The following is a 72,089-nucleotide window of genomic DNA, read 5'->3' on the forward strand; positions in this document are numbered from 1 at the left end:
ACCAAGGAGCTAGTAATTGATACCAATTTATTCAAATATGTCGTTACCATCATTTCGGTAATGACTAAAAATATGATTGTTATTCCGAACCTAGTGGTCATATTGAATTGGGTCCGAATACGGTGAGTATGATACGTGGTTCAGAGAACCAAGTTCGACGTAACATCTGACTTAAGCTAGAAGATTGAAGTGAAAGATAATCGAAGCGATCAATAGAAGTATCGCGCTCGTTGTTAAAGGAGTTGATAGCTAAAAGTGCTACATGTTGAGATGTGATTATAACACATTAGAACATGAAGGAAGGTATATTCCATTTGGCAATTTGAATTTAAGAGACCTGAGTCTAAACGTGCATCACATGATGATAGGTCATAATTTGGAGCCTAACCAGAGATAGAAAGCAGGTGCACGATCGAGTACTGCTTGCAGTCAATAAGTCTAAGAGATAGACTCGAAGGAACATAAAAGTTACGCTTATTACCTAAGAGGAAGAGTTAACGTAAGGAGTCATTATACAATCCCTGTTTCGTTGATGATTCTGGGACGTAATTATCCTAAATGGGAGATAATTGTAACGCCCGTAGAAGTGTGCTAGTCAATTAAGAGATAACAGGGGTTGAAAACAACTTTTCGACAAAATATTATTTAGAATAAATAATCTTAACCAAGTTGTAGAATATGTTACAAGGTTTCCGTACATATAAAGAACGCCGAAATCCGAGTTATAACGAAGAAGTTATGACCCGTCGAAGTTTCCCGACGGAACCGACACGATACCAGGAAGCGTAAATAGTGAATTTACGATAGAGAGATTTTTAGCCTTAGTGATCTAAACGAAAGTCGTAGAATACGTTAAACCGAGAGCGTCCATAAAAAGAACGCCAAAATCTGACTTCGTATGAGGAAGTTATGATTTTTCGAAGTTTCGGCTTAGCAGTGTACAACACGAAGTTCGAATATTAGATCGAGCGGTTTTTAGCCAACACAACCTAAATGAGAATCGAAGATCTCGTTATTTGTAGCATAGCGATAAAAAGACAGACGAAAACGGACGTCGGATGAAGAAGTTATGGATTTTTAACGGACCAATCCTGTCTCGGCCTGTTAAAAATATAAAATTTAAAATAAAGTCAAAATTAGCCGACGGAGTCTAAATGAAAGTAGTAGAGTGCGTTCTCGCCTTCGCGTGGATATAAAGAACGTCGAAACCGGAACTCGTATGAGGGAAATACGAATTTTAGAAGTTAAGGGTGCAATTTGCGAAGCCTGATGCGATGATGATGACGTGGCCGATTTCCAGCCGTCCGATGCTGATGACAGAGCTCGCTTCGGATGAAGACACGTAGCCCTCGCTACGCCCAACGTCCGAACTCGGAACGCACCGCGTACGAGGAGCTCTTCCCCGGCCCAGCTTCGCCCACGTTGCACCTCCGAGACCTTGCCACGTGTCTTGCCAGCTGCTGATCTTATCCAACGAACATGTCGCGTACTTCGGTCCTACGCCCCGCGTAGCGAGTCCTCTCGGCCTATAAAAGGGGACCGAGGGCAGCCTCATTCTTCACCTATTTTTCACTTCTCTCTCTAAGATTTTTCTCTCTCTAGCTCCCCAAACCACCCCTAAACCCTAGGTAAACCCCCTAGCTCCCGAAGGAAGCCCTGAGGCTCCCAGAGTCCCAAGAAAAAGGGTCTTTCGGTTCAGAAATGTTGCTCCAAGTGAAGCCCGGTTTTCGAGAAAACCCGTTGTAAGTGAGCTACGCCTACGCTATTTTTAATATAGCTTTCAAATAATTATAGTAATGTTATTAGGTCCTTAAAATAATTATTTGGGCTATTATTATGAGTTATATAGAGTGTTGTTCAATGCTTATATACTAATAATAATAGTTAGACTATTAATTAGTCGCGTTTAACATTAGACTAAACTCTAGTGGTAATGATACTAGGTTTTGTCCGAGGAAAATTGTGGTGAGAGTAACGATCCGAGTCACCACCTTCTCAGGTGAGTGCATAGTTACTTTCAGCTTACACATAGATATGAAGTATTTTATAAATTACGTGCTATGTGTGCATATTATCTGTATACTATGTTGGATGAACGATTTTATGCATGTTTTAAATGATTTAAACTGTATATGTATTTTATATCTACAAAATGTGTTGGGTAAAACATGGGTAGATGAAATAATTGTTGTGTGACAAAAACAAAATGATGAGAGGTTATATAGACCACGAGATAAGGGTGAGAAGTGAACCATGAGAGAAGCCTTTTACCCAAGTGTTGGCCCCGTCATCTAGCAGAGTATGGATGACAATCACAAACTATTCTAGACAGTCCAGTGGAACACTAGCGGGCTCGCAACCTGTAGGTGTTATTTGAACTTTGTATTCACCAGCTGTACTCTAAAAAAAACCCATTGACATGTATTGCGAGTGGATTCTCGGAAACGATATTGTCGATAAACGAGATAAAAACCCATTGACATGTATTGCGAGTGGATTCTCGGAAACGATATTGTCGATAAACGAGATAACCCTGGCAGCTATGGATTTAGTGCTTGTTGAGCAAACCCTGACAACTATGGATTTAGTGCCTGTTAAGTAAACCCTGGAAACGATGGATTTCATGTCTATTCCTGTGACATCTCCAATTTCTCGGCCAGAAAAGACCGATTTTTTTATGCTTTGTTTTATAAATCAGAGTAATCGTTTAAAGAAAACGGTTGCGGAATTTGTTCCCAAAACAAGATATGATAAAAACTTATCAAAACATTTCTCAAAGAGAATGTATTTTCATTAAATAATAAAACCTCGGGATGTCATGTTCCGATACAGACACATAAGCATAAACATAACATACATTCATTTACTCTAGTGATTTACATCTCCTTTAATCTCTCAGTGCAAAGCAGCTTCGTATCGATACCTGTGATACAATTAAACTGAGTGGGTCAGGCTTGGGAGCCTGGTGAGCATATAGGGTTTTCAACCCACAATAATATAATTATTATATTTAATTATCAAACAATCAACCCAATTACCCATCCCCATTATCTTCCTTACTCTTAAGGGTCTACCCTAAGAATCATCTATTCGTTCACTCCGTATTAGGCACTAAGACAATAGCTGTCAGGATTCTTTATTAGGCACTAAGACATTAGCTGCCAAGGCTCCTTCATAGAGCACTAATTCCATAGTTGCTATGGTTCATTCATCGGGTACTAAATCCATAGCTACCAGTGTAGGTACTAAGTCCATAGCTACCAACGTTTATCTAACAGTACTAAATCCATAGCTACCGGTGTAGGTACTAAGTCCATAGCTACCAACGTTTATCTAACAGTACTAAATCCATAGCTACCGGTGTAGGTACTAAGTCCATATCTACCAAAGTTTATCTAACAGTACTAAATCCATAGCTACCATCGTCTATCTAACAATACTAAATCCATAGCTACCAACGTTTGTCTATACGATACTAAATCCATAACTACCAAGGTTCATCTATACAGTACTAAATCCATAGCTACCAAGGTTCATCCTTCGTTTCATACTCAAACTCATCCATCATCACACACCAACTAATTCTTCTACCCATGTTCTACCCAACATATTTTTAGATATAACATACATATACAGTTTAACTCCTTTAAAACCTATATAAAACATCCATTCCATGCTTATCTCAAATAAACGACAATATATAAACACATAACACGTATATCGTAGCAAATACTTAATACTTATGTGTTAGAAGAAAGTAACTATACACTCACACCAAACATATACTTAATACATTCAAACAATACTTGTATTAAAATCGTGTTTATGAAAGGGACTATACACCCACGCATATAAACAACTTTATATTATACACATAGCACGTATTTCATAGCAAATACTTAATATTTATGTGTTAGAAGAAAGTGACCACACACTCACTTGATCAGAAGATGATCGGACAGCACTACGACTTGTAGAAGTGGTATTCTTCGATGAAACTGGGATCACTTCACACACCGGGTTTCTCGTAGGCAGAGCTTTGGCTCGGAAACTCTTTTCTTCTCGGGATCTTCGGACTTCGGGACTCGCTTCAGGTCTCGGGATGATACCGAGGCTTCGGGGGTACTTCTTTACACGTAAATCGAGGTAATATGGGTGAGAGATGAGAGAATGAGCAACCAAACTCGGCTGGCCCTTCAAATCTATTTATAGGGCAAAACTGGCCCTTGCCACGTCGTGACACCTTTTTCCACGTCGTGGGCTTGGTCGTCACTGCATGCGTCATCGCAAGTTGCGTCTGGGGGACTCCCGGAGGTGTCAGAAGACCTGCCACGTCGTGGTCTCTGACACAGCTTTGGGGTTCGCGCCCCGAACTTCAGAAATTCATAACTTTCGCATATGAACTCCGTTTTCGACGTTCTTTATATCGACGCGTAGGTGAGATTATGCTATACAACTCTCGTTTAGATCACTAAGGATAGATATCTATCTACCTTAAATTCACAATTTACGTTGCGTTGGGTCGCGCTGGGTTGTGCCGGTTCTGTCGCGAAACTTCGACAGGTCATAACTTCTTCGTTATAACTCGAATTTTGGCGTTCTTTATATGCACGGAAACCTTGTGACATATACTACAACTTGGTTAAGATTAATTCTTCTAAATAATCTTCCATTAAAAAGTCATTTTTGATGCTTATCGTCTGTAAATTAACTAGTCCGGATCTACGGGCGTTACAATTCCTTAGGATGATCCTTAGGAATGAATGAACAAGAAGTAGCTGATTCTTAGGGTAGATTCTTAAGAGTAAAGAAGATAATGGGGATGGGTAATTGGATTAATTGTTTGATGATTAAACATAATAATTATATTATTGTGGGTTGAAAACCGTATGTACTCACCAGGTTTCCCAACCTGACCCACTCAGTTTATTTATATCACAGGTGTGGATATAAAGTCACATTACACTGAGAGATTAAGGAGATATAAATCACTAGTGATAATGAATATAAGTTTCGTTTATGCTTATGTTTCTGTATTGACGATGACATCCCAAATGTTTTAAAATGAATAAAAATACTTTTCTTCGAAAATGTTTTGATAACGTATTTATCATGTTTTACTGGGAACAAATTCCGCAACATTTTTATTAAAAGAAGTACTCTGATTTTTATAAAACATAAACAAAATCAGTCTTTTCTGCACGTGAAAATGGGGATGTCACATATACCACTCAAAACACGTGACATCACACAAAGCTTTTCACACGTTACATTTTGCTTCAAGAAACTCTGAAATCTTTCGATATAATCTATTATCAATCACTCCAACACTTGATTCATAGATTATAGCTCCATTCATGACCATTCTCAATCTAATTCATCCAATCATTGAGGTTTTCTTCAAAACTCTCATGGATTCCTCATTAGAAAACTCATTTTTCAATTCCCGATACACATGGTGGATTCAACTAGTGATACTCCCTACATCAACTCATGGATTCACCTAAAGATTTGATTTTATGGTAATGAACCCAAGAAATTCCACCCTCTAACCATTCTCTATTATTTAACTCATATTCTTATTATAATTCAACTATAGGTGAAACCTCTAAGCTTGAACACCTCACTAGTTCCACATAATTTAATTAGGGATCGATTTTATGGAACATATGAGCTCATTAACCAAAACTAACATAAAATATAGTATCAAATCATTCATCCACTTTTAATTCAAAGCTCAAGGAGTTGTACCTCTATTAGTGGCGCTTGAAGCTCAATTTATCTATCAAATTTCCACCAACCCAATTAGGGTTTGATTAATGACAAATGAGAGTTCAAATACCAAAACATACTATGAATTCAACAACTAATATCCATTATAATCATAATTATCATATTTGGGGCAACAATCCAAACTGTATGTCGAATTTAGATCAAAGAAATAAAGGAGATGTTACCTTATAACTCCACTAGATGATCCTCTTGGTGAATCCTCACTTGAATCTTCACTTTAAGAAAGTTCAAACTCTATGGAAGCTCTTCAAAATCGCCATTGACGTTCTTTTCCTTTATCAAATCGTCCCCCCCCCCCCCCTCAAATTAGGGAAGAACTCCCCATCTAACTAGTCACACACTCTCAAATAAGAGGTCATGAGTTCAAGTCTCATTAGGAGACATATGTTGTTTTAGGAGTAGGTTAGTTTGCCGATTAAAAAAAATAAGAAAAAAGAATACTAGTCACCACTTTTATCACTAGACACTTTGGTTCTTCATGCTCCTTATTTTCTCAAGAATGATACCATTCTTACTAGTTACTTAATGTAACTTATCAAATTCACACTTAAGTATAAAATTTATATCTTTTTAGCAATCAGATAAAATGTTTCATCTCTAGCCCTTAAGTTTTGGAAAAATGAAAAATTTAGTCCTTTATATACATTTCTCCATATTTAAGGTCTAAATCACATATTCTCATAGTAATTATATTATAATTAATCAACTTTCACTTTATAGTTTATGTATTTATTTATTTTTTGCTTAAATATATTTATTTTAATATATTTCTAAGCCTTTTTTACTAAAAAATGCAAAACTTCTACACCCATTTTGAAGATGTTACATCAACAAATAACCATAAAACCTTTTAATGAATAAATGAACAAACACAATCATAATTATATGTATTTTTATCTTAATATGTGTATTCAAACAAATGTCAAAAAAAAACATAATGTAAATGAACAAATCATAAAAAAAATATTAAAAAATATATTCGAGCAAGCTTAAAAAAATTAATAGAAAATACATATAAATAAATAAAACAATAATAAATAGTAATATGATTTTATATAATTGATATAATTGATTTTAAAAATAAAAGTAATTTTATAAATAATCTATTTCGATTCTATTAAAAAATATATATGGTCGAAAGGTTTGATGAAAATAAAATGTTGGGTGGAGGTTTATTTAAAAAATTGGTGAGGTTTTTTCTAAGATGGACCTAAAACAATATTAGAATGATCGTTTTACCGGTTAATAGAAACAATTGACGGTAACAAACAAATGAAACGACCATAATACATTTTGTGTAACAACCCAATTTTCACGTCCAAAAATTTCTTTTAATAAAATATTACTTAAAGTAAAATCATCATTTCAAAACATAAACACAATATTAGTTTTCAAAACACATGCTCATTATCAGAGTAAAACATTCCCAGGCTGACTAATCTATGGTGTGTGCCATGCGATCATCCCGAGCTCCATCATCCGCTACCGGAAGCACCTGAAACCAAAACTGAAAACCGTAAGCACGAAGCTTAGTGAGTTCTCCAGATACCACATACCATACAAACCATTCATAGCCAAGTACCATATATAACCGACTTATCCATAATCAAGTAAGGTGCTATGTGCCAAACATGGTCTTGCCATTATGCCACGGGTCGCGCGTGGTCTTCTTGGTCAAGCCTGGGCCGCTCCCTGGGTCTTACATACAAGTGCCAAGGGCCACCCCCTGGTCTTTTATGCAAGTATCACAAAGACAACCGTACATACTACTCTACTTAGCTAAACAGCATACAGTGTGCCAGAAGCCACCTCCTGGTCTTTCATATATAATAGCATACAATGCACCAGGAGCCACCCCTGGTCTTTCTTACATATTGCTTGAGGCAAACCCCCGGGTCTTCCTATTATCCATAATAACATACTGTGTGCCAGGAGCCACCCCTGGTCTTTCATGCATATTGCCTAGGGCTAACCCCCGGGTCTTCCTACCATACATAATAACATACTGTGTGCCAGGAGCCACCCCCTGGTCTTTCATGCATATTGCCTAGGGCTAACCCCCGGGTCTTCCTATCATCCATAATAACATACAGTGTGCCAGGAGCCACCCCCTGGTCTTTCATGCATATTCTAAATGGGCCGGCATTGGTGCCTTAGAGCCATACAAATAGTGAGGAGACTCACCTGATACTGCTGAACTGCTGCTGCTAATCCCTTTGACTGCTACCTGACCACTGACTCCGAACTGCTGCTCCACTAGCTCCCCGAGCTACCAATATCAACAGAACACTTAGTTTAACTGACCTTCAAAGGTCAACTAAGTCAACACTTGCCAAAGTCAAAGTCTTGGTCAAAGTCAACCTCCCAGGTCAACCCTACTCGCCGAGTTCATATGTTCAGAGTCCTTCTATTCGCGACTCGACTCGTCGAGTCAGTCCATGACTCGCCAAGTCTACCGATTACCGAGTCCTGACCTGTCCAACTCACCGAGTCTCCATTCGACTCACTGATTCGAGTCTCAACTCGAAGGGTTTGGGGTTTCGCGACCTGACTCGCCGAGTCCAAGAACAGACTCGCTGAGTCCAAGACAATCTTCATCCAACTCGCCGAGTTGTTCTTCCAACTCGCTGAGTTGATGCCCAACTTCATCCAACTCGACGAGCTGTTCATACCACTCGTCGAGTTCCTCCTTATCTTCAAGCTACTCGCCGAGTCCACTCAAAGGACTCGCCGAGTCCATCCGGTCCTTCATACATGCAGAGGACTTTTGAGTCATGCAGGGACTCAAATCTGTAGATCTACCCTTCCCAAGCCTATTCCTCACATAAAGTTGCAAACTTTACGTGTAGAGAAGGAGATTTAAGCAGAATACACCATAAACTAGGGTTTAAGGCAAGGAGGCTTCATAATCAACTCAAGGGCTGCTACTTTATGCTTCTCAAGACCATAATATGCTTAGATATGAAGTAGCAACTTCAGATCTGGCTTCTAACTCAAAATAATAACATTATGGCTAAAAAGCCCCAACAACCACACATAGATCTAGGTGCAAAAAGGGTCCAGGAACTAGTTTATTACCTCCAAATGCTCAGAATGAACTCACAATCCCAGATCTATAGTCCCTTCTTGCTCCTCTAAGTTCCTTCTTCCTTCTCCAAGCTTTAATGCACCTTCCAAGGCAACAAATGGCTCAAACAAAGGATATGACGGCTAGGGTTTGGTATCCAGGGCTAAAGAGGCAGTAAGGAACCCTAGGAAGAAGATTAAGACGTTTATATAGGCTCCAAGTCCCGAATTCAGGGTTTTCCACGCACAGACCAGACTCGCCGAGTCACCTTGGCCGACTCGCCGAGTCGGTCACTTACTCCTTGACCCGGATCCCGCTCGGACTCGCCGAGTTCCTTCTTGGACTCGCCGAGTCGCCCCTTAAAATTAAGGTTTTCTTTCCTTTCTTGGCCTTCAAAACTTTGGGTGTTACAACTCTCCCTCACTTAAACTAAACTTCGTCCTCGAAGTTTGCTATGGCCCATCGCCCGCGATCTGCCTCCAATACCCCATCAATGATTCCCACACCAGCTGCCTACCTTCGCTGGTCTTCCGCCCGGTCATTCTGACTAGCATCAATCCTTGCGGATAATCATCTCGGGTCAGCCCTGACCCTGAACATTCTGGAAACACAATTTACTCCACCGACAATTCTTCTGGTACTCTCCAAGTACTGCAACTGAACCTATAGGGATTCACCCCTTCTTTCCTCACGCGATTCCCTTGCCTTCCCAAGGCGATGCCCCAAAAAACCTATCTCCCCTTCCACTGTGATGATCCTATCTTCACCAAATCCATTACTCCCGCTACTTCCAGTACGGGTCATTATCGCTGGTATCCACTGGGCATTCTTTCTACTATAATTGGTGTCGAGCACCCCACGACCAACTATCTGAATTTCACCATAGACCGCTTGCCACCACTGCTACTGGCTGGAAATTTCTGCTATTCCTTATCTGCCTTCCGGATGAACTGAGACCACCCTGGTCCCTACCAATCTACCAATATATGGATGACCGGCCCCCACCGGTCGCTATCCCCAACTCAACTCCTAGTCTCTCCCAGCGACTTTCGAAGAAACTTCACCAATAACCGCTCAATCCACTCTGCCACTAAATCATACACCTGATACATTCACTCTAACGAATAGGGAACGATGAATGCTACGGGCCACCCCGTAGTCTTTCAACACTTCTACGCTGCCAGCCAACCAAAGCTACGGGCCGCCCCGCAGTCTTGCTAAACCAGTGCTACGGGCCACACCGTAGCCTAACTCTACTCTCATACAATTGCTGCGGGCTGCACCACAGTCTTGCTTAATCTAATGCTACGGGCCACACCGCAGTCTTACTAATCTAATGCTACGGGCCACACCGCAGTCTTACTAAACCAGTGCTACGGGCCACACCGTAGCCTAACCATACTCTCATACGATTGCTGCGGGCCGCACCGCAGTCTTGCTAATCTGATGCTACGGGCCACACCGCAGTCTTACTAATATAATGCTACGGGCCACACCGCAGTCTTACTAAACCAGTGCTACGGGCCACACCGTAGCCTAACCATACTCTCATACGATTGCTGCGGGCCGCACCGCAGTCTTGCTAATCTAATGCTACGGGCCACACCGCAGTCTTACTAATCTAATGCTACGGGCCAAACCGCAGTCTTACTAATCATCCTCACATACGATTGCTACGGACCACACCGCAGTCTTAATATACTTCTCTTACTATTTAGCCACTGATGAATGCTACGGCCATCCGGTAGTCTGACAACACCTTTCTACACCGACTAGCTGCTAGTGGATGCTACGACTAACCCACAGTTGATCATACAATACAATCGAGTACTCCCAAGTGGTACTCATGTCCCAAACGGAACTCCCAACCGATTCCTATGTAATCCGCGACCAGAAATTTCGAGAATGAGGTCTCACAATTGGCAAGTTTTCCCAACTTCCAATTTACACTATCCTCCAATCATACAATCACCTGAGCCCTCTTTCTTCCTAACAGGAGAGCGAAACTTATACTAGTTTCAAAACCCCTTCTACTCCCATAACCTGATTGTTTCTCCCCCACTTAGCCTCAACTAAGTCTTTACTGCCTGCGAAAACCCGAAGATTTCCATTCCTTCCTTCCTTACACGATAGGCATGATAACCACCATCGCCCTATCCCTGCTAGCGATCCGCCTCTAGCCCACTCCAACTACCGTATGATTACCGAATACTAGATGAACACCTCCCGCATCCCTGATGCTAAAACAATCCTCTAAGCTCTGACTACTGTCCTTATAGTCCGAATAACTGGGCACAGACTCCTTGGTGATAAGCCACTTTCCTTGATGCTTCCGAAAGCCATCCCGAACGCCCAGATTAGAACCGTCAAACCCTGATGATGGTGGCTGACCACTCCCTAACCATTTTCAACCGTAACCGAGATGATACTGGACACTTCGAACCCGAAGTGAAAGATGACCTATACTAGCTACTAATAGCTCCTGGTATGAAATTAGCATATGACAATTCCAAAATACAATCCAAATACAAGCAGAGAGACAAATCATACATAAAATCGCCTGAGTCCAGGGTAAAAACTTCCCTAATTCACATAGGAATGAAAATAGCCATAGATACGTACCTGCAACATTCCTTGCTGTAATCCAGATCTTTCGCATCTGTCACTGCAAGGCACTACCCTCTCGCCCATCCGTAAACCTCATAGTCGTTGGGGCAGGCGCACTCCCTGCTCCTCCCCTCATCGTCGGGCAGTCGGTCCTCTTGTGGCCCACCTGATTGCAGTGAAAACATAATGGGCTTGCCCCCCGTGGGCAGTCCCTGCTGACGTGACCATCACTGCCACACTTGTAGTAGCCGGAACCCCTGGAACGACACACTCCCTCGTGCGGTTTCCCGCACGTGCTGCACTGACTTCGGCCCTGCCGACCCACTAATCGCTGATCTGAAGTCTTGGGTCTCTTCCCGGGACCCTCCAAAGTGAATGTTTGATCTGACTTCCTCTTCGCAATGTGCTCCAGATCGGTCTCCCTCTCCCTAGCTCTGGCAATCATAGAGTCCAAGGTCGGGCATGCTGAGAAGCTGACATGCTCCCGAATCTTCGCTCTCAGCATGTCATGATAGCGGGTCCTCTGCATTTTATCATCCCCTGCATACTGAGGAACTAGTAGGACCCTCTCCCGAAACTTGGTGGTAATCTCCGCCACCGACTCTGTCGTCTGTCTCATGTCTAGGAATTCTCTGGCCAGCTGCTGAAGCTCCACTGCCGGTGCAAACTCCGCCCTAAACCTGGTCACGAAGTCTGACCAGGTCATAGCCTCGACGACCGAGGCTCCCAATGAGTCTCCAACTGACTCCCACCAATCTCTAGCTCTGTCTCTCAAACATGCCGCCGCAAAGCGGACTTTCGACCCATCCGGGCAGAAGCTCGTCAACTGTGCAGACTCAATGTCTGCGATCCATCTCCTGGCAGCAATGGGGTTCTTCACCCCGTGAAAATCCGGCGCACCACACCCTCTGAAGTCCTTGAAGGACAGCGTGCGCGTACTTGCCTGGCCAGACGCCAAATCACTCCTGAAAGCTCGGAGGCGATCCTCCATCAGCTCAATGATCCCCTCCTTGATCGACCCGAAAATGACCGGGGTCGCCTCAAGGATGCCTCTCGTAATCTCAGATGCGATGAACTCACGCAACCCATCATCAACTGGTTCGGATCCCGCGCCCGAACCTGATCCTGATCCACCCACTGGTCTCTCTCGCAACATCACCATGCTGGAAATCTAACACAACCACTATCAGAATACTGATCACTGCTGCGAGACCAAACACACACACTACCAGGTTCCCGGTCTTATCTCGGCCCTTCCCGAATCGAGTACGAATCCTCTGCTTTCAGTAGTACGGGCCCATACTACCTTCCACATCTATCCGTACTTTCCTCAGGAATTGCTTTGACTCCACCAGGTCCCTTTCTACTACTTCTGCTTCCAGCACTACCTCATCCTAGGCTTACCCTAGGGAAACCTCTAACTCAGCTCAAACCAGTCCTCAGCTGCTGAAGGTCTCCTTGTGATGCCAATTAGCCATTACCTGGATACCATCACATGTGACAAGGTTCAGATAATCCTTCGAGTAAGAGACTCGTCCCTACAACGGTTGGACTCAGACGAGAGTTGCGCAATAGGGCCAAATCCAACACTCTGAGATTATTCAAACCCGATCACATGTGGCGTGACGTATCCACCTAAGGGCTAACTTCCATCACTCAGAATCCCACAATGCACAAAGCAAGCAGCATTCAGACAAGGGAAAAATCTAACCACAACATACTCAAGCAATCATACACACGGAGCAAAAATCTGAACTAGCATGCAACACAAACTCATAACTCAGGCATAACCTAAACAGGCTATCCTACTACTGTCTAATCAGCACTACTATGCAGCTCAAAAGCACAAATAACAGGCACATAAGGCATCATCCCTAGATCCTTAGTCCTAATCTAGCATGTTGTTCTATCAACTGATAATCATAACATAAACTTGTATGGGTATTTTGGGGTACTTACTTGAGCTCGGCTGATTGCATGCACCACACCTCTTTTCTCTTTTCAAAGTTCTTTTCTTTCTGAATTCTTTTTGCTTTTCTAAAACCGTTTTCTTTCTTAAAAACTCTCTTTTTACAGAACTGTCCTTTCATTTGAAAACTTTTATACCAATTCCTCAGTTTGAGTTCAGACACACCCGAGAGCATGTCCGAATCCCTCAAACCAAGGCTCTGATACCAACTTGTAACGACCCAATTTTCACGTCCAAAAATTTCTTTTAATAAAATATTACTTAAAGTAAAATCATCATTTCAAAACATAAACAGAGTATTAGTTTTCAAAACACATGTTCATTATCAGAGTAAAACATTCCCATGCTGACTAATCTATGGTGTGTGCCATGCGATCATCCCGAGCTCCATCATCCGCTACCGGAAGCACCTGAAACCAAAACTGAAAACCGTAAGCACGAAGCTTAGTGAGTTCCCCAGATACCACATACCATACAAACCATTCATAGCCAAGTACCATACGTAACCGACTTATCCATAATCAAGTAAGGTGCTATGTGCCAAACATAGTCTTGCCATTATGCCACGGGCCGCGCGTGGTCTTCCTGGTCAAGCCTGGGCCGCTCCCTGGGTCTTACAGACAAGTGCCAAGGGTCACCCCTAGTCTTACAGACATGTGCCAAGTGTCACCCCCTGGTCTTTTATGCAAGTATCACAAAGACAACCGTACATACTACTCTACTTAGCTAAACAGCATACAGTGTACCAGAAGCCACCTCCTGGTCTTTCATATATAATAGCATACAATGCACCAGGAGCCACCCCTGGTATTTCATATATATTGCTTGGGGCTAACCCCCGGGTCTTCTTATCATCCATAATAACATACTATGTGCCAGGAGCCGCCCCCTGGTCTTTCATGCATATTGCCTAGGGCTAACCCTCGGGTCTTCCTACCCTACATAATAACATACTGTGTGCCAGGAGCCACCCCCTGGTCTTTCATGCATATTGCCTAGGGCTAACCCCCGGGTCTTCCTATCATCTATAATAACATACAGTGTGCCAGGAGCCACCCCCTGGTCTTTCATGCATATTCTAAATGGGCCGGCATTGGTGCCTTAGAGCCATACAAACAGTGAGGAGACTCATCTGATACTGCTGAACTGCTGCTGCTAATCCCTTTGACTGCTACCTGACCACTGACTCCGAACTGCTGCTCCACTAGCTCCCCGAGCTACCAATATCAACATAAAACTTAGTCTAACTGACTTTCAAAGGTCAACTAAGTCAACTCTTGCCAAAGTTAAAGTCCTGGTCAAAGTCAACCTCCCAGGTCAACCCTACTCGCCGAGTCACCCTATTGACTCGCCGAGTTCATATGTTCAGAGTCCTTCTATTCGCGACTCGACTCGCCGAGTCAGTCCATGACTCGCCGAGTCTACCGATTACCGAGTCCTGACCTGTCCAACTCACCGAGTCTCCATTCGACTCACTGATTCGAGTCTCAACTCGAAGGGTTTGGGGTTTCGCGACCTGACTCGCCGAGTCCAAGAACAGACTCGCCGAGTCCAAGACAATCTTCATCTAACTCGCCGAGTTCATGCCCAACTTCATCCGACTCGACGAGCTGTTCATACCACTCGTCGAGTTCCTCCTCATCTTCAAGCTACTCGCCGAGTCCACTCAAAGGACTCGCCGAGTCCATCCGGTCCTTCATACATGCAGAGGACTTTTGAGTCATGCAGGGACTCAAATCTGTAGATCTACCCTTCCCAAGCCTATTCCTCACGTAAAGTTGCAAACTTTACGTGTAGAGAAGGAGATCTAAGCAAAATACACCATAAACTAGGGTTTAAGGCAAGGAGGCTTCATAATCAACTCAAGGGCTGCTACTTGATGCTTCTCAAGACCATAATATGCTTAGATCTGAAGTAGCAACTTCAGATCTGGCTTCTAACTCAAAATAATAACATTATGGCTAAAAAGCCCCAACAACCACACATAGATCTAGGTGTAAAAAGGGTCCAGGAACTAGTTTATTACCTCCAAATGCTCAGAATGAACTCACAATCCCAGATCTATAGTCCCTTCTTGCTCCTCCAAGTTCCTTCTTCCTTCTCCAAGCTTTAATGCACCTTCCAAGGCAACAAATGGCTCAAACAAAGGATATGACGGATATGGTTTGGTATCCAGGGCTAAAGAGGCAGTAAGGAACCATAGGAAGAAGATTAAGACGTTTATATAGGCTCCAAGTCCCGAATTCAGGGTTTTCCACGCACAGACCAGACTCGCCGAGTCACCTTGGCCGACTCGTCGAGTCGGTCACTTACTCCTCGACCCGGATCCCGCTCGGACTCGCCGAGTTCCTTCTTGGACTCGCCGAGTCGCCCCTTAAAATTAAGGTTTTCTTTCCTTTCTTGGCCTTCAAAACTTTGGGTGTTACATTTTGAAACAATAAAGACCATCTTATTAAAATTTTAAGGGATAATGACTTAGGAAGGTAATAAGGTTTTCAGTTTGTCCGTATTGGGTCACTAAGGTTTTTTTTGTGCGTATTAGACCAATATGGTTGTTATTACCGTTTAGAAATAGTCATTTTTACCGGTTTTAACTGGTAAAATGACTATTTCTAAACGGTAATAACAACCATATTGGTCTAATACGCACAAAAAAACCTTAGTGACCTAATACGGACAAGCTGGAAACCTTATTACCCTCCTAAGTCATTAACCCTAATTTTAAAGACATTGAGAATGTATGACCATCAATAGTAAACTACTTTGTTTAGAACTCGCGTCGTCCCATATAACCTGCTACTCCTCTATATGGCGAAGCTCTTCATCTATAGTCGTCCCTTTGGGGACATCCGATAAAATTGGAACGGTACAGAGAAGATTAGCATGGCCCCTGCGCAAAGATGACACACACAAATTGAGAAATGGTCCAAATTTTTTTTAACCCTTCGTCGTCTTCTCTGGAACCCTAATTCCCTTTTCAAATGCTAATAGAGTTTAATTGCAATTCTTACGTTTCAGTAGTTCATCTACTGAAGTCATGATCAGACAACATGTGGATTCTATGGTCAGATTGATCTTCTTGTTGATGTCTTCAACCATTTGAGGCAGGTAAGGGTGATATTTCTTTCTATAAAGTCTCCTTTAAGTTTTTTACTTTTCCTGTCATTAAGTTTCATGTTTTATAAACTTCCGTTTATGTGTTGTATATAGTCTGTATGTGTTTGTTTATGTGCTGATTTTTTTATTCATTTTGCAACTTCAGTTTCTTAGTTCATGTTGTGGTTTTGCTTTTTATAAAATAATTGATAATAGACATCTTCTGCAAGTCCCTGTTGGTTTTATATTTCCATTCGTAATCAAATGTAAAGTGAGATTGTTTTTGTACATATGGATGTGTTCATGTAAACATTTAAATGACAAAAAAGAAGTTATTGATAAAATGTTGCATATTTATGTAATGAAGATCATTAGTCATATGAGTTTTTGGATTTAGAAGTTCTGGAAGGGTTGTAAGATAAGTTTAAATGAAAGCAACTATTTTCAGTCAAACAAATTAGTCACTATTTCTAAACGGTAATAACAACCATATTGGTCTAATAGTCACAAAAAAACCTTAGTGACCTAATACGAAAAAAACTGAAAACTTTATTACCCTCCTAAATCATTAACCCAAATTTTAAAAGTTAGTACAAAACTGCAACAAAAACAAACCATATACACCAAAGCTGTAATTTACTTTTTTTTTTTTAATAAATGCTATTTAATTATGTTATGAAAATTTATTAAAAAAGAAAAAAAAAAAAGCGACATGACCATATCGGCCCCACGTGTACGTTAAGGAACTCAGAGATGGGACACTTGGACTACATTATTACAAGTAAATCAGACGTATCATTGCCTGCTTTTGGTCCCGCCCGAATTTAGTGTACACTGCCCCACTGTTATTCACCACTCACTCACTAGTCACTACCTCCCTACTCCATCAATTATAATTCCAAATTGCAAAATAGGTCCTCCACCTTTTCATCATGTGACTAACTAATCCCCTGCCTTTCATAATTAAAACTTGAATAATAAGTCCCTCTTCGTTTATCATAATCTCTAATTGGAAAATGTTCATTTTGGTCAAACAACAATCTTTAGGCATGCATCATTAGGCACTAGGCAAGGTTGTTAGATATTGTGTTAGTGTAGTCGTTATTAACATGACATTTATAAGTTGTTTAAATTTAAAAAATCATGTCATAATCCATACAAGATTAGTCATTTTATATTGGTTTGTAGATCTAACACTTATTCCCTTTTCTCTTTTAGTTAAATAAGTATATTTTTTGAATTAGCCTTGAATTTTAATGGACATTCTCTTTTTCACATCAAGATGATTGTAAATTTTCAATTTAGCATTCAATGTTTCTTGTAGGTTATTCTTAGTTCATTACCAACAATTTGGTTTTTAATGCACGTTATTAGAAGGTCTCACTTGATACCATAATCATAAATCATAATGACTAACCTCTTTCTTCATTCTATATGATGTGCCTCTTAAATATGTAGATTAACTGAAATAGAAAATATTAACATGACGTGTTTGTATGTGTTGCATAGTGGTAACAAAAGGTATTAAGTCATAAATAACCAATATTTGAAAATCATGTGTTGAATAAGATGATTCTTAATGAATTATTTCTTTGAATAATATGTATCGGAGTTCCTACTTTTAAAACGACACATCCAAAAACTTCAAAACTATGATCAAATTATTATTTAATAGGAAATAAAAATTCAAAATTAACGTTGTTAGATATTAACAGTAGTTAAAAGAGAAAATGACAAAAATAGTCATTTACACTAATGGGATTACAAAAATAGCCAAAAAAATCAAAATTAGCCCACAATTTCGCAGATGGAGATGCCTCATCTGCAAAATCAGCATCTCATATGCGAATGTACAAGCACCTAAAGCACAGCTGTGCTTTAGGTGCTTGTACATTCGCAGATGCTTTTAATTTTTTTTTTTTTAATTTTTTTTTTCTGTATATATAGGGGTAATTTCGCAGATGGAATAGGTCCATCTGCGATTTACTCTCATTCTATCTGCGAAATTGTGGGTTTTTTTTTTTTTTAGTTTGACTATGAAATGAATTGGTTTGACTACGAAATCATGTTGCTATATAAAAAGTTTTGTAGAAAAATATCATTTTGGTTGTTATTTGTTTAGGAACTTTCTCTACAATTTGCTCAAAAAATGATTGAATATTTGGTTTGTCTTGTAACCGGTGGGAGATGGCAAGTTAATGGAACCTGATTTATATAACAACCAAAATGATATTTTTCTACAAAACTTTTTATATAGCAACATGATTTCGTAGTCAAACCAATTCATTTCATAGTCAAACTAAAAAAAAAAAATACAAAAAAAAACCACAATATCGCAGATAGAATGAGAGTAAATCGCAGATGGACCTATTCCATCTGCGAAATTACCCCTATATATATAAAAAAAATTAAAAAATAAAAAAATAAAAGCACCTGCGAATGTACAAGCACCTAAAGCACAGCTGTGCTTTAGGTGCTTGTATATTCGCAGATGAGATGCTCATTTCGCAGATGGGGCATCTCCATCTGCAAAATCGTAGGCTAATTTTGTAATTTTGATTTTTTTTGGCTATTTTTATAATGCAATTAGTGTAAATGACTATTTTTGTCATTTTCTCTAGTTAAAACAAATTAACTTTTTCTGTTTTCATTGCAAATCGTCTCATAATCAAACATCGCTATTACTTATTTCCATTCATAAGCACAATATTTAAGTAGCCCGAAACTTTCGTATTTCTTATCTAAAGAAATACAAAGTTGAAGGATCTAAACGTCGAATTTCCAAAGTAAGAGATCCAATTGTAAGTCTGTACAGAAGTCAAGGTTCCCTCACTCATGACCTCTCAACAACAAACAACAAATCCAACTTTCGGATTAACTCACAACAACCCATCACAAGTAGGCCCCACCTACTTGTTCATTTTCTTTTTACTTTTTACAGCCCTTTTCTGCATTTACCACACCACTCCATGCCATTGCCCAAAGACCTCTCTCTCTCTCTCTCTCTCTCTCTCGTGTGTGTGTTTCATGCAACTGCGAGCCAGAAAGAGTCGACAATGCACTCAAACCTCGAGATTCACTGATAAAAAAAATGATAAAAATGTTGCATCAATTTCTCTGCAATTTTGTTTTTCCTCCAACGCAATGGTTATCTGTTTAAGCATCGATTCCTGTGCTCCGTCGTTCGTGAGCTAGTTCGCCGGATTATGATGTTCGTTCCGCGTCATCGCCCCAACTCCGTATATTAAGCGCGGATTTTCAGGTTTAATTTTACTAAACTTTGACTTTTACTTGCTGTTGAAGTGATTTTGTAGCAATCGCGTTTTTGTCGTTAATGAATTTGTGTTTTCAATACTAAATGTGTTTGCTAACAGTTTCTCAATACGAATCAGCACTGATTCTTGTGTGATATGTTCGTTCGTCATCATCGTGGAACCTGCTTAACTTAAACGCCGATTTTCAGGTTTGATTTGACTTGACTTTGTGTTTTACAGCAATTGCTTTTGTTTCTTGCAGGAGTTAGTTTCTCAATACTAGATGTGCCATCTGTTAGGTTTTCAATAGATAGTTATCCCTGTCATCCGTTTACTAATTTTCTGATTCTGTTTATCACTGGGTAAATAAAACTCCAGCTCCACATGATTTGGTTTGCTGATTTGTTTCTCTGTTCTTATAGATTAGTGATATTTTTTTTTTTTTTTTTTTTGGGGGGGGAGGGGGGGGGGTTCATTTTTTGTTAAGTAGTGCATCTCTTTGTATGGATATTTACGAACTGAAAACATGGATAATAGTTTTGTGTGTGCAGTTGTTAGGTCTTAACTTTCAAGTAAAAGAAGAATGTTCCAGATCCATAACTTTTTGTAGCTTTCTGTTTTTCTTCTTAAAGCAAATAGAGTGATATCTACTCTACCCATTTTTCATCTTAGAACCATTTGAACATGCAATTGTAGATTTTTTCCCCCTTTTTTCCCAAATGGAGCAAGGAAAACAAATTTTAAAACATTAGGAAAGAAGCAATTTTCTTTTCCTCATTGTATAATTAGTATAATCAAAGAACAGGGAATGAGGCCTGTGCTGTTGATATTTTAGTACTTTTACATAGGAAAGTATAACAAAGTAACAGTGGGACTTAGATGTGACTCTTTTGTTTGGTCTTGTCACCTATGCACCACATATAGATTATAACATGTAAATTCTACCACTCTTGTTCACAAAGGTAGGCATAATTTTCAGGCGTACAAAGTTATGTTTCTAATTGCAAATTTATCACCAACATAGACATGATAACTTGTCATGGTGGCATGGTATTCATGGTGAAATTGGATCTTCATGTAGTGGTATTATAAGCTTTCATTTGCATTAGCTTCTGATTTTCTGCTAGAGTTATAATAAGACTAATCATGGAATGATATCTCCTTTTGTGCAACGACTAAGTTGAATGAGGGATTCTTATTTTGGAACAGAGGACAATATTCCTCAGTTGGATGAACAAAACCGAACTGATAATGGACCATTATTTTGCTGGAAACAACTGATACTGAATGTGGAACTTTGAGCTAAAACTAGACAGTTATAATAATAGGAAAATTTAGTATGCTTATGTTCTCTTTATGTGAATTACAATTGCTATATGTGATCTCAAATAGACTTCTGATGCTAATTTAAAATTATAAATTTCAGGTAGACAAGTTTGCAAGTTTTGCTTAGTCTTGTGAAAGGAATCATGAAGAGGAAGTACGCTAACTTACACCAAAACACACATCAATTTGATCCACTGCGTAAGTATCATTTAAAGCCTCGTTAGATCATGAAACCCAATACCATTGAAGCCTTTCCTTTCCTTTATTTACATCTAAAATTTAAACTAGAAGTTATATATTAAAAGGCAAAAAAGCAGCAAAATATATGATTGTTTATTCAAAGTATTGTAACGTCTCTTCTTATATACAACCAGCTTTTGAAGCATACTGGTGTGGTTCATGGGTGCCTGTGGAAAGCTTAAGAATCAGAAATGGAATTGTTAGCGTGTTTATCATAAAAGAAGGAGAGTCAACTGAAGAAACCATTCCCATGTCAGACCTTCGAATAAGGTCAAGAAAAGCAAATTTGGCTGATTGCACTTGCTTTTTAAGACCCGGAATAGATGTTTGTGTGCTTTCTACTATTCCATCAACAGAAGAGGAGTCAACCAACGAGAATCCAAAACCTGTAAGTTGTTTTCAAGTCAAACTAAAACCATACTGTATTCTTTAAAAGCATGCATGCTATTGTTTCATAGCTTAATTGTTATTCTCTTGATGCTAATATAAGCAATTAAGCATTTTTCTTTTACTGTTACAGGTCTGGATTGATGCTAAAATAAGTTCAGTGGAGAGGAAGCCTCATGAGGAAGATAAATGCGTCTGTGAATTCCATGTGAGCATCTACATGAAGCAAGGTCCTGTCGGATTGATCAAGAAAGCGGTTCATAAAGAGACCAAAATGCTACATATTGATCAGATGTCCATTCTTCAAAAGCTTGAATTGAAGCCTTGTGAAAGCAACCACTATCGTTGGCATCATTCTGAAGACTGCAATTCACGTCATATATTTAAACTATTTACAGGAAAATTCTCTTCAGATATATCATGGTTAATTGTTGCATCTGTCTACAAGCAACTTGTTTTTGATGTGAAGCCAGTGGACAACCAGATTGTGTATCAAATTTGGGATGGTGATGATGATGGTGATGGTGAAAAGAGTTTGCGAAATTCTGAAAATCATTCAACTTCAAGTGCACTTAATTTCAAAGTAGAAAATGGAATTTCCACTCCTTTCATTGTCCCCTTCAGTCTAGTAGAGGAAAAGAAAGCTGTTTGTGGTGTTGATGAATTTGCTTCATCATCCTACTTTGACCTCATGGACGTAAGGCGTTCAAAACGTAGGAATGTCCAACCTGAACGCTATCTGGGTGATGATAATGTATCAGAGTCAGAAATTGATTTGTCTCGGTTTGGATTATACAGGCCAAACAGCTCAAAATACGAGGAAGTCCCAGTTGCATTCTCAATTCAGGATGATCATTCATTGAAAGATGAAAATAAATCGGAATACCTTAGGAAAGTATACAATCAAGAGGGTTATCTTGGAAGGCTGAATGATACTAACAAGTCAAAGGAGGTGAGAACAGAAGTTCCTTACAGACAAGATCCTTCTATGGCTTCTTCTTCTTCATCAAGGCCTTACATATATGCTGATACTTATAAGCCTGTAGTTTCTGATGATGAAGGAGGGGATCATAATACTAGTGACATATGGGCTAAGTACTTCAGCATGCAAGGTTCTTCCAAACTTAATAAACCCAAATATAAAGCTCCCAAAATGGACTATGATAGTTTGGGGGGTGGATTATGGAAGGGAAAAGCTATAGCAAACAAGGGAGGTCGTAAAAAGCGAGGTTCTTCTGGAAAGGAGAGTATCTTTGATACAATTACTTCTGTTAAGAAATCTGATTGTGCAAGTATTTATAGAGAATTGATGAGCAGATGCATGAGGAATATAGATGCATCCATCAACATGGAACAACCAGCTGTGATTGACCAGTGGAAACAGTTTCAGTTGGGCAAATCCTTGGACCAAAGGGAGAATAAAGAGATGCCTAAAAAAGAAGAAGAGGACGACCAAGAAGAAGAAGAAGAAATGACAGAAGAAAAAGAACTTGAAATGTTGTGGAAGGAGATGGAATTAGCACTTGCCACAACATATCTTATGGAAGAAACAGAGGTGTTATTATGTGTATATACTATATATTTTTTCTTTGTGATATACTAACATTCCAGTTAAATTTTCAGGGTTTAAATGAAATGCAAAAATCTAAGAGCCAGGAACCTAAATGCCTACATGATTACAGACTCAATGAACAGTTCGGGATTATCTGTAGATTATGTGGTCATGTTAGATCTGAAATAAAAGACATCTCACCTTCCTTTGTAAGTTATCTCAAGTCCTTGATACATATATAATATATAAACATTTCCAATATTAATTGTGTTTGTTGTATGAATTTGCAGTTACCAGGTGTAGTCTGGACGCCAAGCAAAGAAATCCAAACAGAAGAAGATGATTCAGAGCAAAACACACAAGATGCAGACACACGTCTTGAAATTGCATGTCTTCCTGCTTCATCCATCATGTCTGTATCAGATCAGAACGAAAATGTGTGGGCCCTGATTCCAAACCTTAGATACAAACTACGTTTTCACCAAAAAAGAGCTTTCGAATTTCTGTGGAGAAATCTAGCTGGCGATATCATACCTTCAGAAATGGAAGCAGCCAGCAAGAGAAGAGGCGGCTGTGTCATCTCCCACACTCCAGGAGCCGGGAAGACATTGCTTATAATATCGTTTCTGGTTAGCTACTTGAAGCTGTTTCCCGGGTCCCGCCCGTTGGTTCTGGCTCCAAAAACAACTTTATACACGTGGTACAAAGAAATCATTAAATGGGAGATTCCGATTCCTGTGTACCAAATCCACGGTGGTCAGACATACAGAGAACAAGTTTTAAAAAACAAACTGAAACTGGCTCCCGGCCTTCCCCGAAACCAAGACGTGATGCATGTGTTAGACTGTTTAGAGAAAATACAAAAATGGCTCACAACTCCAAGCGTCCTCTTAATGGGCTACACTTCCTTTCTAACACTTACTCGTGAAGATTCAAGCTATGCTCATCGCCAATACATGGCTAAAGTCCTTCGCCAATGTCCCGGGATTTTAATTCTCGATGAAGGCCATAATCCAAGAAGCACAAAGTCAAGACTAAGGAAAGGTTTGATGAAAGTACATACCCCTTTGAGAGTGCTTCTGTCGGGTACCCTTTTTCAGAACAACTTTGGTGAATACTTCAACACTTTGACATTAGCCAGACCACGTTTTGTGAACGAGGTACTCAAGAAACTAGATCCCACTTTCAAGAAGAGAAAGAAAGGAGTCGTCTCCAAGTTTTCACTTGAAAACAGAGCAAGAAAGCTGTTTGCCATCAAGATAGCAGAGCAAATCAACTCAAATGTTCAAAAGGACAGACAGCAGGGCTTGAACATTCTAAGAAGTTTAACAAGCAGATTCATCGACAACTATGAAGGTGGCAGTGCTGAAAATCTCCCAGGTCTGCAATGTTACACTTTAATGATGAAGTCCACCACCATTCAACAAGAAATCTTGCAAAAGCTTCAAGACAGGAGACCAGTGTACAAAGGCTTTCCTTTAGAGCTTGAACTTTTAATCACACTCGGGTCCATACATCCCTGGTTGATCCAAACGACTTCATGTGCAAGCCAATATTTTGAACCTGAAGAACTGAAGGCCCTTGAAGGACTCAAATCCGACATTAGGCTAGGCTCCAAAGTCAGATTTGTGATGAATTTAGTCCCTCGTTGTCTACTCAGAAAAGAAAAGGTCTTGATATTTTGCCACAACATTGCTCCAATGAATCTGTTTATAGAAACATTCGAGCGGTTTTACGGGTGGAAACAAGGCGTAGAGGTTCTAGTCCTTAAAGGAGAACTGGAGCTATTTGAAAGAGGAAGAGTGATGGATAAATTCGAAGAGCCTGGAGGTCCATCGAAGGTCATGTTGGCTTCCATCAATGCATGTGCTGAAGGAATTAGTCTCACAGCAGCTTCACGTGTCATCCTACTGGATTCAGAATGGAATCCTTCTAAAAGCAAACAGGCAATCGCTCGTGCTTTCCGCCCTGGACAAGACAAAGTGGTTTATGTCTACCAGTTGCTTGCAACAGGGACTCTAGAAGAAGAGAAACACAGCAGGACCACATGGAAAGAATGGGTGTCGAGTATGATTTTCAGTGAGGAACTGGTGGAAGATCCTTCTCATTGGTCAGCACCCAAGATTGAAGACGAGTTGCTTAGAGAAATTGTGGAAGAAGATCGAGCTTCACTGTTTCATGCCATTATGAAGAACGAAAAAGCCTCCAATATGGTGGTTAGAGGCAGAGAGTAACAATTACTAATTTAAAATATCTCCTTTCTGTTTTCTAATAATCAAACAAACGTCCATTGCATTTTTAGACAATAAATTATGGTTTGGCATGTGTGTTTAATATGGTCAGGGTGTATGAACTAACTTATGTTCTTTAAAGATCTCGTTCTTTGGATATCCTATTCTTCTGTTCTTCTTTGTCACTGGTTTTCCAGCTTCCGATGTTTGTTTGGAGCACCTCCATATATTATTTAAGCGCTGGTTTCAGGTTTAATTTTAGTTTTACTGGTTGTTGAAGTGATTTTTTAGCTAGGAATTGTGTTTATGTCGTGTAGGTATTTGTTTATTAATACTAATAATTCTTTTATCTAATAATTTCTCACAGGAATCATCGTGATCACCAGTTTTCAGGTTTGATTTGACTGGACTTTTGTTTTTTACTGGAAAGTTTTGAAATTATTGAAGTGATAGTGTAGCAATTGGTTTTGTTTCTTGCAGGAATTAGTTTCTCTATACTAATTGTGCTATCTGTTTGTTTTTCAATAAGAATTGCTAACGATTGACATTAAACATGGGACTTTTTTTGGAACCAAGTACAATATTAGCGGTTGGATGAATCAAACACAACTACTAATTGATCAATATTTTGTTAGAAACAACTGATGTTGGATGGTGGAACTCTGAGCTAGATCTAGAGGCAGTAATAATAATGAATTTTTTTTACTAGTCTTATGTTGTGTTTATGTGAATTTTAATTGCTATATGCTTAGCCAACTACTCTCATACATGACCATGTCTTTATAGAGCAAGTGCACACAATTGTGGATGAAATCAGAATAGTCAACTGATGTTTCTTGTATTGACTTATAAATTTTCAACTACAAGCTATGCATTGCTGGTGTTTTTTTCCTTATGAGATATAAAGTGCTAAGTGTGAAAGCTTAAGGAAGCAGCAGGCGAGTCAGTTGTCCATGGTGTTCTTTTTACCAATTCATTATTGTAAATAAGAAACGAAGAAGAAAGTGAAATGTGGCATAAGCTTCTCAACTTAATTATGAAAAACGCTCAAGAATATATACAAGCTAATCATGAGCAGGAGAGGCTATATTGTGGCTACGAATTGGGCCTGGTTCGGCCCATGGGCTGAAAGTATATAAACCTTAAAATCTAGAATAACCCTTATTTTCACACTTTCAATTTCAAGATTCTTTCAACCCTCTTGATTGCTCAAAGTCAATATTCACCCAAAAACATTACAAGTATATTGGACGAAATTGCAAGTACACAAAAAAAAGCGACCAGAGGAAATCGTAGGTGGCCCTAGACCATCTACGATTTCAAGAAAAAAAACCAATTATATGAGACGAAATCGTAGACCATGGGATGAAATCGTAGGTGCATAACCACCTGCAATTTGAGTAGCTATTTTCAGAAAAACTCGATTTTTGGCTATTTTTTAAAAATTCATTAATGTGTTTGGCTAAATTTGTAATTTTATAAAAAATTTAATTGGAGAGAAGTAAATTGATTAAGGGAGCAATCCATAAAAAAAAGAAGAGGTACAAGACCAATGTGTAAAATACGTATACAAAGGTGCTTGAAAGTAAAAACCAATTCTCCCCGCTTTGTCACGAACCAAGTTTCTGGAAAATTCTACAATCGTCTAGAGGACTCCGGAACAATCAAGTATACTCGAGAAGTCTCCAAAGAGATCAGGAATGCTCTACGAGACCCTGGAAGATGCTAGAATATTGTAGATGTCCGTGGAGCAAAGGAGAACGATCCGGAATAATCAAGAGGACGCTAGACGAAGCTAGAACGACCCGGAAGACTTTGGAATGATCTAGAACACGCTAGATCATACAAGAATGATTTGGATAATGTCGGGACGACTTAGAGATTTCTAGAGCATCGAATACAAGTCTACCATGTTCTAGAGTCTTGTAAAATCTATGTATATAACAGGAAGAGTCTAGATTAGTCATGAATGATCGGGACCTAGAAACTTCCATTTGAGGAGGTGTAAGGTTCCTATAAATAGGGGGAGGACTCATTTGTCCAAACCATCAAGAAGTTGCCTTGTAAAGAAGTTGAGTTATATAATAAAAGCTTTCTTGAAGTGTCCCTTGTCGTAAATCTTGCTTCCTAAGTTCGTTAGTACATCTAGATCGTCGAAGTTAGCCTGACTTAGTCGGAGAAGCACTAAGTGGCACACGGTATTGACTAGTCTAAAAGAGTCATCCCGTGACACGTGGTATCAGAGCCAGGTTCGAGCAAGCAAGAGACCATTACGATGGAAGCAGTAAGTGAAGTATTCAACATTCCCCCTGTCGTCGAGGAGAAAGGAAGGAAGTCCAAGAAGAGGGATCAATCGGTAGATGCCTTGGCAAGCTTAGAAAACAAGCTTACAAGGACAGAGATTAACGTCGGTGAGATCCTTGAATGGAAGGATACCGTCGATCAATTCGTTGCTGAGATAAGTGACACGAGCGATGGATTGAAGGAGACCATCGGTGTCATCAAGGAAGAAGTCCTTGGACTTATCAACACCCTGCATAGTGAGTTCCGTGAGAAGGTAGACGCATTACAAGCCGAAGTAAACCTGTGCAAGGCAGCAATCACTGGAGGGACCATTGCAAGAACGTTTCCGCACACAAAAGCACCCAAACCATTGAAGTATGGAGGTAAACGCGAACCCAAAGAACTTGACGAATTCTTTTGGTCGATGGAATGCTACTTCAATGCTAGTCAAGTGAAGGACGACAAGACGAAGGTAGATATAGCCGTACTTTATCTATGCGAGAGTGCAGCTCTATGGTGGCGAAGGAAGCACGATGATATTGAAAAAGGATTATATACCATAGACACATGGAAAGAATTCAAGAGGTAACTCAAGAGACAATTCTGCCCACATAATGCTGAAGATATAGCGATGAAGAAACTTCGTGGGCTAAAGCATACGGGATCCATCCGAGACTATACAGTCGAGTTCACAAGCTTGATGCTAGAGTTACCCGACATGCAGGAGAAGGACAAACTTTTCTATTTTATGGATGAACTACAATCTTGGGCCTACAACGAGCTCAAGAGGAGAAATGTCAAAGACATTGACGAAGCTATTGCCGTGGCAGAAGATCTAATGGAATTTCGAAAAGAAAGCACGGTTAAGAAGAATAGTGGGGGAGAACAAACTATGACGGAATCGGAACCAAAACAAAACGCACCCCAACCTTTAAATACGAAAGGAAAAGAAATCGAAGGAAGAAACCGAAGAGAAGAGCGAAAAAAGATCAAGTGCTACTTGTGTGATGGTCATCACTTGATCCGAGACTGTCCGAAGAAAAAGACTTTCTATGCGATGGTTTTGCAAGAAAAAGAAGACGAAGCACAAATAAGCTCAATGTGTTTTCTGAACTCAATATCGAAAGATAAGATAAAATCTTCTAAGAAGGAAGAAAATAAAGGAGGAAGTCTCATGTTCGTCGAAGTTAAAGTGAATGCAAGGAACACTAAGGCGCTAGTAGATTCTGGAGCAACACATAGTTTCATCGCAGAGGAAGAAGCAAGGAAGTTGGGTATTCATTATACAAAGGAGTTAGGTCAGTTGAAGGTTGTCAACTCTCCATCTAATCCGATCCTCGGAGTTTCTCGTGGAATACCCATGAAGATTGCAGAATGGGAAGGGGCCATCGACTTGATAGTGGTTCCGATGGACGACTATCGCATGGTACTAGGAATGGATTTCCTGGATATGGTATGTCCTTGGTCGTTCGAAAGAGACAACACCCTGCGTATAACCAAGGGATCAACTATCCATATAATTCCCTTGGAAAGAAGAAAGACAAAAGCACGATCCCTTTCAACTATGAAGATGTGTTATGACCAGAGCAATATAATCAAGAAGAATATGAAGCCAAAAGGGGAAGTTCGAATAAGCAAGGCACGTTTGAAGGAACAGGGATCCATATCCCACATGAAGAGTTACTCAAGGTTTTACGAGGCTGAGAGAAGAAATAGGATTCAAAGTACATCAAGAAATAAAAGAACGCCTTACTCGAAGAGATACTTTGGAGAAAACGAAAAGACACGAAGTAGCCCCGTGACAAGATCGAGACATATGTATAGAAGACTTGACGAGGACGTCAAGGGTTTAAGTGGGGGAGGGTGTCACGAACCAAGTTTCTGGAAAATTCTACAATCGTCTAGAGAACTCCGGAACAATCAAGTATACTCGAGAAGTCTCCAAAGAGATCAGGAATGCTCTACGAGACCCTGGAAGATGCTAGAATATTGTAGATGTCCGTGGAGCAAAGGAGAACGATCCGGAATAATCAAGAGGACGCTAGACGAAGCTAGAACGACCCGGAAGACTTTGGAATGATCTAGAACACGCTAGATCATACAAGAATGATTTGGATAATGTCGGGACGACTTAGAGATTTCTAGAGCATCGTATACAAGTCTACCATGTTCTAGAGTCTTGTAAAATCTATGTATATAGCAGGAAGAGTCTAGATTAGTCATGAATGATCGGGACCTAGAAACTTCCATTTGAGGAGGTGTAAGGTTCCTATAAATAGGGGGAGGACTCATTTGTCCAAACCATCAAGAAGTTGTCTTGCAAAGAAGTTGAGTTATATAATAGAAGCTTTCTTGAAGTGTCCCTTGTCGTAAATCTTGCTTCCTAAGTTCGTTAGTACATCTAGATCGTCGAAGTTAGCCTGACTTAGTCGGAGAAGCACTAAGTGGCACACGATATTGACTAGTCTAAAAGAGTCATCCCGTGACAGCTTGGTTAAGATCGGCTCATTTCGTATATAGCGATCGGGCTGTCGGCGGCTACGCACTCCGTCGACGTTGATCTTCGGCGAATCTTTTAAGGTTCAGCTTCATCAGAGTTGTCAATTTTGTAGGCTTCTCTTCCTATATCCTCTTTCTGTGTTTCTTTCAAATTAACCTGGGGTTTATTTTCTGGATGACTATTTATCATGAATTCTTTTGTAGCAAATCTATTTTACCTTCTCTTCGGTGCTCCTGTTCCTCGTTTTTTGGTCGATTTTAGGTCATCTCGTTTTTGTTCTTTATGTTTTGGTGTACTAAGGCTAAGAGGAGTGGTAGCATGTCTAGCACATGCTAAACACATTGCCACATCATAATTTTACCTTCCACATAAGCTTTTATCTTAAACACATACACCTGGATTTTAAGAGAAAAAAAAATCAAAAAAAACCAATCAAAGGGCTTGATTTTTTTCAAAAAAATGAAAACAAAAAAAGAGACCAATCATAACCCATCTTCTCTTCTGTTTTTTCTCTTTCCTGTCGTCAAGCTCTTAGCGAGCATGGAAGAAGCGAGAAGTTTAACACATTGAAAGGAGTGGTGGCGAGTTTCATGGCGAGGGAGTTGGCGAGCCATTCCCTTTAGCCTAATGCATTGCACGCTGTTAATCAGAAATCTGAGGTCTTACATTGAACTTAGACACCCTAGGCCAGTTACCCTTATGACTGTTTGTTAGCTTTATCTATCCATTCTATGTATCTCACAGCTAGTGTTATTAATATTTATTATTTTATTATAAATCTATTTTATTAGGCTAAGCGGAGTGACACTCGCCAAAGCCACTCGCTTAGCTCGCCATGGGTTTAGAATACCACCCCTTAGCTCTCGCTAAGGAGGTCGCCAAGGAAAGAACGCCAAGGTTATAGCGAGATGTAAGAGAAATTGTTAAATACATTTGATTGGTTGATGCAATATTCTTGGGATTGTACATATATGTACGGTGGTCTTCAAAGTAATATGGTTGAAAATTAAATTCTCAATTTAAGACTTAGCAACCTCACCAATTTATTTGTGATATATATATATATATATATATATATATATATATATATATATATATATAATTTTTTATTAAAATAAAGTTATTAAATTAAATTACAAAAAGTAAATAAAAAAAATATATTTGTTAAAATATAGTAATTAAATTAAATTATAAAAAAAAATATAAAAAGTTGAGTGCTAAAAGTGTTATCACTCCTTATCAAATGTTAAGTGTAGGTGTTAAAAGGAGAAAAATGATATGACATTTAAAATGCTTATGTGGCAAGGTGCGAAGAGCGTTTAAAAAATAAAAAAATAAAAAAAAAAGTAAAATAAAAAAAAAAAAAAAACCAAATAAAAATCAAGAAATCAGAAACCCCTTTTGGCTAAACCTGTAGTCCTTCAACACGACTTCACGGCTTCACCTTGGACGTGGTGGGTTGGGGGCGGACGAGCTGTAGTTTTTTAGTCCTTCTCGTTCTCGACTTCACCTTGGTGGCTTGAATCCTAACCTACAAATTACAAGTAAGCTTCTGAGTTCTGACTTCTCGTCTCAACTTGCCTTAGTCCTTCTCGAATTGCAATTTTTAGTCTTGGTGTGGGTCGTCTATTATGTTCTGTTTTGTGCTTGATTTTCTCAAGTTTCCTTTTAGAAACTTAATTTTGTACAAAATTTTCAAGTTCTGATAGCGTTGAATTAGTTTAGATATAGATCTATAATCCATATGGCTCATGTTTAATAAACATCACAGACATCAGTCTTTTTCCTAAAGAAGAAAACTGCATTTGACTGGTGGTATAGGTTTTGTCCTGATAGCCACGAACACTATTAATCTAGTTGTATTATGCACTTATGCTGATCGGGACTTTAGTACACAACAAAGACATCCTTACATAGAGAAAATTCGTAATCAAGAGGGCTAAGTTTTGAATCATTGTTTTTCTTCCGGGCACCGTTAATCTCTGAACAGGGTAAGTGTAAATAATCAATAGATACGTCAGGCAGTATACTCCACAGAGAATGCTTTGGATGATGAGGTTTTGTGATCTTTTGATCCACTTTAACCAATTGGTTTAAAGCATTGTAGGTATTCGTTAAAATGCATGAATGAGACTGAATATAGAAATGTGGCTCATTAGATTTGCTCCTAATTCAGTATTTCCTGTATCTATAAGGGGAGCTTTTTACTATCATGTATCTTCGTCGGGCATCATTGATGTTACATAAATCAAGAAGGCCGTTTAGCAGCAGCAGCAGCAGCCATGATATTGCCAGCACCATTGATGAGCTTAATAAGGTGCATTTTTAATTATTTCTGTAACTTTAAGAATTAAATCTGTTTTTTATTTCTTTGATATCTACACCAGAATGGGAAGATGTCATTGAAGAATTCCATGTATTTATGTATCAAGAGACCTCAAAAAAATTTAGACCATGTTCGCTCTACTTATATTATTATATGGGACACTAATGATTGATGAAGTTTGACATTATAGAAACGGGAATTCAGTTAATTATAAAATGTTTGAAAATTTTCAGGAGATGGAATTTGTTTTTGGTGAAGCTCCGCCTACAAGTCTTACTGGTTCCAGTGAAAGTCAACCTATATCCCAAGACTCGGAGATTACACCTGTTGAAAAAATAAAAATGGAAATGGAAAATGAATCAAAACTGAGCCATATTAGTGTGAAAGGTGAAGCTCAAATGGTGGATGTGTCTGACAAGGATATTAGCAAGAGAGTTGCAATTGCAAGCTGTAAAGTTATTTTGGGGAAGAAAGTATATGACTTAGTTTCTGCCAACCAGGTTGCAAAGGGAGATGTTCTTAGTGTAGCAAAGATAGCTGGAATAACAGGAGCAAAACAGACTAGTAATCTTATCCCACTATGCCACAATATCAACTTAACTCATGTTGGTGTTGATTTACGATTAAACCCTTGTGATTATTGTGTTGAAATACGAGGGGAGGCTGCTTCAACAGGGAAAACTGGGGTTGAGATGGAAGCATTGACAGCAGTTACTCTTGCTGGGTTAACTGTTTATGATATGTGTAAGGCTGCATCAAAACATATTCAGATTACAGATGTACGATTGGAACATAAAACTGGAGGGAAGAGTGGGGATTGGTCTAGGGAGAAGAAACAATGATTCTTCAGATTATGTATGTTAGTGCTAAAACATTTTTTCAACACCTTGGATTAGGTTGTAGTATCATCAGATATTGTTCTTAGTATTATCATTTGCTAAATCTAAAAGAAATATAAAACCCCTTAGAAATTTTCATCTTATTGCTAAACAGGAAAAATATATGATCTTAAAATCATTCAACAATACAAAAGTTTTAATTAGACCGGAGCAATCTGTGATACCTGTCAGACACAAATTTATACGACAAAAATATGACAAACACAAACACGACACAAATTGTTAAATGTGTTTTGTGTATCAAACACACACACGTCATATAATTAATCCATGTGACTTGTGACAAGCCACGATTAAACATGTTTTTAACTATGTTACATAAAAATACGAATTTAATTTGGTTTTTATACATGTCGTGTCACGTGTTTATACGTGCCGCGTGTCAACACGAATTTAATTTGTGTTTAGAATATTTTAAATATATAAATAATTTGAATATTAGTCAACTTTATAAAAAACAAAAACAAATTATTTAGTTGAGAATTAAAATTTATAAACAAAAAATATATTATAGTTTAATATTTTATAGATAAATTTTTTTAGAAAAAAAAACATATTAAGGCTTTTTATTGAGTGAAACTTTTTGAATCTATTTAAAAAATAGTTTAATAAACTAATAAATGAAAGAAATATAAATAAATAATAAATAATTTTTATTTGTTTTCAGAAAATAATCACACGAATCGCAAGTGGTTAGACTCATCTGTGATTTTATGACTCCAGCTACGATATCACCTTCATGGGCTGCAATTTGGCATATTTTTGGCCCATGACTAGCCTAATATTGTGTAGGCATGAAATGTCTTATTTTTTTTTCTTAAATAATTGCAGGCTTTGTGCTATTGTTATATGCATTTGCTTGATTTGGTTTCTTGAATGCTTTATGGTTCCACTGATTAACTTTATCATTCAATACATCCATTCTAATCAAATAATATGTTTTCAATCAAAGATAGATTTTTCAAAGTCTCTTGCTGATTCTGACATCTGTCTTATTCAATTTTTTTATAAACAGTTGTAGATATTTATTAAATAAAAAATAAGTAAGAAGCTAGTAAAATATTAAATAAAAATATTCTTAATAACCAATCAACCCATTTAATTGTTATTTTTCTATTCCTACTCACAAACCAATCACATGAATTATCAACAATTACTTCAAAAATCATCTTCTTTTTGGCATTATAAAAGATTAATGCATTTCAATATTTCCAAATAGCCCAACAAGTTGTCATCAATATATCATCTAAAGCATTCCTTCTATTTGTAGAAACCAAAGCAATTTACACCCAATGCAAACAACCCCCTAGTCCTTCCCGACTTCACCTTGGAGGCTTAAAACCTAACCTACAAATTACAAGCTTTTTAGTTTTGTTTGACTTCTTGATTGTGCGGTTAATGACGTTGAGATATCAGTGAGATTGCGACGGGATACTGGTTTGAAGACCTAGAAAAAATAACGGGTCTTCAAACCAGTATTCCACCGCAATCTCACCAATATCCTGGGACTGGAACCGAAGCCGGTCCAGTATTCCAAACATCGCTAAGCTCCGCTTCCAGATCCATTTCTTTCCGGTTTAATCTCTTTACCGGCTCGATCCCACTTCATTTTCTGATTTCTTTAACAGCTTAACATAAGATTTCTTTTTTATTTTTTTACAGGTTTAATCTTTTCACATGTTTAATCTCACCTCTCTGATTTCCGGTTTAATCTGTCTACAAGTTTAATCCCTTTGTGTTTATGATATGTAGGGAGTGCTGAACTCAAACAGGTCCGAAATCAGAATTAAAGAACTCGTTGTGCTCAAGTGTTGAACTCAAACCGATCTAGAAATTGATTCATATAGAATTACAGATCTTCGTAAGCTTCTTTAGACCAAGTTAGTAAAATGTATATTTATTTACAACATTCATGTTTATGCTTTTCATGATGCAATAACAGAAGAAGGTACATTATAGTTTCTAGATTGTTTCATTGATCAAAGATTTTGACATAATTTATGGTACCGCTACTTTTGCGTTTTCACACCGCTTTTTCACAACTTCATCGTGGGCCTATTTAAAAAGTATCTTTCTTCTGGGCCAGCCCATCAGCTACTCTTTAGCCCAAAATATGAACGATATTTTTTCTTTTACCTCAATCTCATCAATCACCGATCCAACGTTTTCTTTTTCCTTCTTGCGACTTCCCTCCTGTTCTTGCCTGATCGGCAAATCTCCACCAATAAATTGAGCGACCAAGGCTCTTGACCTCCGACTTGATAAGTAGCATCAAAGTTGTCAATTCTGTAGGCTTCTCTTCCTATATCCTCTTTATGTGTTTCTTTCAAATTAACCTAGGGTTTATTTTCTGGATGACTTAATCATGAATTCTTTTGTTACAAATCGATTTTACCTTGTCGTCGTGCTACTGCTCCTCGTTTTTTGGTCGATTTCAGGTCATCTTGTTTTTGTTGTTTATGTTTTGTTGTACTAATGCATTGCAAGTTGTTATCATTCAAATTGCCTCGTTTGATTCTTTAATTGGGTTTTTAACCAGGAATATGAGGTCTTACATTGAACTTAGACACCCTAGGCCAATTACCCTTGTGATTGTTTGTTAGCTTTATCTATCCATTCTATGTATAGAGTTTAATTTATGTTCTTTAAATGGGTTATATTCTCTGTTGGAATTAGGGTTTAGAGGGTTTATGATGTTTTCCAGTGACTTTCATAACTGAAGTTGCTTCTTTCAGTTGAGTATTGTCGGATGTTTCAGACTAATCTACTTTCAACTTCTTCTCAATCTTTACACTTGCAATGGTCTCAGGATAAGGTTATTCGTATGCCACCATGATTCCCTTTAAGAGTTTAGTATCGGATCCTAACCTAGCATTGGTACCTGTTGCGTATGTTGAGCTAGTTGATCCTTCATAGTGATGCAACAATGATAAATTCAACTAACACGATGCTTGCATCATATATATATCTAACAACATTGTTCTTTTGATATTTGAGCTCCTAAATCTTTGGTACTTCTGAGCATGCAAATTTGTAAGCTGCAAGGACTTGCTATTGCAATACTGCTATTACTTTCCATGATATTACATCACAGGATGAACCTATATACATCCTGTCATGTTGCCTACTTAACTTTAGCATTACTAGAAGCATACATGTGCTTAGTAATATGGTTTACCTGAAGAACAGGTAGAAGGCAAACTTGGTTTTCAAATGACATAGCAGCAGAACAAAAATGTATAAAGTTTTATAAAATTGGAACAAAAATGAATCTTGAGTCGTAAAACCTCTTAATTAGGTTGGAATAAATCTAAAACTTGGTTACTGTTTAATGACATTGTCCCTCTGAAAAAAAATAGATGCCTTAAATGCCTTAAATCTTGATAGGGAAACACCTTATAATGATAAAGTACCAAGAAAAAAAAAAGTCTTACATGAACAGAAATTCTAAAAAGTTTGTAATTTTCTCATTTCCTTCACTAGAGACCTGCAATCTCTAATCATAGTCTCCCTCTTCTTCTATATGCTCCTCTTTCAATAGAAGCTTTGACAATTGCTCAATTAGGTTATATAGGCGCCTTCAGTAACTTGTTCTCATTATTTTTAAATCCTTTTTTTTACAGGTTTTAGTTACATAAAAGAGGAGGATGAATTTTGCAGCTTCTTTGTGTAGAAGATTAACCGTTAGCAACCTGGTTACAAAAATTCCTGTCTACAGTTCTGCAAGAGGTACACCTCTTATAACCCTTTTATTTATTTATTGTCTTTCCATTATATTCTTTTAATTGTGATAACATTTTTTTATTATTTTTAACTGAATGATAGATGTAACTGGAGATGGATTAAGCATGATATTCAGACGTTGGGCCACCAAAAAAACAGCAGGGTCAACAAAAAACGGACGTGACTCAAAACCCAAGATGCTTGGTGTCAAGAAGTTTGGTGGCGAGGTTCAACTAAATTTCTAAATTCATATTAAATATTTAAATCATATGTTTTGTTTATTTATTTATATTTGGGAAATACAGAGAGTGGTACCTGGGAATATCATTGTGAGACAAAGAGGCACTCGTTTCCACCCAGGAGATTATGTTGGAATGGGAAAAGATCATACACTTTATGCTTTGAAAGAAGGGTGTGTGAAATTTGAACGCCATAAGCTTAGTGGACGCAAGTGGATCCATGTTGAGCCCAAAGAAGGCCATGTACTTCACCCAATTTACGTGAAAGGTGCACCAGAGTCAAACACCACATCTTAGGTTGGCCTTTTTCTAAAAAAAATTTATAAATCATGTTTAATTAGTTCAACTTGAAAGATTTTTAAGTTTCATTTTGTTGACCTTTTAAATTTGGAATTTTTATTGAATAATTCATTGAGTTTTTGTTGGAAATTGTCAATTACTTGCAACTTGGCAAGTGTTTACTTCAATTGGTCTTTTACATAGACAAATCACTAAAGATATCTAAACATGTTTTATACTACTATACTTTATGCTAACAATCAAGTAGCAAAAAGATGTTCAATAGATTTAACAGTTTCATCACAAAGTGAGCAAATGCATGAGAGAATCGAGTTTTTGTAGGTAATCGATTTAAGTTAATTCCCCAACCTAAAAGGTTTAATATAAAAGGCACAAATTTGTTCAACCTTGTAGAAGCGTCTCTACTAGAAAGAGTTGGAAACTTGATACATTGCCTTGTAGAACTGACCAAGAATCCTTCAAATTCTAAATCAAACATGTCAGAATGATGTGAAAAAAAAAACCAAATAAAAGAAGAAATGAAGTCAATGTGACAAATGTTCACCTAAGGGTCTTTAGCTTACCGGTATCAAGAGTTGACGGGTATATGCCATTAGCTAAAAGGTGAGGGTTAAAAGTCCCGTTTGAAACGAAATGTGTACACTTTATTGTTGAAGATGAATATCAAACAACTCATGTGTGGCGTATATCCCTATTTTGGGTTTGAAATTATTAGACGGTTTACATTTTGTTCATGTGAATATGTAGAAAATTAAGTGTTAGATATGCTAAATTTGTTTTGTAATCATGCTCTCTTTTATAAAATTTTATTGTTTAAGATGAATATTAAAAAACTCATGAAACCTTCCAAAAAAACCTATAAGAACGGTTTACTATTTGAATATAACCGGAGTGCTGACTGGACATTTTGAATTGAACTATATAATTTGGATATTCGAATTTGTATATTGGTTTCGACTAAAACCAAATTATTATTTTGAATATTATATTTATTTTGGTTACTAAAATGAGAATAGGATAATTAAACAAAACTGATTTCTTATTTATTTATTTATATTTATATTTTTAATAATATTTTTATAACTAGTTATTATTTATTAACTTTTTATTTGTACAAATCGGCCCATTTTAGTGTTTGTCAATTTGAATTAATTTATATATTTTGTTGTAATGTTCTTAAAAACCAAATTGTAAAAACCGTTTCAACTGAATTATGAAAGAGTTGGTGCGTATGGGATATATACTTAATTCAAACTATCCAGGTTCATAGTTTAAAAACTGAAATCAATATGAATTTACTAGATCGGACTAAACCTACTCATTCAAACGAACATTCCTACCCATAAGGCATGTGTCAGCAAAAGGGGAAAAAAAACAAGAAAAATATTTGCGTGTTTACGATTGTCATGAAAACGTGCTTTCGTCGTACATATACGTATAAGGGCCCACACAAAGATATATAGAGTTAATGTAAACCGTCTTGTAGGTTTACCTATAAGAGTAGACAAACACGTACATTACACATTGATAGTCAATTATATGTACGGAGCCCGCAACAACTTGTTTTCGTCTTTTCCACATACAACCAAAATTGAATGAGCAAAGCTTTTCCTTGAAACAATACAAGTAGGAGTTTGGGATGGATAAGTTATAAGTTATAAGTCATAAGTATTGTGTTTGGGTTTGAGTTTAGGTTGGCCATATACAGGCTGTCGCCATGCTTCAACTTTGTTAAATTTCAATGCTCATGTCAAAGTTTTGTCTCTATCCATCTTTTTGGTACCTGTATACATTAATGATTAATCTGTTACTTGCTGACAAAAGAACAGCCGGATATCTAACATTTATAACTATATTGATATTGTTTGGTTAATAAAAATATTAAAATGTATGTTGATAGCATTTTAAAAATCATTTCTTTAAATTTGAAAATCCAAATCAATTAGGATAAAAATTAAATTCTTGTTGATCATAATGGCCTCCTTGGTGAACCGTGTTTTGTATCTAAAATAACAATCCTATCTATTTTTCGAGGATATCGTGGCAAAAAAATATATTGAAAAAACTAATCCATTTTTTACTTTATACGTACTATGGGTTACCCTTTTTATATTAGTTTCAGTATAAAGTTTATATAAGTAAGATTTAAAACTCATATATTAATATATCTTTATTATATAGGAAATTGATTTATAACTTTTAATTTTCCCAAAAGCCAACATTAACATCGAAATAATTTTTTTTAGTAAATTCAAATTCTGTAAATCAACATTAATTTGTGATTTTAAAATTGAAAATTTTGGATGGATAAGGAAAGGACAGCTTGAGAATGGAATTGGAGATTGATTTAGAATTAAGGAGATAGTAATCTCAGAGATGTCATTTTAATTACTAAGTATTCAATTGAAATTTCTGTAACTTTTCAAATGTTTTTAGTGATGATTGTAACATTGTTCATTTAACACTAAAATTTGTTAAAATCGAAACTCGGCGTGAAAATTGAAATTTTGTGGTAAAAAAGACCATTAGTGGTAAATGAACCATTAGCAACTTTTCTAATTACTTTTGTTCTAAATTGGTTGTATGACATATAACAAAAAGATTTTCATTTATTTAATTACTTTTGTTCTAAATTGGTTGTATGACATATAACAAAAAGATTTTCATTTATTATAGTAGATGTACGAACAATATATATATATATGTATATATATATATATATATATATATATATATATATATACTCTAATAAATGAAGGTTTTTTTTGCCACATGTCATCTTCTCATTCATTTGGACACATGATATTTTGTAGAATTTTTAAATTTTCTATTTTCCACTTGTCATTTTATTGTATTTTTCATTTTATTAAATTAAAATTTCACATTTAATTTGTAAGGTAATATATATGTAATGTATTTATTAGAAAGGGTTTATACATGTAATGTATTCAATATATTAAAGTCTCATTAATTTTAACAATTCAAAAAATTTCTCATTTTTCTTATAAATTCAAACTTTTCAAATTGATAAAATTTTATATTTAATTTTTTTAAATAAACACATATAATACATGGGTCTCACACCTAGTGTGTGTGTGTATATATATATATATATATATATATATATATATATATATATATATATATATATATATATATATCTTCTCTAATAAATGAAGGTTTTTTTTAACACTTGTCACATTCTCATTCATTTTGCCACATGTCATTTTGTGGTTGTTTTGAATTAATTTTTATTCCATATGTAATTTTGTGCTTTACCTATTTTATTAAATTCCATATGGTATTTAAATTTAATAATAAATACATATCAATTTCATTAATAGACTTTCCTTATAATTTTAAATTTTAAAATAAAATCTCATTAATTTGCTTTGATTATTTTATCTAAATGGTTTGTTTAAATTTAAAAGAGAAAAAAAAAATTAATTTTAGTAACTCAATATTTTTCTTATTTTTTTTTTTTATAAATTCAAATTTCTCAAATGTTTATACATATTTAATTGTTTTAAATACACCCATGTAATACATGGGGCTCAAACCTAGTATGTATGTATATATATATATATATATATATATATATATATATATATATATATGAGAAATTAAATATTCTCCTACTTTTTGTTCCTACATATTCTCCTACCCAATGAAATGATGATATGTGTAACATTTAATGCTAATTTAATGAGATTTTATAATATTTTAAGATAATAATATGACACATGTTATCATTTAAATGCGTAGGAGGATTGGTAGGATTAAAAGGTAAGGGGATGTTTAATTTTCTCATATATATATATATATATATATATATATATATATATATATATATATATATATATATATATATATATATATATATATATATATATATATATATATATATATATATATATATATTAAACCGGAATAGAAAGAAATGTACAAAACAACCTGAGGAGTAGATTTAGGGCCTTTTCCTCCCAATTATTATTAATCTTTTGATTGGGATTCATCCCCATGAATCAACCCATTTTGCCCCTCCACCCGACGTCGGCCCATCCTCATAGCTATAAAAAAAATATATATATTGTATTTGATTTTGCTATATTTATGTTTGTGTGTATGTTTATTGTTGTGATCTTTAATTTTATAAATTAGAAACAGTTAATATCGATAAACCATGAAAGAATTATAACTAAGGTTGTGTTTGGCGCGCCACAGCTAGCTGATAAGCTAGCTTATTTTTCGAGTTTTTTATGTTGTCGTGTTTGGTAAGCTAAAAAGTAGCTGATAAGCTAACTTTTTGAAAAGCTACTTAGACTAGCTTTTTAGGAGCTTTTTTAAAATTTTCCAAATACACCCCTTAATTAATTATAGAAACACATATTCTTACATGTCCTTTTATGTAATTTTATATATTTCAGCTAGCTTTTCAGCTAGTTTTACCAAACGTTATTTTTTATCAGCTAGCTTTTCAGCTATCAGCTAGCTTTTTATTTAACAGCTAGCTTTTCATCCATTAGTTAGCTTTTAAGCTAACAACTAGCTTTTCATCTAGTCCGCCAAACATAGCCTAAAACGAATCGCTAATTTGTGGCTAAATATGTTTGCCGTTAATTCGTCGGTTTGTGGTTGTTTAATGAGTGTAAAGTGTCAAATCAACGATGGATATTTTCATCGTTAAATTGGGATGTTCCATAATTAACTAATCTTGTCGCTCAAAAATTAGCAACCAACGTATACTCACAGGATAATTTTATGATCTGTTTCATGAATTGATGATGTCTGAACTCCTTTTTTGTAGTGTTAATTGGTTTTATATATATCGCTCTTTATTAAAACTTAAAAATGATAGTAATTCACAATCAAGTTTAAAAGTATCATTAAAAATAAGAATGCTACTAATGTTTTTTTTTGGGAGAAGTCCACTAGAATATAGATGACTGGAATGGTGGCCAATTGCCAATTGGTGTGTTCTTGTAGAAAACTAGCATGTGAAGAAGTTGAGGTTTGAAACATAAAAGAAACCGCAAGTTGATTAGCTATGGTAGCTGTTAGGTATAGCATATGGTACTTTATTGTTAATTATTCGACTATATGTATTAGAGTAGTTGTTGACGAAATTTAAGTTAAGTTTCCAAAGCAATCACTCATAAAGAAAAAGGCATATATGCAGAACAATTGAAAAATGCAACTAGGTTAAAAGTAAGAGATTATAAGGATAATTTTTAGACTAATTGACAACGAATAATCTTAACTTTTCAGTTTTGGTCTTAATTAGTTTCGGCATTTGTATAGTTTGTCTGGTTATACTACAATATAGTCTTGTATTAGTAGTTGAATTACTAGCCTTTGACTTAACATATTCCTTGTGGGAGACCATGGCGCTAATTTTTTTTTTTTACCATGCCTTCTAGAAAAGGTATTATTTAATCTTAGGAGTTAAATAAATGGTATTATTTTATTAATGCTAACATTAATGCATGTAAGAGTCTCGTACCAAAATAAAAATATTACATGTTCACTATTCACTAACATGTCATTTAATTACGTTGATTGTACCCCGTTGAGTTACAATTAAAATGAAACCGGGCTTTGAAATAAGAAGAATTAGGTCGATTCTAATCTTCAAAGTGTTCATCAATACTCTCTGTACTTCTCAAATATAATTGATTCACCTTTTAAAAATTCTTACTTAAGAGTTAACACCATCAATAGATAGGTGAAAACAACAACAGCACAAATTATCGCATGCCATATATCAAAATGATTTAACTTATTTCCCAGAATAACTACTTATTCATATTGTAAATTATTTAGATTAAATTTCTAATTTTCTAGAAGTCTGAGAAAGTATATCATAAAGTAATGATTAATGATAATGGCTGAAGGGATCTAAAAGTAAAAGTTTATATGCAAGTTGCTCCTTCTACTTGCATGCTCCCCCCAACCAAATTCAAACTAATTGCATGCAACTTGCAATCGCATTCCCAATCCTCACATATACATACATTATATATATATATATATATATATATATATATATATATATATATATATATATATATATATATATATATATACATACGGTACGTACCACAGTGTCGGTTCATTAAAAGAATCAAGCAATGCTTTCCTCGGTTCAAGTCCAAAGAATTCAAGAAAACAACAACCTCAAAACCACCGTGAACCACCGCAATCATTCCTCTACCACCACTACCATACGGAGAGTTACACCGTCTGTTTACCTCCCCGAAGACCTCCACCACCACCACACTCACGCGGTGGGTCAAAACCAGTGTTCTTCCACAATAACCTTGTCGATCTCCGCCCCCATGGAAACTGTCTGGTCGGTCGTCCGTCGCTTCGACAACCCACAGGCGTATAAACATTTTCTTAAGAGCTGTCACGTCATCGTCGGAGACGGTGGCGTGGGATCCGTAAGGGAGGTCCAAGTGGTGTCGGGGTTGCCGGCCGGATCCAGCATGGAGCGGCTTGAGATCCTTGATGACGAACGCCATGTCATGAGCTTCAGCGTCGTCGGTGGAGACCATCGCCTGAAAAACTACCGGTCTGTCACCACGCTCCATTCTTTACCGACGTGTGGCGGAAACACCATCGTCGTGGAGTCGTACGTTGTGGACGTGCCACCAGAGAACACCAAGGAAGAGACGTGTGTGTTCGTCGATACCATTGTACGATGTAACCTGCAGTCACTCAAGCAAATGGCTGAAAATTTAACCCATAATTAGTTACTCTACATTTTATTGGACAACTTTTTAGCTAATTGGTCATTGGTATAATTTTCTTATGTTTTTTCGTGGGATTTTTATCAGGTTGGTATTTCATGGTGTAATGTTATGAAATATCCTAGATTACTCTCATGTTTAATAGAATATTATGTTCCTTCTTTCATTATTAGTTTTAATGTTTATAAATGAAAATGTAACTAGATTATGACCTGGGTTAAACACGGGAACATAAATTAAATACATATTACATTAATAGGTGACATTGTTTTAGGTGGAATTTTAATAAAAAATGTTAGTTATATTCATTTTTACAGTTTTTGGACAAAACTTATTAAATAAAATTATTTAATGTTTATATTAGAGCAATTTGTTTTTTTTAATACAGTAATTTTTAACATGAATGATCCATGTGATCTTTGTTTTATCACGACAAGATGTGACTTCTTGATTAAAACATGTTGCGTAATAGCTTTATGAATTAACTTTGTTCGGTGTACCAACCCCCATGAATTTTATATGATTCTTTTCATATTGGCCCTGTAAAATCAAAAGCAACAATAAGTTGTTATATGTACCAGCAACGTTAAATTTTGCAAAGAAATTTGATAAACATTAAAGTTAAAGAGCATTGTCATAACTATAAATATCAAATTCAAATATTTTAATTTGGTTAAGATGGCATAAGCAATTTGATCTAAAAATGGAAAATGTATAAGTGAAACACAATCAAAAGTATTTATTTGTAAATGTAAACGTTAGTCTTCGCCTCTCATTAGCATCATTGTAATGAGTTTTATTATTTGAATATAAAATTATAGGATATCATTAATATCTAAAAATAATAATATTTTAATGGTAAATATTTACTAATAAATTTATGAATAATTTCACAAGGATTTATTAATAATTGTTTCAGAACGGTTACAAAATTAATAAAAGTTTACAATTTCATAAAAAATGGTAGTTTTCTAATATTTATATTGAAGTTGTAATGAATAACATTGTAACAATGTTGACAAATTTACATTCAAACGAAATAATAGAGTAAAATATTATTAAATTTCTAAATTCATATGAGTTTAAACCAAAAAGGCAAATAGATGAATAATTTAACATTTTACAAAACCCAAAATGTATTCAAATGATCAAAATTCTAACCCAAAAATAAATAGTATGAAACAAAGTCATCAAAAATCAAACCCCAAAACCAAATAGTATGTAAACAAAATATGAGATTAATAGTATTCAAATCATTCAACTACTCAAACAAAATCATGAAAATCATATATTATTTTTCTTGTTTTGGAATTAACAGTTCTGACCTGCCTTCTCTAGAAGTACGATATGTCATTGATGTTGATGGTCATTTGTTTGAGGACATTGTTGTCAGATTATCAACGTCGTAAACATCTCCCAGCATGCATTTTAATTCTTCATGTCCATACACTTTTTTAAAGGATGTCCATTTAGTTAGTGGACTTGTTGCAGTGCATTTATCAAAATTCAAAGCGGGTGTGATGTTATCACCAGTAAACGAAATAACATCCTAAATGTGGAAAATAAATTCATATGTCAATCTAGAAGTTAATAATAATTTAAAGTATTTAACATATTAGTTTTAGTTATATTATATTTAAAACATTCTAATTTAATGTGTCTTGAAATCCGAATTCTACTAATAAAATGTTAAATAAATCAGATTATGGTTCCTATATTTTTAGTACATAGAAATATGTTAGTTGATCAACCGAAATATAAAAAAAAAAATGAAATTTAATAAGTGCAGTGTTTGTAGCATTCTTCGTAAAAGAATGTTTCATGTTTGATGTTAAATTTTTTTTTTCTAATTCAATAATGATTGTATTATCAACAATGAAGTTTGAGATTGCATAACCATCAATTTTGTTCTCCAAATTATAATGTAAAACTTGAATTTTGAACACCAACTTTTTATCCAAAAGTACATTCAAAGAAGATGGATAAATCTCCATATTACCCTCTTAAAATTTAAAAAAAATGGTTATAAAAATCAATAGACAAAAGTAAAAAATTAGTATTATATAAATGAAGTTAATATCAATAACCTCGTTAAACTTTTGAAGCAACTCTTGTGCGGTTTTTTCTAGAAGTTTCTTTGCATCATGATCAAATATTGTAAGTAACACCACATCGGTAAAGTCTTGTACTCGAATGATGATTTTGAAACTAAAATCATTAATATAAACAAATTCAGTAAAATAAAAATAGAAAATTTAACTGAAGAGTATAATAATATGTATAAAAAATTTCTTAAAAACCTTAAAACAATAATAAAAAACTTATTTATCTTGCTTTTGGTCCGTTCCACGAGTTTTGTCATTATGCATTAAAATAACTTTTATGGCTTTCTCTTAACAAACATAGGTCAACACACACACACACACACACACACACACACATATATATATATATATATATATATATATATATGGATATAAATTTGTTTTTATAACTAAAAGAATAAAACTAATATGCTTAAAGTAGATTAATAATTTTATTTTTGACCTCTCAATATGAATAAAGTAGAAATAAGGGGTAATAAGAATAGAGTAAATACAAGAGATTGGAGAAGAAGAAGGAGAACACGGTAAACAAAGAACTTTGAAAAAAGAATAAAAGAATAAGACCGCTAAAAAAGAAACACTGTAAATCATATGATTCAATCCAAAATCGTAAGAATAACAACTTCAATGTAATCGTATATATAGGTTGTTTTCCAATAAGGAAATCATTATCTTCCAAAAAAATGGGATCCTAAGATATCATCTTGGAGAATTTTGGTTATTCATCTGAAAAAAAAAATATATCGTTTTTATGAGTCAAAATTTCAAATTAATTGACTTTCTTAATTAATAAGTTTTAAATTCAAAACCATTATCTCAAATTGATTTCCTTTACGTGGGATATACCGATAGATAAATTATGAATAATGTTGACTTTAATTTTGAATCTTAAATATTTTACAGATTTAATGGGATTAGATTAGCTTTTATATGTTAATAACTAAATTATTTATATGCTTATTTAATGGGTTTTTTCAAAAAATAAAATAACTAAAAACTAAACGGGTTTGAATTTTGAAGTCAAAAGCTATAAATAATGGCGTTAAATTAGGAACAATATTAATTAGAGAAACTGATATCTAATAAATAAATAGAATGATATGTGGTAATTGATAATATAATTGCTGAATTTAAAGATTCTATAATTGAATCTTATTGTGTTTGAATTCTATTTAAAGAAGATGATGTAAGCAATTTGATCTAATGATGAAAAACATATGATTGAAATTCAATAAAGGATCCTGATTGCTTCATTGGTGAATTAAGGGTTCTCTTTTAATAATTTTTAAAGATAACTGAATTATTTATATGTTCATTTAATGAATTTTTTCAAAAAGAATAAATAAAAACTAAACGGGTTTAGATTTTGAAACCAAAAACTATAAATAAGGGAGTTAAATTAGGAACAACGTTAATTTGAGAAACTGATATCTAGTATATAAATAGAATGATATGTTGTAATTGATAATATAATTGTTGAATTTAAAGATTCTATAATTGAATATTATTGTGTTTGAATTCTATTTAAAGAAGATGATGTAAGCAATTTGATCTAATGGTGGAAAACATAGGATTGAAATTCAATTAAAGGTCATGATTGCTTCATTGGTGAATTAAGGGTTCTCTTTTAATAATATTTAGAGACGCCGTTAAAAAAAATGAGAATTATTTTTAACTTCAAAAACTACAATTGGTACATCACACCAAACTTATAACACTACAACAAAAGAAATATTCACCCACTCCCTTATACTACATGAGTAATGTTTTTTTTTCCTTTGAACTCTTTAATTGTCATCGTACAATGAGTGAGATGGCAAACGGGCAACAAGCTGTGCCGCTAAGCCTTTTTGAATGGTAAAGCTAATTTTTTTAAAGACTACATCCGAAGATCTAGGGGATATAACATTACTATGCATGATTCGTTGTACTCTTTTAAGAAACTCTACTGCATCCGGTGCGAGGAAACCAAACGTATCAAATGCAAATGGAATGAACACGTGTTGATTTTCCAGGCACGATCTCTCATGTTTGATGACTTTGCTTGTGGCTGCTTTTAAAGCAGCATGTCCCGCTGTGAAACCCCCAGCCCTCAGGCCCACGAGATGGGATACCCCTGTAAGATCCACACATGCGTGTTTCCCACCGACCCATCCAAAAATCAAAACGTCAGCCGATTTAAGGGTTGACCTTCCTTCTGTCGGGTCAGTCAAGAAATTAACAGGTGCCTCTTTTTTAGCGGAAACCCCGACACGCTTAAATATGTCAAACAAGACATCCCTAACCAAATTAATGGTTTTTTCCCACGGTTTTTCCACGACATCAAATTTATGGGAAAATGCCCTTAGGTAACCTTTTCCCTAGAATCACCTACATATATAATAGGTACAATGACGTATAGGCCCTATAATGTTTCTAGGGTTGACCCATTTAGCCACTTAACTTATTTTGTGGCTTAATAAGGGAACAAATTACTCTTTGTTGGGTCGATTAAGTCCTTATTTCAATTTTGAAGGGGTTTGCCGGTCATTTTAAGTCCACCTCCTTCTACTAACACCACATCGGATGCTGACTGTGATTTTTGTCTAATGTCATGTCATTAATTAGTCGCCTCCTTCTTAATGTCGGTATATGCTTTATAAAAGAGCCCTTTTACATCCACTGTTCAACACTTCATTAGTAAACCCTTTTTTGTGAGCTGCTTCTCAATTTCTCAAGCATGGAACCCATATTCTTACAAGTAGATGTCCACTTCCAAGGAATGTTCGCCAGAAACCCCATACGCTACACCGGTGGAATTACTCAGAGGTTTTCGGACATCGATTTCGCAGGAATGGACAAGGATGGGTGTGTTGCGTTCATCGAAAGGTTCACTGGGGAAAAGTGTGAGAATCTCTATTACTGCCATCCTGATATTGATTTTCCAAAATGTTTGACTCTAATTTGCAATGACCCCGATTATTACGACTTCGTAGCAATTGCATATGAATGTGGTGTTATACTCCCTATGTATGTAGACCATTTTAGGAATAGTAACATACAGGAATGGTTAGATGAACACAAAGACGAGTTTGTTGGTAACGTTGAGGAAGAAGTACTTGATGGTGCAGGACTGGTTAAGGAAGTTGCACCAGGGCATCGGGATGTGGGTGACACAAACGATGAGGAAGAGAATGGCGACGATGATGACGATGAGGATGAGGATGTCGATGGCGATGAGGATGACCATCAGAAGCCTCATTTTTTTTATAAAGGGTAATGAGATTCAGGTAGAGATGGGTGAGAAAGTAGGTGCAGGTGAGTTTTTCGAAGAAGACATGGGTGACAATGAAGATGTTTATCCCGAATTGCCAAACATTTTCAATGATAATAAATTGGAAGGAGCAGGAACCTGTTTTAGGTATGAGGTTTGAGAGTCCTAAGCAATTGAAACACATGCTTTGTAACTATGTTGTCGTGAATGGTTATCAATTATGTTTTGTTAAGAATGATACTAGACGATTACTTGTCAAATGTTGTGATGGCAAATGTACTTTTAGGCTTTGGGGTTCTTGGATGAGTGAAGATAAGTCTTTCCAGATAAAATCTCTTATCGGTGAGCATAATTGTGCAAAGAATTTCAAATCCGGATCAATTGTGACTTACAAATGGATATGGACCCACTTTAAGCACTAATTTTATAACAATCAAAAGATGAGCGTCCGAATGCTTAGAGAGGAGGTAAAAACCGATTTTGGGATTAATGTGAGTATGAGTCAGTGTAGGAGAGCCAAGAAGTACGCATTGAGTCTAGCTGAAGGGACAATAACTGAGAATTATGCAAGATTATTGTCATATGGTGAGGAGATTAGAAGATCAAATTCTGGATCCACAGTTAAAATTTGTGTTGATTCAATGCCTGCTGGTAAGAATTATTTCAGCAAAATATACATATGTTTTGCTTCAGTAAAGGAGGGATGGAAGGGAGGATGTAGGAGGATCATTAACCTGGATGGTTGTTTTCTGAAAACTTTTTGTCAAGGGGAGTTGCTTTGTGCTGTGGGTAGAGATGCTAACAATGGAATATTCTCGATTGCTTGGGCAGTTGTTTCTGTGGAAAACAAAGAGAATTGGAAATGGTTCTTAGAAACTTTTTCAGAAGATTTGCAATGTTGGAATGATGGTGTAACGCCCGCAAATCCGGGCTAGTCAAATTAGAGGCAATAGGGGTCGAAAACGACTTTTCGAGAAAATATTATTTAGAATAAATAATCTTAACCAAGTTGTAGATTATGTCACAAGGTTTCCGTACATATAAGGAACGCCGAAATCCGAGTTATAACGAAGAAATTATGACCCGTCGAAGTTTCGCGACAGAACCGGCACGATACCGGGAAGCGTAAATAGTGAATTTACGATAGGGCGAGATTTAGCCTTAGCGATCTAAACGAAAGTCGTAGAATATGTTAAACTAAGAACATCGATAAAAAGAACGCCCAAATCTGACTTCGTATGAAGAAGTTATGATTTTTCGAAGTTTCGGATTAGCAGTGTACAGCCCGAAATTCGAATATTAGATCGAGCAATTTTAGCCGACACGACCTAAACGAGAATCGAAGATCTCGTTGAGAGTAGTGTAACGAGAAAAAGATGGGCGAAAACGGATGTCGGATGAAGAAGTTATGAGGATTTAACGGAACAATCGTGTCCCGGCCCGTTAATAATATAAAAATTAAAATCGAGCCAAAATTAGCCGACGAAGTCTAAACAAAAGTTGTAGAGTACGTTCCCACCTTCGCGTGGATATAAAGAACGTCAAAAATGGAGTTCGTATGAGAAAGTTACGAATTTTTAGAGATTAATCTTGAGTTTGCGAAGGCTGATAAGGAATTGATGACGTGGCGCATTGTGGGTCGTCCATCGCTGATCAGACCTCGCTTCGGATGAAGAACACGTCGCCCTCGCTTACGCCCGAGGTGGCGCCCTTATCCAATGGTTACGCCCCGCGTAGGTCCGAGGTACGCCCAGCGTACCGAGGCCTTGCAAGGCTATAAAAAGGGGCCGAGATTTCTTCATTTTTCACACCTTTCTTCACTCTCTCTCTAACTTCATTCTCTCTCTAAGTGTTCTAAACACCCCCAAACCCTAGGGAACCTCCCTAGCACCCTAAGGAAGCCCCGAGGCTCCCGGAGTCCCGAGAAAAAGGAGTTTTTCGGTTTCGAAACGCTGCTCCAATTAAGTCCCGGTTTTCGATAAAATTCGCTGTAAGTATGCTACGCTTATGCAATTTTTAATATAGCTTTCAAATAATTATAGGAATGTTATTAGGTCCTTAAAATAATTATTTGGGCTATTATTATGAGTTATATTGAGCATTATTAACGCTTAATAATACTCGGACTAATGAATTTGTCGCGGTTATCGTTAGAATAAACCCTAGTGGTATCGATACTAGGTTTTATCGAAGGAATATCGTTTTGAGAGTACCGAAGCGTTGTCCGAGTGCTGAGTCATCACCTAATCAAGTGAGTGCATAGTCCCTTTCATCTTACACATAGATATGAAGTATTTTAATATAAATTACGTGCTATGTGTGCATATTGTTTGAATACTTGTTGTCTATGCTGGATGAATGATTTATACATGTTTTAAATGATTTAAACTGTATATTTATTTTATATCTACAAATATGTTGGGATAAAACATGGGTAGATGAAATAGTTGGTGAGTGATGAAATAAAATAAGGAGAGATAGGTGATGATAGGAAGGTGATGATAGATAGGTGATTATGAATCGGTGATGTAGGATACTACAACCTTGTCCGACAATTGGAGATGTAGTCATCTACCAGAGTATAGATGGCGACCACGGACTATTATAGACAACCCCGTGGAAACACCAGCAGGCTAGTAACCTGTAGGTGATGAATTACGAGTTCAGGCGATGTTGTAACTACGTATTCATGCGATGATAGTCTAACCCTTATTATGAATTACGAGTCCCGGCGATGTTGTGGCTACGTATTCATGCGATGATAGACTAACCCTTATCATGATTTGCAAGTCCAGGCGATGTTGTGGCTGCGTAATCATGCGATGATACCCTAACTCTTGCTAGACACATATTGAGGGAGTAATCCCCGGATTAGTATTGTCTATGCAATGTAGGCGATGATCCTTAGGTAAAGTTCGTAGGAACAATCATATAAGGAAATACAATGTAAGGAGATGAGAAGTAAATATGATATAGGAGATGACCCTTGAGATAATATCTTTAGGGAAGACTAAAAGAAGATAATGGGGATGGGTAATTGGGTTGATTGTTTGATTGTTTAAACATAATAACTATATTACTGTGGGTTGAAAACTCTATGTACTCACAAGGTTTCCCAACCTGACCCACTCAGTTTATTTACATCACAGGTGGCGATATGAAGTGACATTACACTGAGAGATTTAAAGAGATGTAGATCACTATTGTAAATAATTGTAAGTTCTGTTTATGATTATGTTTCTGTATTAACGATGACATCCCAAACGTTTTAAGATGAATAAAAATACGTTTCTTCGAAAATGTTTTAATAACGTATTTATCGTGTTTTTCTGGGAACAAATTCCGCAACATTTTTATGAAAATAAGTACTCTGATTTTTACAAAGCATAAACTCTGATTTTTAATGTTATATATAGTATAGGGTGTATTTTACACTTTTAAAATACTAGGTGGTCAAATTTAACAATTATACTTTTAATTCAATTAAATTTTAAACCTAAACTTTTATGGATTTATTAAACCTCCTTTAATTATACACCTTAATTAATTAATAAAACCATAAGGGTGTGATTTGAACTTTTTCAAAACAATACTAGGGTTTTAGAATTTAACATTCCTAATTAAACTTTTAATCAACTTTTAAATTCCAAAACTTGAGGGCAAGTTTTGAAACATTTCAACACATTAGGGTTTAGAATTTAAATATACATCAAAATTAAACCATTTAATCAAAATTTAAATTCCAAAACTTGAGGGTAAGTTTTGAAACCTTTTTTCAAAACATTAGGGTTTTAACTATTTAAATTTCAAAACAACAAAACTTTTGGGTTCAAATTTAAACTATAAAACCTAAGGGGAAAATATGAAACTTTTCATAACAACAAGGATCAAATAACAAATAATATAAATTAACATTTAATCACATAATTATCCATATTTGATTTACTTAATGATTTCTTGCAAAACAATTTATCAATTTAGTCAAAATAATCAATCAATTATCACATAAGGAAACAATTATCTTATTAATTGATAAATATCTTCAATTAGATCAAAAATATAGTCATATATATCAAAAAATCGGATTTATATTGATCTAATATGATAAGGTAACTATCCATAAGCAAAAACAGCAAGAAATCGCGAAATAACCTCCATCTGACGAGTTGACTCGTCGAGTCAGGCTTGGACTCGTCGAGTCACCTTGGACTCGGAGAGTTCAGCTATGGACTCGGCGAGTCCAGCCTCCAGAAACCCAAAAAACGAATTTTCGAGTTATACAATGCATCAATACAATTGAAACCAAGCTAGGCTCTGATACCACTGATGGGTTTTGGTCATAAGACATCTTATGTGCTCATACAAACCCTAATGCTTGGATCTAGGTTTCTCTATTGTACATGCTTTGAATCCAAGACTATAAACCCTAATTCTAGCATATGGGAATCAATATTAACATATAATTAGGTTTATGATATTACCTTGATTGTTATGTAGCAATAACAATCCCAATTCCTCCTTGAATTGACCTTGGAAGGCTTAGAGTCACAAGTGTCACTCCTCTAATGGTTCACAAACACCATAAGCAAGAGGATGAAGAGGAGAGAGGATGGAGGCTGCCCAAAAACGTGTGAAACCCTAGCTAGATGCTTAGCCACGTTTTTGGTCCTTAAGGGATCTATATATAGTGAGGCTATTAGGGTTATCTAACATGGAAACCCTAATTTAGTTGCTTAAGCCCTAAGCAACCCATAGACTCCTTTAATCAAGCCCTTGGACGATTTCCTTATGGGCTTCCCATAAGAATTTGTCCACCTCTTGATTTAAGACAATCCATGGCCCAAATTGCAATTATCTTATAATTACAATTCCAGTTCCTTAAGTTTAATTAATCTCTTTTAGTCACAAAACTAATTACCAATTAATTATTGACTAATATTAATTAAACAATATGATTTCTCCTTTAATATATTATTCCCATAATATATTAATAAATCATATTTAATCCTTTCTCTCCATAATTCATCCTATCAAGTTGCTTTGGTGAAGGCAACCCAAAAGGACCATGCACCATCGGGTCAAGTACATACCAAAATAGTTATGGACTTAGACATTAATCCAACACGAAGGTGTTGGGTTTCATTGCTCATTTCTTCTCTCTCTCTCTCTCTATCTCTCTCTCTCTCTCGCGCCGAAGCTCTGCGTTTAAACCCCCCGAAGCCCCAGTCTTCATACTCAAATTCAGAAGGAAGGTTTTTCACTCTCGAGACTCCCGAGATTCCCGAGAAATTCAACTTTCCCTAGTCGAAGTTCTGCTCAGTTATCGTTTCACATTCTTCTATCTATCAAGTGATTTCATACCCCTACAACTACGTTTTCAAATACTTTATAAATGCTTTTATTGTAACGACCCGAATTTCACGTCCAAAAATTTCGTTATAACACATTACATAAAAAGCATTAATAATTAAAACATTGTTTGATTTAAACCAATCCACATCGAAAACCAATTTGAAATCCACCATCATCTAAACAACGAGAATATCAAGTGTCAATCCCAGAATAAACTCAAAACTGCGGAAACAAGAGTGTGTGTGTCATGCTGCTACCGTGTCGGCTCCTTCCCCTTAGCTAAAGAGGTACCTGAAACAACAACTGAAAAACGTAAGCACAAAGCTTAGTGAGTTCCCCCACCGTACCACATACCACAATAATAACATATCACACATATATTGTCAGGCATATCTGGGTGCCTGACCTACCCCTTCGGTCCTTTCGACCGGGTATTGCCAGGCATATCTGGGTGCTGGCCTCCCCTTCGGTCCTCTCGACCGGATACTGCCTAGCATATCTGGGTGCTGGCCTCCCCTTCGGTCCTCTCGACCGGATACTGGAGACTATCTCTCCCCCTCTACTACTACCACATAGCACATATCACAATATCAGAATCCAACTAGCATGACTGGGTATAACTACCCCTTCGGCCCTATCGACCGGATATCTTGGGGACTATCTCCCCTGCCACTACTAACACATAACATCATATCATATTAGCACATAAACATAGCACAGGTAGTAGTAACCCCTAGATGAATATCACAGAGACAAACATCTACATACAACTCCTATGGTGGGCCGGCATTGTGGCCGTAGACCCACCGCTACTGGAAGGCAACTCACCTCGAAAAGGTTGCTGGTCTGTGTGGGAATTGACTGTCTACTGTTGTTGCTGCTGCTCCGGAAGTCCCCCAGCTATAATTCCCACAAAACGATCAGTCAAACACCGCTAGATGTTCTTAGGGTAAAATGACCCCTTTTTACCCCTTACCAAGTCAAGTCCAGGTCAAAGTCAACTTCCAGTTGACTGGACTCGCCGAGTCCGCGAGCAACTCGCCGAGTCCATTCCTCACTGATCCGGTCCCACTCACCAGGTCCCTCTCCCCACTCACTGAGTCACCCTTGACTCGCTACCCGGGACTATGGGGCCAACTCGAGTCCCAACTTGTCGAGTTCCTCGAGCAACTCGCCGAGTTCCTCGAGCAGATCCCCTGCTCGCTTTCAATCCACACCAGAACACCCCATACGAGGGTTTGGGGTTTCGGGACTACGTTACACAGTTAATTCTATGCACAGGTACGAAGGGTTGAGCCTTCGATGCTTAAATCCCTCGTGATATGTGGATGTTCATATGACTCGCCGAGTTTGAGGAACTACTCGGCGAGCTCCAGGCAATCTTCATAGGACTCGCCGAGTTGTTCTTCAAACTCGCCGAGTCGACGACCATCTTCATAGAACTCGCCGAGTTCCACTTTGGGACTCGCCGAGTCCTTCGACCCATTCCCAGAGTAGGCCAGATCTGGGACATGCAACACTTCAAAACCACATATCCAAGGTCCTAGGGCTCATTTACCACGTAAAGTTGCAAACTTTACGTGCATGCATGGCCCTATGAGCTCAAACATGCAATTCCAAGCTCTTTAAGAGGTCCAAAACTCAATGGGGACCTCAATCACCTCAACCACAGAGACTTTATGCTACTAGGATGTCCAAAAGGTCCAAATCCGAAGTCCTTGCAGAACATTAACCATAGACACATAGAGATTTAGGTTCTTAGGGCTTAAAACCTCTTTTTAGGGACAAAAAGGGGACTCAATGAACTAAAGATCAAGGTAGGAACTTTTCTACCTTAATAGAAGCCCTTCACAGAGTAGATTCCGGATCTTCTTCCCTTCTTGCACTCTCCAACCTTCTCCTTCTTCTCCCAAGCTCCAAACCACCTTCAAAATGCTAAAAAATCACCCACAAGGACACAAAAGGGGCTAGGGTTTCATTCTACAGGTCTCTGGGAGTGCTAGGGGAAATGGAGGCTGGGTTAGATCATTTAAATAGGGTGCAAACACCCGGGTTAGGGTTTAAGTCCAAACAGGGTCTACTTGTCGAGTCCCTCGGACCTACTCGCCGAGTAGACCGAGTAGATCCCGCGTCTAGTCCCGCTTCTACTCGACGAGTTAGTCCTTCAACTCGCCAAGTCCAAGGTTAATCATGCAATATAAGGAGATTTAATAATCAAGAATACATATCAGGAACCAGGTGCTACAAATCTCCCCCACTTATTTTAGACTTCGTCCTCGAAGTCTGCTACTCCATCCTGAAACAGCTCGGGATAATGCTCCATCATCTCGTCCACTGGCTCCCAAGTCCATTCCGAACCCTTGCGGTGCTGCCATTGCACCTTCACTAGCTCCACCCTCTTGTTCCTCAAATCCTTCGACTTCCTGTCGAGGATTGCGACTGGGTGCTCAATGTAGTTCAGGCTGTCATCAACCTGAATATCCTCTAAAGGCACTACTGCTGAATCGTCCACTAGGCACTTCCGCAACTGAGAAACATGGAAAGTGTTGTGGATCTAGCTGAGCTCGACTGGCAGATCCAGTCTATACGCCACCTTGCCCACCCGGGCTACGACCCTGAACGGTCCGATGAATCTTGGGCCCAATTTGCCCCGCTTCCTGAATCAAATGACGCCTTTCCAAGGCGACACCTTCAGGAGAACCATATCCCCGACTTGGAACTCCAAGTCGGATCGACACTTGTCGACGTAACTCTTCTGTCGACTCTGAGCAGTCTGAAGCCTGATCCGAACCTGCTGGATCCTCTTGGTCGTCTTGAGCACCACTTCGGTGCTCCCCATGACTCTCTGGCCAACTTCACCCCAGCATATCGGGGTCCTGCACCTCCGTCCATACAACATCTCGAATGGAGGGCGGTCGATACTTGCGTGGTAGCTGTTGTTATAGGAGAACTCGGCCAAGGGAAGATAGGTATCCCAGCTACCACCGAAGTCTAACACGCACGCCCGCAACATATCCTCCAAGGTCTGGATAGTCTGCTCGCTCTGACCATCCGTCTGGGGGTGAAAGGCGATGCTAAAATGCTAACGAGTGCCCAACTCGTCATGAAATCTCTTCCAAAATCTGGAAGTAAAACGCACATCCCTGTCCGAGATAACCGATACTGGCACCCCGTGCCGCGCCACGATCTCCCTAATATAGATGTCAGCCAATTTCTCGGCCGATATGCTCTCCTGAATCGGGATAAAGTGAGCACTCTTGGTCAATCGATCCACGATGACCCAAATCGAATCCACTCCACGCGCGGTCCTGGGAAGTTTCGTGATAAAATCCATCGTGATATCTTCCTATTTCCACAGTGGAATATCCAACGGCTGCATCTTGCCATGCGGTCTCTGATGTTCGGCCTTGACCTTCCTGTAGGTCAAGCACCGCTCAACGTACCATGCCACATCCCGCTTCATGCAGGGCCACTAATAATCTAGACGAATATCCCTATACATCTTCGTCGCCCCGGGATGAATAGAGAATCGGGACTTGTGCGCCTCCTCCATCAAAATCTGGCGCACGCCTCCGTGATACGGCACCCACACCCTACGGTGTAGTGTCAATAGCCCTCGGCTATCATAATCGAAGGAGGAAACCTGACCCACCACACGCTCTCTCTTCCGATGCTCCTCCTTGATAGCCTCCTGTTGAGCCTCCCGAATTCGCTCCAACAGGGGGGTCACCACGGTCATCCTCATGCATACGTCCCTGATCGGCGCCGCCTTGCGGCTAAGCGCATCGGCCACCACATTGGCCTTCCCCGGGTGGTAGAGGATCTCGCAATCATAATCCTTTACCACGTCCAACCACCGACGCTGCCTCATATTCAGATTCGGCTGATCCATGAGGTACCTCAAACTCTTGTGGTCCGTGTAGATGGTACATCGAACCCCGTAGAGGTAATGCCGCCAAATCTTGAGGGCAAAAACCACCGCCCCCAACTCCAAATCATGCGTCGGGTAGTTCGCCTCGTGAGGCTTGAGCTGCCTCGAAGCGTAGGCAATGACATGCCCCCTCTGCATCAGTACCGCGCCCAACCCAGAAATGGACGCGTCGCAGTATACCACAAAATCCTCTACGCCCTCTGGCAGGGCTAGGATCGGCGCCTCGCACAGTCTCTGTCTCAGCGTCTCAAATGCAGCCTGCTGCTTGGGTCCCCACCGAAAGACCACGGCTTTCTTCGTCAGCCGCGTCAGGGGTACGACTATCTTGGAGAAATCCTGAATAAACCTCCGATAGTAGCCTGCTAGCCCCAGAAAACTCCGAATCTCAGATGGAGACTTCGGAACCTCCCATCTCATCACGGCCTCGACCTTGGACGGATCGACCAGAATCCCGTTCTGGTTGACGAGGTGTCCGAGAAATTGCACCTCGCGTAACCAAAACTCACACTTGGAGAACTTGGCATACAAGCTCTCCCTCCTCAGGGTCTCCAACACCTCTCTCAGATGCTCCTCATGCTCCTCCTGGGTCTTCGAATAAACCAAGATGTCATCGATGAAGACTATCACAGACCGATCCAACATCGGTCTGCATACGCGGTTCATGAGGTCCATGAACGTGGCAGGAGCATTGGTGAGCCCAAACGGCATCACCACGAACTCATAGTGGCCATAGCGCGTCCGAAACGCGGTCTTCGGCGCATCCTCCTCCCTGACCCTCATCTGATGGTATCCCGAACGCAAATCGATCTTGGAAAACCAAGACGCTCCTTGAAGCTGGTCAAAGAGATCATCAATCCTCGGGAGTGGGTAACGGTTCTTCACCGTTACCTTATTCAGCTCCCGATAGTCTATGCACATCCGGTGCGACCCATCCTTCTTCTTCACAAACAGGATCGGGGCTCCCTAGGGTGAACTACTCGGACGAATAAATCCCTTGTCTAGCAGCTCCTGCAGCTGCGTAGACAACTCCTGCATCTCGGGAGGAGCCAACCGGTACGGTGCCTTGGCTATCGGAGCCGCACCAGGAATGAGGTCAATCATGAACTCCACCTGTCGCTCCGGAGGTATCCCAGGAAGCTCCTCCGGGAAAACACCCGCAAAATCTCGAACCACCGGAACCTCGCTCACTGTCGTCTTACCCGCCTCCCGGGTATCCATCACATACGCGACGTATCCTGTGCATCCCTGCTGAAGATAGCGCCTAGCCCTCGCTGCTGAACATACAGTGGGTACGCCATGTGGCCTCTCGCCATGAATCACTAACTCTCCCCGTCCTGGGGTCCTGACTCGCACTAGCTGCTGCGCGCAATCTATCACTGCCCCATTAGGGCTCAACCAATCCATGCCTATAATCACCTAGTTCCCACGCAGCGGAATGGGAACCAAGTCTACCAAGTAACGCTCCTCAAACAAACGCAGTACGCAATCTCGAAATACCATCGATGCCCGCACCGATCGATCATCAGCAATCTCTACCTCTAAAGGGCAATCTAACTCGCCCGAGGACTCCTGAAACCTCTTGCTAAGCGCAAGGGAAACAAATGATCGGGACGCACCCGAGTCGAACAACACCTGAACTGGGATGTCGTTCACATGGAACGATCCTAGTGCATACATATACATACGGAGCACATATCAATATCATAACGTTATAAAATTAAAAGAGAGGGAAAGAATCATACCCGTCACCACATCGGGTGCGGCGCGTGCCTCCTCGGTAGTCAGCTGAAACGCTCGGCTCCTCACCACTGGAGCCTCTGCCTTGCCCTGCCGGCCATCCGTGATCCGCAGGGTCGCTGGAGCTGGCGCCTTCACCGGCGCTGAAACTGTCAACTGGGGGCAATTGGCCTTCTTGTGGCCCCTCTGGTTGCAGTGGAAACACAACAACTCAGACATCTGAATAACTGCTGCCGGAGCAGTGCAATCCCTGCTAAAGTGCCCAGACTTGCCGCACTTGTAGCAGCCTGATGATCCCAACCTGCACGCCCCCTCATGCGCCTTGCCGCATTTCCTACAGCGTCCCCGTCCCTGTTGGCCTTTCGGCCCCGCATCTGATCCCTTGGGCTTCTTCCCCGAAGCCCCTCCTGACTGACCCTCTTCTGTCTTCCGTTTTCGGATGTGTTCCAAATCTATCTCCCTCTCCCTCGCCCTGGCAATCATGGAGTCCAGGGTAGGGCAAGCCGAAAAGCTAACATGCTCCCGGATGTTAGCTCGTAGCATATCATGATAACGGGTCCTCCTCATATCCTCGTCACCAGCATACTAGGGCACCAACAAGGCCCTCTCCCGGAACTTGGCGGTGATCTCCGCCACAGTCTCTGTCGTTTGTCTCATGTCCAAAAACTCCCTGGCCAACTGTTGAAGCTCGACAGCCGGCGCAAACTCTGCCTTGAACCTAGTCACAAAGTCCGACCAGGTCATAGCCTCGATAGTTGAGGCTCCCAACGAGTCACCCACTGACTCCCACCAATCCCGGGCTCGGTCCCGTAAACACCCGACTGCATACCTCACCTTCGACCCCTCGGGGCAGAAGCTAGTCAACTGTGCAGACTCGATGTCTGCAATCCATCGCCTGGCAGCAATGGGGTCTTTCACCCCGTGGAAATCTGGCGCACCACTGCCCCTGAAGTCCTTGAAGGACAGTGTGCGAGATCCCGACTGGCTAGATGCCATATCACTCCTGAATGCCCGAAGGCGATCCTCCATCAACTCGATGATCCCTTCCTTGATCGACCCGAAGATGATGGGGGTCGACTCAAGGATGCCTCTGGTAATCTCTGACGCGATGAACTCGCGTAGTCCCTCATCTACCGGCTCGGAACCTAATCCCGAACCTGACCCCTCTCCTGAACCACCATCTATCGGCCTCGATCGAAGTACCACCATTCTGCAATACATAATACAATCATTAGTGATACTGATACTTCCTGAGGGATCACTGCTACTTACAAGTTCCCTGGTCTTATCTTGGCCTTCCTTGGTTCGGGTACGGATCCTCTCCTTTCAGTAGTACGGGCCCATACTACCTTCCACATCTATCCGTACCTTCTTCAAGAAATGCCTCGACTCCACCAGATCCCCTTCACTACCGCTGATCACTGCTATACTCATCCTAGGCTTGCCCTAGGGAAATCTCTGGTTCTAATCTATCCAGTCCTCAGCTGCTGCAGGCCTCCTTGTAATGCCAGTTAGCCATTACCCGAATACCATCACATGTGACAAGGCTCAGATAATCCTTCGAGTACCCGACTCGTCCCTACAACGGTTGGACTCAAACAAGAGCTGCGCAGTAGGATCAAATCCGGCACTCTAAGATTATCCAACCCTGATCACATGTGACGTGACGTATTCGCCTAATGGCTAACTCCCATTATTCAGAGTCCCACATAGCATGAAGCAAGCAACATTCAGACAAGGGTAACAATCTCAATCAACTCTATCTGCTTACAGGAACTGTACTAGCATAAAGTGCTAAGCTCATACTATCAGGCATAACCTAATCAAGCTATCCTACTTGCTGTCTACTCAATAACTAGCATGCAATTCTCATACAACTGAAACACATAAAGTAGGCACTTAAGGCATCACTCCTAGATCCTTAGTCCTATTCTAGCATGCTGTTCTACAAAAGCTGATAAACATAACATAAAATCGTATGGGTACTTTGGGGAATACTTACTTGAGCTCGGCCGGTCGCGCACATCACACACTTCGTTCTTTCTCGAAACTCTTTTCTCAATTTTTTAGAAAACATTTTCTTTTAGAAAATCTTTTAATCCCTCGATTTGAGTTCAGACACCCCCGAAGGTGTGTCCGAATCCCTCAAACCAGGGCTCTGATACCAACTTGTAACGAGCCGAATTTCACGTCCAAAAATTTCGTTATAACACATTACATAAAAAGCATTAATAATTAAAACATTGTTTGATTTAAACCAATTCACATCGAAAACCAATTTGAAATCCACCATCATCTAAACAACTAGAATATCAGAGTGTCAATCCCAGAATAAACTCATAATTACGGAAACAAGAGTGTGTGTGTCATGTTGCTACCGTGCCGGCTCCTTCCCCTTAGCTAAAGAGGTACCTGAAACAACAACTGAAAAACGTAAGCACAAAGCTTAGTGAGTTCCCCCATCGTACCACATACCACAATAATAACATAACACACATATATTGTCAGGCATATCTGGGTGCCTGACCTACCCCTTCGGTCCTTTCGACCGGGTATTGCCAGGCATATCTGGGTGCTGGCCTCCCCTTCGGTCCTCTCGACCGGATACTCCCTAGCATATTTGGGTGATGGCCTCCCCTTCGGTCCTCTCGACCGGATACTGGAGACTATCTCTCCCCCTCTACTACTACCACATAGCACATATCACAATATCAGAATCCAACTAGCATGACTGGGTATAACTACCCCTTCGGCCCTATCGACCGAATATCTTGGGGACTATCTCCCCTGCCACTACTAACACATAACACCATATCATATTAGCACATAAACATAGCACAGGTAGTAGTAACCCCTAGATGAATACCACATAGACAAACATCTACATACAACTCCTACTGGTGGGCCGGCATTGTGGCCGTAGACCCACCGCTACTGGAAGGCAACTCACCTCGAAAAGGCTGCTGGTCTGTGTCGGAATTGACTGTCTACTGTTGCTGCTGCTGCTCCGGACGTCCCCCGGCTATAATTCCCACAAAACGATCAGTCAAACACCGCTAGATGTTCTTAGGGTAAAATGACCCCTTTTTACCCCTTACCAAGTCAAGTCCAGGTCAAAGTCAACTTCCAGTTGACTGGACTCGCCGAGTCCGCGAGCAAATCGCCGAGTCCATTCCTCACTGATCCGGTCCCACTCACCAGGTCCCTCTCCCCACTCACTGAGTCACCCTTGACTCGCTACCCGGGACTATGGGGCCGACTCGAGTCCCAACTCGCCGAGTTCCTCGAGCAGATCCCCTGCTCGCTTTCAATCCACACCAGAACACCCCATACGAGGGTTTGGGGTTTCGGGACTACGTTACACAGTTAATTCTATACACAGGTACGAAGGGTTGAGCCTTCGATGCTTAAATCCCTCGTGATATGTGGATGTTCATATGACTCGCCGAGTTTGAGGAACTACTCGGCGAGCTCCATGCAATCTTCATAGGACTCGCCGAGTTGTTCTTCAAACTCGCCGAGTCGACGACCATCTTCATAGAACTCGCCGAGTTCCACTTTGGGACTCGCCGAGTCCTTCGACCCATTCCCAGAGTAGGCCAGATCTGGGACATGCAACACTTCAAAACCACAGATCCAAGGTCCTAGGGCTCATTTACCACGTAAAGTTGCAAACTTTACGTGCATGCATGGCCCTATGAGCTCAAACATGCAATTCCAAGCTCTTTAAGAGGTCCAAAACTCAATGGGGACCTCAATCACCTCAACCACAGAGACTTTATGCTACTAGGATGTCCAAAAGGTCCAAATCCGAAGTCCTTGCAGAACATTAACCATAGACACATAGAGATTTAGGTTCTTAGGGCTTAAAACCTCTTTTTAGGGACAAAAAGGGGACTCAATGAACTAAAGATCAAGGTAGGAACTTTTCTACCTTAATAGAAGCCCTTCACAGAGTAGATTCCGGATCTTCTTCCCTTCTTGCACTCTCCAACCTTCTCCTTCTTCTCCCAAGCTCCAAACCACCTTCAAAATGCTAAAAAATCACCCACAAGGACACAAAAGGGGCTAGGGTTTCATTCTACAGGTCTCTGGGAGTGCTAGGGGAAATGGAGGCTGGGTTAGATCGTTTAAATAGGGTGCAAACACCCGGATTAGGGTTTAAGTCCAGACAGGGTCTACTCGCCGAGTCCCTCGGACCTACTCGCCGAGTAGACCGAGTAGATCCCGCTTCTACTCGGCGAGTTAGTCCTTCAACTCGCCGAGTCCAAGGTTAATCATGCAATATAAGGAGATTTAATAATCAAGAATACATACCAGGAACCAGGTGCTACATTTATACGCTTTCAAAGGGGGGTAAATACAAGAAAAACACACGGTTACTCTCGTGTGGAAATTGATTTAATAATTAAGGATTTATCTGTATTTGGTACCAGATCCCTTTCATATCAATGCATTATAATTTTTTGACATGATGTTATTGGATGAAATTGATTGTTTTGGTATATATTTGTTTCTGTATTTTTGTATTATGCATAAATGAGTATCATAAAGGCACGACATATATACATATCGTAAATGGTTGTTGAAGTTTATGACACACAAATGTGTGTCATATTCATTTATGACAGGGGATTTAATGATATGCTCCAAACTGAGCAAAGGTTTGTACATTTATCCAATTACATTAGTACTTTACTCTTCACATCTCATGATATTTGCGGTTTTCATCTATATATGTAGGCATTGGCATGTCATTTCTTGTGTGTGTGTGGGGGGGTGTGAAGTTTGAGGTAAGGAAAATGGACGAGGCGTTTACTGTGGATGTTGAAAAAAAAGGAATGTCGCTGCAGGCTATGGCAACTTAATGGATATGGCTGCGTACACTCAGTTTCCACCTTAGCCTACTTAAATTTGACACCTGATGGTCCATATGTAGATCCAATGTACTTGGTTGTATTATACCATAATACTTACAAACAGCCAATCCATGGGATGAATGGAAAAAATGTGTGGCCTTCTACTGACTTGATACCCCCTTTGCCTCCATTGAAAAGACGTATGCCATGCAGGCCAACCATAAAGAGAAGAAGAGATGCTTTTGAACGGATGGGAAAACATACCATCTCCAAGGCAGGGAAGGAAGTTTCTTGTAGCGTATGCAAGGAGAAAGGACACAACATGGCTACTTGTAGTAAAGTTGTAGGGACATCCAAACAAAATGGAACAAAGAAACAAAAAATGATACCTATGCAGGAGTCTGTAAACGTTGCCACAGGAGTAAGGGATGATGAGGTAATGGTAGATGCTACTGATGCTTTGGATAGGCCTGGAGATGAAGAGCAAATGGTGGGAGTCAATGGGCGGGATGAAGTGGTGAATGTCAATGCTCGAGTTAAGTATGTTAAACCGCCTAAATGCGAAAGAAGCCATAACGAATCATTAAACTGAAGCTTGCAAAAAATGTGGGAGGTGAAGGTAGCAGTGTTGCAACGGCCATGGAGTTGGATTAAATAACTGTTTGTTATTTGTAGTGAATGTGTGTTGCAATAAACAAATGATCAATGTATGTTCTTTTATGGTGTACTATGTTGTTTTGTTGTGTGGTAAGTTGTTATATGGTATGTTATTGTTGTCCCGTGCCACGAATATTTAGGGGTATTATCGGCATTTTAGCCATTACAAAGTAAATTGACCATTTATGATGTGGGGGCATTTGAGTTATTATAATTTAAATTTACCATTTTGGATGTGGGGGCATTTTAGTCATTAGAAATTAAATTTACCATTTTTGGATGTGGGGGCATTTTAATCATTACATATTATATTGACCATTTTTGAATGTGGAGGCATTTTAGTCATTACAAATTAAATTTACCATTTTGGATGTGGGGGCATTTTAGTCATTAGAAATTAAATTTACCATTTTGGATGTGGGGGCATTTTAGTCATTAGAAATTAAATTTACCATTTTGGATGTGGGGGTAATTAAGTCATTACAAAGTAAATTGACCATTTTTAATGCAAGGGTAATTAATTCATTGTAAAAAATAGGGTACTTGTGACTTAATCCATTCAGCATGAAAAAGCCATCTTTAGAAAACTTGATTCCTTTTTTTTTCCAAAAAAGGTTTGCAGACAAGCAGATATGCTTCAATCGTGTGCAAAGGTATTTTTTGTCCCTTTTCCCAAACTGCACCATTTGTGGTCCCTGTCTATGTGCATAAAGAAGGTATATTCATTTTGCTTTGGCTTGTGGTCTCGTCCCAGTCGATGAAACATATATAATACCCAAATGTTTCTTTCTTTCATGCACACATACAGATACAGGTGTAAGACACTTTTTTTTAATAATAACATATTAAAACACATTTCAGCCATGGGTTTGCTTACATCGATTTCTGCTATTCAATAACCTATTACAGAGATCATCGACAAAAAACTTCATCAAAAAACGATGACCCTCAACAGCCCAGGCAACACCACCACCAAATCTACACACCAACATCACAAACTAATACCAGCAACCCACACAAAATCTACTACTAATATTGACACTAAACAACATAAATAACACACCAAAACACAAACCCAAGACTGAAATGCTTCAACCTACACAACATTTTTTTTACTTAAACACCAAATACGTCACCACAGACGCAGAAACAACACCAACAATCCCAATACAATACATCAGCTTCTTACGTTTGTTGTCCTTGAATACTGTCTTCACATATGCTCCTTGCAGAGAAACGAAATGATTTTTAACATCAACAACGACATTTGAGATATTCAACTGACTAGCACGAACGCCATCGACCTCACGGTTCATGGCATCCAAGTCTTGATCAACTATCTGACGGAGCTCATGCAACTGGTCTTGGAAGTCCTCCCGTATAAGAGAAAATTCCAGTTGGGTTTGCAGTAGATTGATGGCCATGTCTTTGTTGGTTACACCATTCGAATGATTCTCATCCATGTGACGGCGGTAATTTGGAGACCAGTTGTGTTCTGCATGTCCGATCGAAGCCATTTTGGAGTAAACTTAGAGATGAGATTGGGGTAATGAAGTTTGCAGATGTGCCATTTTAGGTCAAGGAAGTCTTGATTTTATATGGAGGCGCTTGAACAGTCGATCCTTGCTCCTTACGATTCACCTTCAATACGACGTCGTTGCGGTTGTTCGACGCTTTAAATTCTTGCCATGTCATCGCTTACGTGTTAAGCTAGGTTTATGTGGCAACGTTAACCGGCTATAATAGGTAAAAGGGACTATATTGTTAGGTAACAAATACTTCGTTCCCTTATTAAGCCACAAAATAAGTTAAGTGGCTAAATGGGTCAACCGTAGAAACATTATAGGGCCTATACGTCATTTTCCCTATATAATACCCATAAATTTACCACTAGACTTTTACATATAGACTTACCACGGATTATCCACATAGTTGTTTCCATGACTTTTCCGCATGTTATATTTCGTGATTAGGCCATATGGTATCCATCATAATTACTTTATTAATAAGTAAAACAAAACATATGGATAAATAACGATGACACAAACAGGGGCGATACAGAATTTAGGGGCAACATCTAATTGGATGCGTTTGATGTCAACTCCTAATGCTTGGGTTGCCATATTGATTGTCATGTCGCCCTTACTGTCTATATCACCCCTATTGGTGTCGCACCTAATGTTGTGGAAAAAGAAGACAACGATATTTTCCCCTGTTACTTTTCATGTCTTCCTTGTTGCTTATGTTCTCAATTCATGTGCTCTCTTTCTGTATAATTCAATCCATCTATTTTTTAGATAATCCAATGGCTTGTTATCTATTCTAAGGATATGTGTGATATCCAAGGTACAACTACCACCACCACCACTATATCAACCAAAGAAGGGTTGAAGCGAGGAATGAAGCAGATTGCACAAGGGAATTAATCACAAATTTTCAAGAAATAAGCATGAAGGCGTAAGGCGGCCACGAGGAGTCGTTGGGCACCTCTGTTTAATCAGAGACAACTATTTTTCGTATTGGAGGTCGGACGCCCATGCAATGGGTTGATGTTATTTTCTCGGGATTTGGGTCTATTTACGGGCATTTAACCTAGAATTTTGTCATTTGTATTTTCCATCACCTCCTTGAGCACCTCTAATGAAACCCTAGACTCTCTATATCACCCATATTGGTGTCGCAACTAATGTTGTGGAAAAATAAGACAACGATGTTTTCCCCTCTTACTTTTCATGTCTCCCTTATTGCTTATATTCTCAATCCGTGTGCTCTCTTTCTTATAATTCAATCCATCTATTTTTCATAAAATCCAATGGCTTGATATCTATGCTAAGGATATGTGTGATATCCAAGGCACAACTACCACCGCCACCGTAACAACCAAGTTCTAAATGTGTTTTTCCATTTTTTTGATTTATGGTTTTAAAGTCCAAGGAAGGGTTGAAGAGAGGAATGAAGCAGATTGCACAAGGGAATTAATCACAAATTTTCACGAAATAAGCATGAAGGTGTAGGGATCCCATGAGGAGTCATTGGGCGCCTCTGTTTAATCAGAGACAACTATTTGTCGTATTGGAGGTCGGGCGCCCAGGCAATGGGTTGATGTCATTTTCTCGAGATTTGGGTCTATTTAAGGGCATTTAACCTAGAATATTTTCATTTGTATCCCCCATCACCTCATTGAGCACCTCTAATGAAACCTTTGACTCTCTTGAAGCATGGGAGCTCATCCTTTCTCCTAAACTCATTTCTGGTGTTGTTTTGATGCTTTTGAGTGAAGAAAAGAAGAAAGATTGATCTTGTAAGTATTTCTTCTGGAGTTTTCAACCTTCACTTCATCTTTGGACCTTTGTAAGTTTCAAATATCTAAGCTTTATGTGCTTCCATCCTTAGATTTAGAAGTTAGTGATGTATTTGGTCCATTTTGTAAGTTTTGAGCTTCTTGAGGTTTGTCCCATGGAGATGAAAGAACTCCAGAGACTTAGAGTATTTTTTTAGTCCATATATGGTCACTTGATAGGGAAAGGAGTGCATTAAAGAGCTTATCTTGCCCCCTTGCATGAAATAAGTGCATTTTGTGCACTTTTGGGGCTTAGGGTTTTAGATTTTGTTTGTTTTGAACATTCCTAATGGATATAGTTTGGAATGTTATCCGTTAAGACATCAAGGGGAATTAGATATGAAGGTTGGAACTTATGATTTAATGGATTAAGTCGATTTTGAAAAATCCTGTTGTGTGCGCGCTTGATTGAGGAACCCGACTAATTTGTCTTTTAGTGGGTGCGTTGCGCCCAAAAAGGGGTGTTGGGGAGCCTTTGACCTGAATGTAGACTTTTTTTGACCAAGTTTGACTTTGGGTCAAACTTTATGGATTTGGATTGTGGACTGAGGTTTGACTTTTATTGGTGTTTGGACGGTTTGTGAGTCTAATCTGTACGAGATTTCAAGTGTACAATTGTGATTATTCAGTCTCGTGTTCAGGTGAGTTTTCTCACTATACTATGTTTAATATTGTATAACCTTTGTATGATAAGGTATAAGAATTGTTAAAGTACAAGTATGTCAGACGACTAGAATAGACTTCGTTATATATGTGTTTGATTGATTATATGATACTTCTTGTGTCATGTTTGGTTAAGGTATTAGTAGTACTGGTCGATTTTTGAGTAAATGCCTTAGGGGTGATACATGGTTTAAATTAGATAGCTTGAGAACTTTTGATATAACCTTATTGCATGGTTCTTATTTGATATATTACTCCTAGGTAGGATTCTCTATTCGACTGTCTATCTTATTTCTCGACTATGTATGGCTACACATTTACAAGGTGACCACTAATATTAGTAATAACCTCAATATGGTTATGACACAACTAATAGTCGATGATTGTATGTCGGTTGAGAGCCGGTGATAGTTGATGGCTAAAAGTCGGCGTAGTATGATGGCCAGGTGTCGATGTTTGTTATGTATGTTGATTGTATGTTGGATAAGGATAGTGGTTGATTGGATTTTAAGTCAAGAGTCTTTGTTTGTATGTATTGTATGTATGGTGAAATATGTGGTATATTGGGGAACTCACTAAGATTTGTGCTTATGTTGTTAAGTTTAATGTTTTTAAGGTTGTTCAAGGGAAATACATGACATGAATGTACACTTGCATCAAAGTTTTTAATGTTACTTACTTCCACTGGTTTTTGCAGTTTAACTATGTTAATCTTATGCTTTTGAAACAAGGGTTACTATATTATGTTTTCAAATTGGATTTTGGATGTTTATATAGTTTAAAAATGAAAAACTTATTATGAAATTTTGGGACATTACAAGTTGGTATAAGAGCCCTGGTTTGAGGGGATTTGGATGAACATTCGTGTGATTTCAAACTCAAACTAGGATCTAAGAATTTTTACAAACATTTTCGGAAAAGAATTTAATAAAAAGGAAAAGAGATGTGTTGTGTACAATCATCTGTAGCTCGAAAAGGAAAGCGATTCCCAATATATCATACTAAGTTATATATGTTGTCATGTGAATTGTTAGAGATGCATGCTAGTAAGTAGGCTAAGAATCTTTTTAGGAATTACATGTTAGAATTGTATGATAAATGTAATGCCTTGTATCCTAGGAATTGCTTATTATCTATGATGATCTAAGGTACATTATAGGTGGCTATGCACATCCCATAATGATTGAAAATTCTATAAGCAATTGCATGTCGTCCAATGATTGGTTGATTCCATTTAGGGTCTATTTATGGATGAGTCTAAATAGACACACATAGACATCAACATTTAATATGCAAGATATGTGTGTATGTATAAATTTCAAGAGAATAATCATTGTGAATTTGAGAGCATAGCCTTTGAAGCATTTTGTCAACAAGAGAGATTCCTTTTGTTTTAGAGCTTAAGTGAGGTGAAACATTTTGTAAGTGATTGTAATTGTTTTTTGAAGTTTAATAAAATCCTCTCTCTCTCTCTCTCTCTCTCTCTCTCTCTCTCTCTCTCTCTCTTTCTCTCGTTTGCCATTGGACACATGTCACATCAACTGAACCATGTTAAGTATTATGTTCAGTTTTACAGTTTTCGAGTAATATTTTTCAATAGTTATTCCGCATGTTTTACCGAAATTATTTATCGTTTGTCTAAAGTTAC

The 72,089-nt window shown here is 38.3% G+C and overlaps 3 protein-coding genes, 1 non-coding gene and 1 pseudogene across 6 annotated transcripts; all 5 read left to right on the forward strand.

Moving 5' to 3' along the window:
• The first annotated feature begins 16,269 nt into the window (after positions 1-16,269).
• On the forward strand, positions 16,270-16,372 carry LOC145071850 (U6 spliceosomal RNA). Its single transcript, XR_013690815.1, has one exon. It is a non-coding gene; the product is annotated as a U6 spliceosomal RNA (small nuclear RNA).
• A 3,128-nt stretch (positions 16,373-19,500) lies between these two features.
• Positions 19,501-25,684, forward strand: LOC145071003 (SNF2 domain-containing protein CLASSY 1-like). 2 transcript variants are annotated; one of them, XM_079017951.1, is made up of 7 exons: positions 19,501-19,794; positions 19,907-19,995; positions 21,213-21,310; positions 21,487-21,740; positions 21,873-23,294; positions 23,363-23,500; positions 23,582-25,684. In XM_079017951.1, exons 3-7 carry the CDS (start codon positions 21,256-21,258, stop codon positions 25,523-25,525), a joined length of 3,813 nt encoding a protein of 1,270 aa, XP_078874077.1. In that variant the 5' UTR covers positions 19,501-19,794; positions 19,907-19,995; positions 21,213-21,255; the 3' UTR covers positions 25,526-25,684. The 2 variants fall into 2 exon arrangements, with proteins under 2 accessions (XP_078874077.1, XP_078874079.1); XM_079017953.1 differs by having other exon boundaries at positions 19,925-19,995.
• A 6,013-nt stretch (positions 25,685-31,697) lies between these two features.
• Positions 31,698-33,606, forward strand: CNX3 (cofactor of nitrate reductase and xanthine dehydrogenase 3). 2 transcript variants are annotated; one of them, XM_079017811.1, is made up of 3 exons: positions 31,698-31,849; positions 32,501-32,622; positions 32,865-33,606. In XM_079017811.1, exons 2-3 carry the CDS (start codon positions 32,518-32,520, stop codon positions 33,471-33,473), a joined length of 714 nt encoding a protein of 237 aa, XP_078873937.1. In that variant the 5' UTR covers positions 31,698-31,849; positions 32,501-32,517; the 3' UTR covers positions 33,474-33,606. The 2 variants fall into 2 exon arrangements, with proteins under 2 accessions (XP_078873937.1, XP_078873938.1); XM_079017812.1 differs by having other exon boundaries at positions 31,700-31,849; positions 32,482-32,622.
• Positions 33,607-35,681: 2,075 nt separating this feature from the next.
• Positions 35,682-37,921, forward strand: LOC145070385 (uncharacterized). The gene is made up of 4 exons (XM_079017317.1): positions 35,682-35,818; positions 37,154-37,259; positions 37,356-37,480; positions 37,559-37,921. Exons 2-4 carry the CDS (start codon positions 37,178-37,180, stop codon positions 37,787-37,789), a joined length of 438 nt encoding a protein of 145 aa, XP_078873443.1. The 5' UTR covers positions 35,682-35,818; positions 37,154-37,177; the 3' UTR covers positions 37,790-37,921.
• A 5,966-nt stretch (positions 37,922-43,887) lies between these two features.
• Positions 43,888-44,710, forward strand: LOC145067605 (abscisic acid receptor PYL4 pseudogene; annotated as a pseudogene).
• The last annotated feature ends 27,379 nt before the right edge of the window (positions 44,711-72,089 follow it).

Source organism: Lactuca serriola, chromosome 8 (assembly GCF_051521515.1).
Source record: "Lactuca serriola cultivar US96UC23 chromosome 8, Lser_US96UC23_V15, whole genome shotgun sequence".
Taxonomy (NCBI): domain Eukaryota; kingdom Viridiplantae; phylum Streptophyta; class Magnoliopsida; order Asterales; family Asteraceae; genus Lactuca; species Lactuca serriola.

Excerpts from the sequence above, each read along its gene's own strand:
- LOC145071003 (XM_079017951.1), top strand. The coding sequence starts at position 21,256 with ATGAAGAGGAAGTACGCTAACTTACACCAAAACACACATCAATTTGAT. Across the intron at positions 21,311-21,486 it reads ACATCAATTTGATCCACTGC|CTTTTGAAGCATACTGGTGT; the intron begins GTAAGTATCATT and ends ATATACAACCAG. Across the intron at positions 23,295-23,362 it reads ATCTTATGGAAGAAACAGAG|GGTTTAAATGAAATGCAAAA; the intron begins GTGTTATTATGT and ends TTAAATTTTCAG.
- CNX3 (XM_079017811.1), top strand. The coding sequence starts at position 32,518 with ATGTATCTTCGTCGGGCATCATTGATGTTACATAAATCAAGAAGGCCG. Across the intron at positions 32,623-32,864 it reads CCATTGATGAGCTTAATAAG|GAGATGGAATTTGTTTTTGG; the intron begins GTGCATTTTTAA and ends GAAAATTTTCAG.
- LOC145070385 (XM_079017317.1), top strand. The coding sequence starts at position 37,178 with ATGAATTTTGCAGCTTCTTTGTGTAGAAGATTAACCGTTAGCAACCTG. Across the intron at positions 37,260-37,355 it reads TGTCTACAGTTCTGCAAGAG|ATGTAACTGGAGATGGATTA; the intron begins GTACACCTCTTA and ends ACTGAATGATAG. Across the intron at positions 37,481-37,558 it reads TCAAGAAGTTTGGTGGCGAG|AGAGTGGTACCTGGGAATAT; the intron begins GTTCAACTAAAT and ends TGGGAAATACAG.